General features: G+C 32.9%; 3 protein-coding genes across 3 annotated transcripts in view; 2 read left to right on the top strand and 1 right to left on the bottom strand.

Annotated features, from left to right (window-relative positions):
* Nucleotides 1–18,288, bottom strand: part of LOC115884114 (juvenile hormone epoxide hydrolase 2-like) — an 18,496-nt gene extending 208 nt beyond the window's left edge. Inside the window, exons 1-5 of the mRNA XM_030902603.1 lie at nt 17,942–18,288; nt 12,042–12,522; nt 7,012–7,266; nt 3,533–3,776; nt 1–175 (exon numbers count right to left, since the gene is read on the bottom strand). The exon at nt 1–175 is cut by the window's left edge and continues 208 nt beyond it. Of these exons, the coding sequence (XP_030758463.1) occupies nt 1–175; nt 3,533–3,776; nt 7,012–7,266; nt 12,042–12,522; nt 17,942–18,124 (1,338 nt within the window). The 5' untranslated portion in view covers nt 18,125–18,288. The remainder of the gene's footprint in view (nt 176–3,532; nt 3,777–7,011; nt 7,267–12,041; nt 12,523–17,941) is intronic.
* A 14,586-nt stretch (nt 18,289–32,874) lies between these two features.
* On the top strand, nt 32,875–39,929 carry LOC115884092 (ejaculatory bulb-specific protein 3-like). The gene is made up of 2 exons (XM_030902576.1): nt 32,875–33,127; nt 39,676–39,929. Exons 1-2 carry the CDS (start codon nt 32,944–32,946, stop codon nt 39,855–39,857), a joined length of 366 nt encoding a protein of 121 aa, XP_030758436.1. The 5' UTR covers nt 32,875–32,943; the 3' UTR covers nt 39,858–39,929.
* Nucleotides 39,930–60,895: 20,966 nt separating this feature from the next.
* Nucleotides 60,896–65,758, top strand: LOC115884088 (ejaculatory bulb-specific protein 3-like). The gene is made up of 2 exons (XM_030902573.1): nt 60,896–61,205; nt 65,450–65,758. Exons 1-2 carry the CDS (start codon nt 61,004–61,006, stop codon nt 65,644–65,646), a joined length of 399 nt encoding a protein of 132 aa, XP_030758433.1. The 5' UTR covers nt 60,896–61,003; the 3' UTR covers nt 65,647–65,758.
* The last annotated feature ends 6,331 nt before the right edge of the window (nt 65,759–72,089 follow it).

The following is a 72,089-nucleotide window of genomic DNA, read 5'->3' as shown; positions in this document are numbered from 1 at the left end:
AACGGCATTTAGCAGATCATCAGAGAACGTCTGTGGAATTTCAAAAGCTGGAAAATGACTGGCATCATAATCATTCAACTGAATATTATTGGTGAATATTTCATTGAGAACTCCATCTGCCATGTAGAGATCATACTTGCTACGAAATATAGCGGTTCGTACACTAAGTGGAGTACTGAAAAACATAAAAAATTATAGATATAAATCAGACAACATAACAGGATAGTACAATTCTACAGAAACATATACTTCCATGTTCCATGTTCAAGTCAAAAAAACAAAAAATGATATACAGTATGCCCCGGATTGTCTTTACAAAAGGAAAAACTTTTTTATTATTGGCATTTTGAGAAAAATGCATTATTCATAAAATTTTTTGCTTGTTTTAAAATCGTTAATCTAGTTTATATTTTTCCAAATTTCTATACCGTTTCAGAGAAAATTAAGAAAAACATGAAAATATATAGGGAAATTGGAACAACTTCCGTTGCACGTCATCAATGACACCATGCGTCGTCTTATGGAGTTTGCTGGTACGATGTGCAACGAAAGTTATTTTAATTTCCCTTTAGTTAAATTTTTCCCTAAAATTAAAAAAGTCCTAAAAATCAAAACGCGTTTCTATGGCAATATAAATTCTCTTAAGGTTGATTCTCACTATACCATCCATATCAGCCCCCTTCCGTTTCCCTTCCGCTTACATAAAATATTATATTATGTAAATGAATAGGACAATGCACACTATCTGTTCCGTTTCTCTTCCGTTCCATATCCTTTCCTTCCATACATTTTTTTTGTGCGGACGGACTGAAGCGTATCGGAATCGTACATAACATTTGTACCAGCTCTGTTAAAATTTTTGCTGATATTTATTTATTCTTTCACCTTTTAATTAAATCTATTACCTTTTTCAAAAGATACACGTTTTCAAAATAAAACTTTCGTAATTATATAAATTGTAAAGTATGGAACTGATACGGAACGGAAGCCTACGTATAGCGTCAATACAATAAAAAATACGGAACGGATATGGAATGAAAACGGAGGGTATAGTGAGAATCAACCTTAATTCTTTGAAAGATTGTTATTAAAATAATTTTAATTAACGTAATATTCTTTACCGTTTTAAAATGTTAAAGAAGTACAAAATTTATTTAGTTTAATGCTACTGTAAGGGTGATGTAGTTATCGGAAAAAGTGATATTTTAGCAAGAGCAAGAAGTATGGCGTTAATCAAAATTAATATAATAAGCATCTATCAAAGAATGAAATCTAAATTATAGTACCATAGAAACGCCTATTGATCTTCCCCTAGGAGATGCAAGACCTTGTCGTTGGTGGGGAAGCTCCTGGTCAGGTGCTGGGGGAATCCCCCCTAGCACTTGGCTTGGTCTAAGAAGCATCTAACTCATCGTCTTGTCCCTGACTGTAGTGTCGTGGCCAGGGAATTGCACCAAGACATATAACGATACCGGGCGGAGCTACGGACAGCATCAACCTTGGGGCACCGGGGGGCACCCCATTGTATTTTACCCCTTACTTCTACATGCGGGGCTTTGTAAAAGTGGACCGACTGTCCCTAGCGACTCATGGGAACACTATGAGATCTGGTAATAATTAATAATAGTAATAAAAACATCACCGGTGAAGCTGTGGGGAAACCCCCTAGCAACACTGGGAACAGTAACAATGAGTTCCAAGTTCCAAAGGGCCAAACCCAAGAGAACTACAGGAGAGGTGGCTGACTCTTGCGTGAGACCATTCTCCGCAAGTGGCATACAAGTTACCACCTCCTCCAAGGGTCGGGACCCTACCTCCTGCCTCTAAACCCAACAGGCGACACAAGCTACCGTTTCGTCTACCCGGCCTGGGTCGTAGCTCCTCGACTGTGCAGGACACGGGTCTCCGTAGGAAGTCCTGGGATTGTATGATGAGTTATAACTCAAGAAAGGGGGACACAATAGATCTCTAAGGTCGCAGAGATTAACCCCCCTCCCACTTATTCTAAATTCTAACGCCTATTGATTTTTAAAACAACCATTTTTTCACTTTAACAACAGCAAAGTATATGAAGTTATTCAAATTTAATAATAACCATTTATCAATGAATGAAATCGAAATGATATAACCATAGAAACGCATTTTGATTTTTAGGACTTCTGATTTTTAAAAATTCTACCATATTTTCATGATTTTCTGAATTTTCTCTAAAACGGTATGGAAATTTGGAAACGTATAAACGGGATTAACCAACAAGCAAAAAAGTTTATGAAGAATGCATTTTTCTCAAAATGTCAATAATAAAAAAGTTTTTCCTCTTGTAATAGACAATCCGGGGACATACTGTACAGCTCGTCAAATATAAGATGATATCTCGCGAATTTGACAAAGTGAAAATGCATTTGGCGGAAAGGATATACCAAATACGATTAATAAAATAAAGCTTTCCATGTTAGCATCATCAGCTGATAATGATGCTAACATGGTTTAGCGAAACGCGGGCCCATTGCAAAAGTAAATTGTTTTGGTGTACTGTGGTGAATTATTGTTTTTATTTTACCATTTATTTACTACTTGTCAAAATTAATTAGGATACGTTAATTTGACTTATTTTAATAACTAATAGTCATTTTTTGACTCATTGTAAAACGAAACCAGTAAATTATTCTATATTTTAGGGATAAAAGAAACTATAAGTGTCGACCTGTTTTCAGGGACGTGCACATGGGTTATATCACTGGAATAAGTTTATAAAAAAACATGTGCGCAATTAACTTTTTTTTCTTGTTAACAAAACTGTGTAGGCTGTTTATTGCCGATTAATAGTTGTATCTTGATATTTTGTCAATTTCGATCTCCTTGATAAGATTAACGCTATTTTATTAATCACAATTAATACAATTAAAATGAAAATAAAATTAATAAATAATTTTTTTAATATATTTTGTTATTAAATATTATTAAAATATACAACACAGATATGTGTGTGTGTTTGTGTGTCTTCAGTGCTATCTACAGCAAATTCATGAAATAAATAATGGTATTTAAGATTATTAATTATTTAATAATTTAATGAAGGTTTAATTACAAAAAGCCTACTTTTTAAAGTTTTAACGTCCTGTAACTTTAAAGCTATACATTTCCGCACTTGTGTTTATAAGGAGTTTTTTCATATTTTTAGAATCTAAAAGTCAGTTAACAACTTATTTAATACTTTGGCCAGTTAATGACATCAGATTTTTTTAAAGACTGCTATCAGACTTGGATTAAGGCAAATTAATAAAATTGCATTTATCATCAAGGAGACCCAAAAATAGAGACAGCTTATAATCGGCGTTAATCAGTCACCTAATTTTGCTAACAAGATAAAAAAAAAGTCAGTGACGAACATGTTTTTTTTTAAATATCCTAGTGATCACCCATATGCACGACCCTGGTGAATATGTCGACACTTTATTATCATTAAAATATGTAGTACTTATAGTAACTTGTTTAGTGAGCTATTGTGTTCGTTTTATTATACTGTACCTACCTCATTAAAGCTATACTGTCAGTCCAAAAGCCATCCTCAAATGATTCGAAGTACATTCTAAAAGATGATGAGGCTGTTTGAGTGACCCAATAGAGCATAAGATTATCGATGAGACCAGTAAAACTAAATTTCTCTTTTAGATCTTTAGAACTAAATTTGTTTATGTAGGTGAAATTGGAACCTGTGATAAATTTCTCTAGGAAATACGCCGCCATACCTTCGGGTGAGTTATCCATTGCAACTCCTATAAATAATGTTTTTTTTTATTTGTCATTATTATATACATGTTTTTTCATACAACGTTCATTAAAAATATTTTAGAATATTATTTAAATAAAAATCTGAATGGATTACTATTACTCCAGGGCAATTAACTTGTTTTGATATGGTGAAACATGGTATGCATTAATTTTTTAAGTACCTGTTGCACGCCACTGGAAAAAAGCTATTAATTACTTGTATAAATATTTTACAATGCTTTAATATTTTATTGTCTTAAAAATAAATGTAAGTATGTACATTATATGTCATTAGAAATCATGAATTTGAGCAACGTAAATAAGTTTAGAGAATTTTGAGCCCTCACTGCACATCACTGGATTATTCAAATCATGCTCTTATATACACCTTTTTGTTAGATAATTTAATAGGCAATAATTTTGATAACTAGCAATTTTTTACGTAAGCCGACCGAGCGATTGATTCGTTGTAGAAAACTAAAAACTGAAGAATAAAGTGGCGTTTGAGCCCTTAAGAGTCTGTTACGCTGTACTTTCGAGTCGCTCTCAGGGGTCGGGTAAAAGCGGGTATGTGGCCGAAAGAAATATACAGGGTGGACCGAACTGTATTCCGGAAGCTTCGGCAGCATATTCCTCAGATTAAAATAAGTAAAAAACTTCTTATAAATGTATGTCCTAAAATGCTTAGTTTCGGAGATACCGGGTGTAGAAGTTTCATTTTTATTTCGATTTTTTCCAAATACTTTATGAAGTAACGTCAATATTTGGATAAAATTGGTGTCTAGGAGTTTTTTGATATGAGAAATTTGATTTTCATGTCATTATGACTCCTACTTGTAGAGGGCGCCACCTACATATTTTATAACTGGTTTGAAGAGTAATAACTTTTCGTCCATACCTGTATAAAACTACTGAGTAAAAAAATATACATTTACGACTTTTTTTACATAAAAAAGGTCTTTTGGTAAAAATTGCTACGAGTAATGGTTCTTGAGATATTTGGAATCAAAATTATCAATATCTGTCATCATTGACATAAATTAAATATATTGACTAAATAGTTATTAGACCGAAATCATAAATTTGAAACTTTTTGTGCCAAAAGTTTAACAGAAACTGTTTAATCATCATTTTTTTTGCAGAAAAATTTATGATTAATTAAGAAAAAAATAAAAATTTATTATTACAATGAAATAACTATACTCACCGTGTGCTTATTTTTTGTCAATAATGACATATATTAACTATTTCCATTTTAAATATCTTGAGAAAGGTTGCTCGTAGCGATTTTTACCAAGAGACATTTTTTACGTAGAAAGTTATGGAAATGTATATTTTTTATAGTCAGTAGTTTTATACACGTACGAACAAAAAGTTATTACTCTTCAAAACAGTTAAAACACATGTAGGTGGCGCCCTCTACAAATAGGAGTCATTTTGACATCAAAATCAAATTTATCGTGTCACAAAACCCCCAGACCTCAATTTTCATCCAAATATTGACGTTACTTCATAAATTATTTGGAAAAAATCAAAATAAAAATGAAACTTCTACACCCTGTATCTCCGAAACTAAGCATTTTAGGACATACATTTATACGAACTTTTTTACTTATTTTTATCTGCAGAATATGCTGCCCAAGTTTCCGGAGTACATTTCGGACCACCCTGTATATTATATTTCAGAAATCTGCCTAAGGTTTAGCCCGATCCTGTCGTGTTAAGCCACGCCAAAGAATATCTTAATACCTTAAATTATAATATTCTTTGGCCACGCCCAAAATTCCAAATACACGTGCTTTGATTAAGGCCTGATTAAGGTTTGCAGAGCCTCAGCATTTGCCATAAAATAGCAAATTTGTTACAAAACCATATAAATTATATATTAGTGTAATTATTACAAAACTTCAATCTATTTTCGTATTATAACAGAATCTTGGATCATGTCTTTATTTTCGAGAAAATTTAGTCCAAACCTAAGGAATATTTTGTTGATGTTTGACCATCAAAATCTTAAAAATGAAGAAGTTGTCTAAAGGTGTGCTACAATGCGGATATAGTATAATCTTTTATCTTTAATTTCCTTCTTCATTTGTGTAAAACTATCTAGTCAGTTTTACATAAAAAGTTAAATGCCGAACGCTTTTGCTACTTTTTCGGACTAGTGAAATGGACTCTAAAGAACATCAGACACAAAATAAGTTTAGACATTTATGTAGGATCCAAAACGCACAAAATATACATATATCTTATTTAAAATAGACAAATGGCAGCCACTTCCTATATAACCTGAAATTTAGGGGAGTATCTTTAAATCGAATGCACACCTGGAAGTATCCTTAATGTAAATTATTCGGTTTTATGTCTAAATGAAATTTTAAATTGTATGTACAAATTAAAAATACTTTTAATGAACAGTTTCTATAAAATGTTATGTGTTTATACCGTATGATCGAAAGAAATACAGTCAAAAAAGGCTGGGGAATGACAATCGATAATAATTCTGGCGAGGTCAATCGCTAGACGCTATTTACTAAAAATTCTGACATAAAACTTTTCCAAGATTAACACTAATTATAGAAAAATTAAAAAACAATAGAACCCCATTTCCCGATACATAAATCTCTTTCCAAAAATTGTTTTCTCGAAGTAAATAATGTCTAGATCTTGACCTTGCCAAAATTATCACTGATTTTCATTCCCTACCCGTTTTTGACGCCGTTTTTTTCGATTGTATGGTATATAATACCGTATGATAGAAAAAAACGGCGTCAGCGATGGCTATGAAATGAAGATCATTTTATATGTAAATTTATATGAGAAATGTCATTGATCGTCATTTCCCAGCCAACTAAACGCCGTTTTTTTTTTCTATCATACGGTATATTTTGAAACTAGTAACTTATTTATAAAGAACATATAAGAAAGTTTTATCTATCCTATTGTTATAATTTATTAGAACAATTGAAGGGTCCGGGGGAAACACATGACAAGCGCCATTTTGCTAATTTTACAGGAGAGCACTGGACGGCTGGTGGTTATCAGGTTCTTTCCGTGTATTCTATATTTTTTTCTAGGCATATATCATAGAATTTAGCAACTTATTGCCCTGCAGAGTTTATACATTTTGTAGGAACCAATTAGACTTACTATAATATTGTAAAATCCTAAAATTAGGAAATTGGCGCTTATCAAGTTAGCTTATTCCTCTGGACCCTTCAATTACAACTAATTACATACCTAGTGAATCTGGTTTTGTACTTTGCAAATGAAAATATCCACTTTCACGGAATATAAACAAACCACGATCTTTAAGAGGGTAAACCCTCTCGTAGTGTTCGGGCTTTACAATCCAGGATGGGTATAACACTCCTAAAATCGGTTTAATATAACTTTTCAAAGTGTATACTACGGGGAAATTGGTGTGATATCCTAGCACCGACTCCGGATAAAGCGCACTGAGAATTTGAAGCGTTATTCCTCCCAAATCGCCACCTGAAATAAAATTATATTTATTTATCAGGAATTATATGCAAAATGAGCAGACAAAACAAATTTTACATTTACAAATAACTGATAAAATGTTTTGTAATGGTATCCACACACATGCAATTTTTCCTCAAGGTTTGGACTATGCAGTTCAAGCATTGAGAATTTCCACAAGGTAGCAATGACTGCAATGTATAGTGAAGACCTTCAGGCTGCCGGCCGGTGCCAGTAGACCATTATAGTCTACAATATTCTATTTGAAAATCAGTCTATCCCTCAGAAGACATTCTAACAGTTTGGCGCTTGCATTAATTAAACATATTGGACGATATTTTTTGTCTTGACTTCCATCTTTATTGGGTTTTTCTGCTAGAACAAGTTTGGCAATTTTCCACGAATTTGGAAACTGTCTGTTGATAAGACACTTGTTCAGGATCTCAGTGATTCTCTGAGGGTCTTGCATAGCAGCAATTTTGATAACTTCCTTTGGGATTCACAATCCTGATGTAATAATAGGCGGTTGAAGCGTAAAGCTACCTACATTACCTTCCTTGTATACCGAACGGCTCTAGCATGGCAAGCTGTACCTTGCCTACTCCTAAGGCGTTAAACGCTATATACGGGAGCTATTATTATTATTATAAACAATCAACTTTTGATTTAACCACAATTTCTCTTGACGGAGAATAATCAAAGGCCAAAATGACATTTCTCGCAATTATTGAGGTATAATTAGTGGAAAAGTTTGATAACTTTTTCTACTAATTGAAAATGTCCACCACTAATTTTGATGTTCTGAAAGTTTTTATTGAAAGTAAATGAACAAACTTCTACGCTAATCGAAACCATTAATTTATTCCACTAATTGCGATGTTCTGAATGAAGCTTTAGTTTACTATCATTCACAATGTTTAAAAAAACAATTAAAATTAATAGAATATTCTAGCAACAGTTTGCATTTTTAGTCAGATGTACCCATAGAGAAAGCCTAATATTTAAATAAAAAAATAACTATTTTATTTTGTAGTTTTTCTTCCAGTGACAAAATACCCATAGGATTTTTTGGAGAGATGAATCCGCCACAGAGGTGTAGACATTTTTTCCAAATATTTAGCTTATAAAATAATCAACTTTTGATTTCTAACCATTTTTTCTCTTGATGAAAGATAATCAAATGACATTTCTCGCAGATTTTGAAGTATTATAATTAGTGGAAAAGTTAAAAGTTTGATAACTTTTTCTACTAAATGAAAATGTCTACCACTAATTATGACGTTCTGAATGCATTGAAATTAAAGGAACAAACTTTTACGCTACTTGAAACCACTAATTTATTCCACGAATTAAGAGGTTCTGAATGAACCTTTATTCTACTAATTGAAAATTACTATCACTAATTATGACGTTCCGAATGCTTACATTGAAATTTGAGGAACAAACTTCTAAGCTAATTAAAACCACTAATTTATTCCACTAGTTTCGAGGTTTTGAATGAACTGAGAAACCTTTTGGGAGGCCAAAATCTGCATATGTGGTGTTATAGTAAGTTTTAAGAATTTGCAATTTTACCGATTTGTATCATGAATATTTTGCAAATAAGAACTGTCAGAAAACCCCAAAAAGTTCGAAAAAATCAAATCAAATTCAAATTATTTTAAATTCAAAAAGTAAAACGTCAAACAAAACCGTTAAAAATGACATGTTTGAGTCTCATGGCATTGATTTCGTCTCTAAAGCATTGGTTTACTCACTAAAATATACTTTGGTATTAGACTTCTTTCCATGATTTTTTATTTATTGTGGCTGTGACAATGTCATGAATAACATAAATATATAATTCTTTTAAATATGGCTCTGTTATTATTCTGTTCTATAAGAGCACTTATTTATTAATTATTAGAGCATTGACTTATTGATAAATACATTGTTTGCAGCAGAAAATTAAGTCATTAAAAATCACAAATTATCTTCCTTGTAAACCCCTAACGACTATACCGGGTCCGTCCCAAAAGTGACTCACCTCTATAACTTAATTGGTATGTTCGTATATGACATAAATTAGGATTGATTGACGTATTCAATTGTTTGTGGTCAATACGTCATATACTAACATACCAAATCTCGTTTTTTTTTTTATTTGAAAAATCAAAAAGTTATAGGGCTGAGCCACTTTTGAGACGCAACCAGTATTTTGAATAGATAGTTATTTGACTGAAATTTTTTGTTTTTTATGGCCGCCATTTTGAATTTTTATACTGTTAGATAGAGCGAAAAAAAGTTTATACGGTGGTATCTAATTTTTATTCATTATTATGTAATTTCACCAAAAAAATAGATTTTTTTTAAATTCGCCGAAGATCAAGTCTGCCTTGGAAAAGTGTCAAACCTGGATGCATAAAAGTTGTGTAGTAGAGTTCAATACAGGTCAATACAGAGCCTAAAATTTTATTGTCAATAATGCCAGCCCAGACGTTCAAAGAATATCTTATTTGTGGTCTGGTTTCTCTAATTAAATGAGAAATTTCTTTTGCATAATAATGTGTTTTTTTTGTTAAATGTACCAGAATTTGTAAATAAAGATTCATCAGTCCATAATATTTTTGTAGAAAAAAAAGGGCTCTCTTGAACACTTTTCCGAAACCATTTGCAAAATTGTAATCTTCTCTCGTGATCACCAGCATGTAAAAAAACTGTAAATTATGTACACATTTAAATTTAAAGTTAATTTCTATTATAGAATTTAGATCATTTAAAATTAAAGTAGAATTTCTATTATTTTTAAGTAAACATCATATATATCTCGTGTTTCCTCACTTGTGAACATATTGTTGAGTGTTAATACACTTTACACTATCTACTATAAATTTTTGTGTCCAGATTTGACACTTAATAGAGTAAACAAAAATTAACTTGTTGTAATATAAAGTGTCAATTGGATTTCCAAGACAGACTTGATCTTTTGAGCGAATTTTTAAAAAAATATATTTTTTTAGTGAATTTACATAATAATGAATAAAAATTAGATACCACCGTATAGATTATTTTTTGCTCTATCTAATAGTATAAAAATAATATAGTATAATATAAGAAAACAAAAACTTGACTGTTGTGCAAAATCCAGAAGGCTTAGAGATTTTCTGTAAACGGCATTTAATTGGCCAAGGTCAAAAATATAAAACTACCAACTTACGTTGCAATAGATACAATAGTTCTAAAGATATTGCCATTTAAAATAAACGTATTCTTTTCATTTTTTTGACATAAATCCGAAACTAATCAAGATACCGGGGTTTTCTTCATAGGTGACATCTAATTAGGCAACTTTTGTCCCATTTAACCGAATTCGTATCTCTCGTAGTTTCTGAGATGCCAATGTTGAACATCGGAATTGTCATCACCCTATATAATTAAATAGTATTCAAACTTCGGAACTTGCATTACTGTTTGCAGATTTAGTTAATCTTTTGACAGTAATGAAACACTTCCCTAATAAGTATGTAATAATACTCATTTGGAATCATTAGAATGTTTATTTTTTTCATATTTAAAATAGTAATTTAATTTTTATTGAAATTCATTGATTTGTATATTAGTCTCAATTGTTTGTATATAAGTAAAATAGCGTGTACCAGCGACTTCGTTCGCGTTGAATTAATCATTTGTAATGGTGATGATAAAATCAAGAGAAGCAAAGCAAGAATTTCCATTAACATACAAACTGGATAAAATTTTCTCACATTTATGTCAGCATGAGAAAAAACAATTTGGCGATATTATTATATAACTTGGTAATATTTAAGGGGTAGTTTCATCTCGTTGGAATTTGACTTTCCAAAAATCCGTTTGCCAAAAATAAGCTTTTTACGTCAAGCAGTTTAAGCAGAATCGTGGTTAAGAAATTACCCAACTTTTAGGAACACCCGGTATGATTTTTTAAAAAATATCAAAATATGTAAAAAAACCAAATAAATTATGCTTGTCCAAGCGTTTTCCCGAAAGACTAACCGTTTTTTAAATAACAAATATTGTAATATTTGAGGAGCATTTTCACCCTCTTGGAATTTGAGATTCGAGAAACCCCTCCTTATCGAACCCCACAGTCAATCCGTTGGCCAAAAATCAGCTTTAAACGTCAAGCAGTTTAAGCAAAATCGTGATTACCTCGGTGATTACTCAATGGTCATATTTTATGAAACACCCTGTATAAATATATAAAAATTTTTAAAATATGTAAAACAACAAACTAAAATATACGTGTTTAAGAGGTTTTTCCGAAAAACTCACCGGTTTGTAAATAAAAATATTTTAATATTTGAGGGATAGTTTCACCCCCTTAGAATTCGAGTTTCGAAAAATCCCTTCTTATCGAATCTCTACACCCTAAAGTCAATCTGTTTTGCAAAAATCAGCTTTTTACGTCAAGCGCTTTAAGCAGGATCGTGATTAATCAATGATCAGATTTTTCGAAACACCCTGTATACATTTATAAAAATCTTAAAATATGTAAAAAACAAAATAAAATATACGTGTTTAAGCGTTTGCTCGGAAACTTGACCGTTTTTTAAATAAAAAATATTGTAATATTTGAGGGGTGGTTTCACCCTCTTGGAACTGGAATTTCGAAAAATCCCTTTCTTATCGAACCTCTACACCCTAGAATCAACCTGTATGCAAAAATTGAGCTTCGTACGTTGAGTGGTTTGAGCAGGATCGTGATTAATCAGTATGTCAGTCACTTGAGAATTTTATATATGTATTAGCACAGTATTAGTATAGATTACCTTGAAGATAGAATTTTTCATGACCCAATCTGTTCATTAACTTTTTAAACAACACAGCCGTGTGAGCCAGACTCAACCCCGGCTTAGTTGTAGCTTCAGAAAATCCAAATCCAGGCAGACTAGGAATGACCAGTTCCAAAGTATAATTCCTATTGATGTTATTGGTCAATATGTCGACGACGTCGTAGAATTCTCTGACCGACCCAGGCCAGCCGTGTACCATCAGCATCGGTAACACTTTCTTATTTTCGTCCGTATCGGGCTTAATGTGAATGAAATGTATGTCTAGGCCTTGAATTCGCGTTTTAAACTGCGGATATTTATTCAGAAAGATTTCTCTTTCTGTCCAGTTGTAGTGATTTTCCCAGTGGTCGATAAATTCGTCTAGGAATATCGAGTTGGTGCCGTACTGATTCGCCGTGCCTATCGAAGGACGAAAAGGTCGATGGTGTTTTAGCCGCCATTTCAAGTCCGTGATTACCTGAAATAAAATGGAATATACAGGGTGTTTCCTAAGTAGTGTAAAAGCATTATTAAAAATACTCATTTTTAATCAAAGAGCCTTGAAAAAAAAAATAGATGTCATCGTCTAAATCTTGTTAGTGTCCTGGCCGGTTGAGATTTGCCCAAATCGTTGTTTTAATCATATTTCATTTTTTCAAATGGGTGGCTCATTAGCATATTTGGAGCATATTGGCATTTTTTACGAATAATTTAGTACCACACACTTGGTATTTGGAGTCATATTATCGTTATGAATCGCATATTGCAATTTAAAATAAACCATATTCAAAAATGTTAAAATCTGACGTATGTCATTCTATTCATAGTGTTATTTTCTATCGAATAAAGTAACAAAATACCGATAGTGTCATTTAAAACTCAAAAGTTGTAGTCATATCCAGTGAAACAGGAAGTGAGCGAAAACAATAATTGAATACGTTAGTCAATCCTAATTTATGTCTAAAAAAATAAAAAAGTTATAGAGGTGAGCCGCTTTTGAGACGCACCCGGTATATGTTTTTTTTAAATCAGTGATATACATATTTTAAACAAGAAATTAATCTATTTTTCTAAATTTTTAGCACCCTGTAGATCCAAATGGAAGTACTTTATACCTCATGTTTAAACTTTTTGTCTTAAAAACATATGAGGAATCACGCACTTTTTTAGATTATATAGGCAACACCCTGTATAATTACTGCTTGCAATATTCTAATCTTATTTTAGTATCTATTATTTACATACTTTAACCATAGATAATATTCTATGGTATCTGTGCTTTTACCAAAGTTCTGACATCAGCTACTTTAAATGAGAAAGAATTAAACAGTGCTTGATTTTCTAAAACATTGTTTTTTGCATTATTTTTTTCTATTTGGCGTTTTCTTATACTATTTGGTTTAGATAGCCCTGTAGATTTAAAATCAAATTTAGATTATCGACTTTTTTTAAAAAGAGTTTGCACTAACTAACCTAAATTTGATTTGCTGGAATCATATTTTGATTATAGCATATACAGGTAAATAAGTGCACATCCGCTGTATGGATTATTTTGTAATATTTATGGAATGAGAAAATTTGAGTCACCCTGTATATTTATAAAATAATTTTCGTTGTCATTACCATTCTAGTTTGTAAATTTAAATTTATCTTTTATAAAATATTTTTTATAGTTTCAAAAACGAGCACTATTTTTTTAAATTTTAATGATAGATATTTTTACATAATTAATTACAAAATTTTAATCTTATATTTTAAACTACAGGTTTTAAATTAGTCAAGTCTTTATGTGTTAAATAACAGTGAAAGTTTTTTTTTAATGAGAAATTGAGTTAATTATTGAAACGGAAAAACAGGGTTTTCAAATGGTCTTACCTATTGTACAGGGTGGCGTCCCTCATAGGCCGCGGAGGCTCCAAGGAGAACGACAGTTTGTATTGAAATGAAATTTTGTGAGCATATGTAAGTTAATTCAGAGCAATTTTTAAAAATATAGAGACTTCTACAGGATGTCCCCAAAAAAAGTTTTTTTTTGAAATGGAACACCCCATATATTAATGGATTTTTGGATTCTAGGAGAAAAATAAAGGTGAGTTTTATAAGAGAAGTATATGACTAAAATGTAAGGTTTTTGATATTTTTAACATTTTCTAGAAATAAAGAACAAGTTTTAAATTACCATAAAAGCTACCTAAATTAGAATTTACTCCGTATAGTCTTATATATCGTTAAATTAACTTTTAAATGGAACACCCAGTATATTATTCCGATATTCAATGGAGAATTCATGTCTCTTCAAAATACTATTAAGGTTGCCTACCCCTCAAACAAAGATTTTCCTAGATATTTTCATTTACATGATTTGATCTGAGTAGATCTTTATTATTTAATAAAATCTAAGTGACTGGTGATTATGTCTGACGTTACTTCAACATAGCTGTCAAATTAGTCCAACTTTAACAACTAGTTATCATTTTGTGTCAGTTAAAACAAAAAAAAATTCTCAAAAATTTCCGAAAATGCAAACTTGTCCTATATCAGAAAGAATTGATATGATTCTATTAGTTGGTGAATGCACACTGCATTCACCAACAATTAATTAATAGAATACTTAAATGCCCCTGATTTTATTTAGTCTGTTTTTTATGGGGATATGTTAAAGACAGTGTTTATAAAACTCGACCAACTATTGTCGACAATATGAGAGAAATGATTGGAGCTGCTTTTCGAGGTAGAACTCCACATATGCCCTTTAAAATGAAAAGATCCTTTTGAAAAGACAATCATTTTCTGCAGTTAACAGGAAAGGAAGCATATTGAGCATTTGATTTCATCTAGCTAATTTTTGTCGCATAATTATAGGTTTACATGTAGTTTTAATTCTGTAATAATTAAAATATGTTTTAAACGGATATCTTTTTATTACCCTTGAGTATTTTACTCTACAATCTTTCATTTTTGTTTAAATTAACAAAAGGTATATCACGCAGCCACCTAGATTTTTTCAAATAATAAAGATTTACTGACGCAAAATCATAAAAATTAAAATATCTGGGAAAATATTTGTCTGAGGGGTAGGCAACCTTAATAATATTTTGAAGATATATAAATTCCCCATTGAATACCGGAAAAATATACTGGGTGTTCCGTTTAAAATAAAGGAGTAATTTGCTTTTAAAAGTGACTAATGTTCCATATTAGTTTTGTCACACCCTGTATAACTTTTCGGGTCAAATTTCAATTTGGTTTAACATACAATGGTTACTGTAATTAAATCTCAGGCTATACAAGGCCAACTAAAATTTAGGTAGCTATTATCGAAATTTAAAATTTACTCTTTATTTTCACAAAATATGAAATATATCAAAAACCTTAGATTTAAGGTATATCACAGATAACACATAGTTATCTGTGGGTATATGCTTCTTTAATAAAACTCACCTTTATTTTTTCCCTAGAATCCGAAAATCAATTAATATATAGGGTGTTCCATTAGAAAAAACACAACTTTGATGTGTAACTTTTTTTGGGACACACTGTATAATATATATTTTTGTAAAATTCTCTCAGTTAACCTACATATGCTGCCTAAATTTCATTTCGATATAAACTACCGTTCTCCTTGGAACTTCCGCGGCGTATGAGAGGCGCCACCCTGTATAGCATGGTATAGCCTATAGGGACTATATACGGTGTCCAAATATTCTGTGGACATAGAACTATAACGCATTTTTGGATACAAAATATGAGAACGGTTTTTAATGATCTCTAATTTGTTGGATTTGTCTGCTTCCCGAATAGTAGAATGATTATTAAAATATCGAAAAAAATGAAGGAAGAAATTATAAAGAAAATTAACTTTTAAAAAAATTAGGTTTATTACTCCGCCAACTTCCGCAATTGTCTGCTCGCGTCACGCATGCTTAGTATAGCTTATTTGTAAATTGATAAAACTTTATATCAGCGACTTATAGATATTAACTGGTTGTGTCTCAAAAGTGACTCACCTTTATAACTTTTTTGTTTTTCAGATAAAAAAAAAACTAGATTTGGTATGTTACTATATGACATAAATTGGGACTAATTGACGCATTCAATTGTTTTGGGTTATTTCCTATTTCACCGGAAGTGACTAAAACTTTTGATTTTTAAATGACACTCGTTATTTTTTTACTTCCTATGATTGAAAATGACATTCTGATGAATGACAATAGAATGGCATATCATAGTCGACATTTTAAATTAAAAAAATAGCATTTTAAATTTCAATTTAGGGTACCATGACCATAAATGTAACAACAATTTTACTTGAAATACCAAGCGTGTGGTACCAAATTTTTATTCTTAATCTAAGGTACCAAATTATTCGTATTCCAAATACACTATAATGAGCCACCCTCGTTCCATTTGAAAAAAAATTAGTTATGATTAAAAATACAATTTGGTCAACAACCGGTCACGACAAGACAACAAAGAGTATTAGACGGTTAAATCTATTTTTCCGACGCACTTTTATTAAAAATTGTGTTAGCATTTTTGAGTTTCTTGTAGAATTCTACATAAACTGCATTTTGTAAAAGAAATAGGGATTGCCATGTAAAAGTTTAGAGATAGGTGCCCTGGGGGTCAAAGGGTTGAAAGTAACACGACAACAAATGCCCCAAAAAGTGTCCCCCTTGATATGTAAATTGTCGTATTTCGCCAAATTTTCATCCTATCATCGGTAGAGGTAATATTAAATACTGTTCGTTTTCAAATTGCCACCCTGTATGTGAATGAAAAAGTGTTTTGATGTGTTGTGGTGATTTAGTGTTTTATTTTGCTGTGTAACAGTAAAGGTTCCAACCCCCAACTGTAATCTTATTCATAAAAAAATATATATCCTTCAAATCCTTCAATTTAATAGCTATTGGCCTTGTTTATACCGGGTGCGTCTCAAAAGTGGCTCACCCCTATAGCTTTTTTATTTTTTCAGATAAAAAAATGGCTTTTGGTATGTTAGTATATGATATAAATTAGGATTGATTGACCTATTCAGTTGTTTTCTGTCACTTCCTGTTTCATCGGAAATGACTACAACTTTTGATTTTTAAATGGCACCCTCGGTATTTTTTTGCTTTATTCGATAGAAAATGACATTCTAAATAGGATGACATATCATATGTCAACTTTTGACATTTTTGCTTAAAGCAAATTTGAATTTCAAATTTCAATCTAGAGTACCATGACTGTGTTAAAAACACTAATTTTTAATCAAGGAGCCTTGGAAAAATAGATTTGATCGTCTAATATGTAGTGCCTTGTCCTGGCCGGTTAAAAGTTGCTCAAATCGTATTTTTAGTCATATCTAATTTTTTTCAAATGGAACGAGGGTGGCTCATTACCATATTTAGAAAAAGCATTTTTTGACGAATAATTTGGTACCACACACTTGGTATTTCGAGTCAAATTGTCGTTATGAATAGCATGTTGCAATTTCAAATAATCCATTTCGAAAATGTCAAATGTTGACATATGATATGTCATTCTATTCAGAGTCTCATTTTCTATCGAATAAAGTAATAAAATACCGAGGGTGCCATTTAAAAATCAAAAGTTGTAGTCATTTCCGGTGAAACAGGAAGTCTCAGAAAACAACTGAATACGTCAATCAATCCTAATTTATGTCATATATTATTATATACCAAATCTCGATTTTTTATCTCAAAAAATAAAAAAGTTATAGGGGTGAGCCACTTTTGAGACACACCCGGTATATATACAAGGCAGTTAGTAAGAAGTTTCACTTCAAATATGCGCACATAGTGCACACGCAATTTTTTTTGTAAATAAACAATAATAAATTTCTTTTTTTTACATCACCCTGTATGTATAGAACCTTATAATAATTGACTTACCTCTTCTGGCACGTTAATATTAAACTCCCTAATTTCCGTATCGTTATTCTGTTCTGGACCCACCCCCCACCAAACATTTTCATTTATTTTATGTACCCTAGGCGCGAATAAATGATTGACAGTAATGTACGAAGCTAAACTTAATATCAGTATCGATAGTGAGGAACCTTTGGCACTGAACATTATGCAATAAACTAGAAAAGAATGCAACAACACTAATTATTGTTCTACATCAAAGATATGATAGCACTTATCACTACATGCACATTTAAAACAAATTATAAGTAAAACTACTTCATTGGCGTATCGGGTTAATTTGGTAAAAGTAAAGCAACCTGTGGTTTCTTTTTGCGGTAGGTATCAAGTGAAAAAAATCAACATTCTACAGCTTTAGAAACCAATTCACGTAAGCAGATGTTTTTTGCGTAACGTTTTTTCATGTAACATTCGATGTAGCAAGAAAATATTGGTCTCTTCAGAATAATGAATACCCTGATGGTACAGGGTTTCACAAACAGTTTGTTAAAATTAGTGTGTGATTTATATTTGATATAAAGCTGAATGTTTTAGGGTCGAGATACCTCAAGGTTTTTCTTTTCAAAAAGTTATTGCATTGATTCCAAAAACGAACTATCGAGAAAAGACGTACGTAGATGATAAAATGATTTCTAAAATCCTTGCCTTGTTAACATGTTCCACAGGATGTTTTAAACTTTTACCAAAATATCATCATTTTGTTTGCCCTCGTATAATTGACAGATGAAAACTTTCATGATTAATTTAGAAAGAGATACTGACAAAGGTCAAATAATTTAGCTACAAATTGCTTAAAAAATTATCAAAATCGGCCCATTAGATCAAAATACAGGGTGACGCCTCTCATACGCCGCTGAGGCTCCAAGGAGAACGACCCTTTGTATTGAAATGAAATTTTGTGACCATATGTAGGTTAATTCAGAGCACCTTTTAAAAATATAGAGAGTTCTACAGGGTGTTCCCAAAAAAGTTACATATCAAAGTTGTGTTTTTTGTAATGGAACACCCTATATATTAGTTGATTTTCGGAGAAAAATAAAGTTGAGTTTTATTAGAGAAGTATATGACTAAAATGTAACAATTTTTAAATTACAAAAAAATGTACGTAAATTTATAACTATTAAACTTTATATCAAATTAAAACTTGATCCAAAAAGTTATACAGGGTGAGACAAAATTAATATTGAACATTGACATGAAAAAAAAAATATGAACATTTACCTTTAAAAGCATGTTACTCTTTTATTTTAAATAAAACACCCAGTATATTATTCCAATATTCAATGGAGAATTCATGTCTCTTCAAAATACTATTAAGGCTGCCTATCTCTCAAACAAAGATTTTCTTAGATATTTTAATTTACATGATTTGATCTCAGTAGATCTTTATTATTTGATAAAATCTAGGTGGCTGTGATATGTCTGACGTTACTTCAGCATAACTATCTTAGTCCAACTTTAACAACTAGTTATCATTTTGTGTCAGTTAAAAAAAAATTCTCAGAAATTTGCCGAAAATGCAAACTTATCCTACATCAGAAAGAATTGATATGATTCTATTAGTGATTAGCAGTGTGCATTCACCAATTAATAGGTGCTAAATGCTCCTGATTTTATCTATACTCTGTTTTTTTTCTCAGGTAAGATTTCGACAGACGATGACAGAAGAAAAGCAGATGACGTCCCATACCAATCTATTTATTTTACTAAAAAAAGTTTCTAATAATTTTTAAGTTATCTATGGATGGGTTTAAATATAGATCCGTCATGCGTCGTGTCTTGTTGTTTTTAACCAGTTTTATTGGTTTATTTAAAAAATGACAGATCGTATTTCAATTTTATTGGTTTGATGGAACGATGAACGACAAACGGACGCCGATGCGTATGAACTCACCTTTAGATTTTTGTCATTTTTGACGCTTGTCAAATTCTTGCCAAATTATAGGTTATAATTTTGTGTCAACTTTTGTTAAATACCCTGCCTTTTGGAAGATGATGCATTTTGATTCGTGTTATTACGTATGTTTTGTGTCTTTTGAAGTCAAGTGGAGGAAAAATCGAGTGAAAATTAACTGTAGACCCAGAGCACAGTTTATGGTTAATATTCGCTGCCCAGGCAGAAAGTCTTATACACCAATGAAGTTGCCATCGATAAAGTTTGTATACCATTTCGTCGTAGATAAGTGCATCTCGTATATGGTAGAAGGATCAAATAAAACACATACTAAAAACTGGAGTAGCTGTAAAATATCGACATCACACGATAGGTAAATAATGGATTTTAGTACTGCAGAACAATAATGTCAAAAGGTACTGGTTTAAAAAAATTAAGATTAAAGTTAATTAATCAACCTTTAAGGTATAAAATTTGGTAGGTGTTATTATTAATAAAATAGTTTGTTTTATTTACCTATGTTGTTTTATTTATTCCTGTGGAATATTACAAATTTGTATTTATACATAAGTAATTTGTATTTGTACAAGTTATATTGATAAATATAATCATAAATGCGGGTAGTTTCATAAAGCTTGAAAGTAAATAATAGTTCTTTTTTATATTTTTTTGGTATGTAGTGTCTTGTTCTTGTTTGTTTTGTATTAACACATACCGTTTTTATTAAATAAAATAACTCGATTACATTTTTTCAGTTTTATACAGTTTTTTCACAATATTTTGAAGTAATCACTTGTCATCTTGTCAATCAAATTTTAAATATTTCCTGCTATGCGTTCCAGTTGTACCAACTTATTTCTTTGTAAAATAAAATAAACTACTTTGAAATTAAAATGACAGACACATCTATCACTGTCAAGGATCTTCTCGTTGAACAGACTATAGTCTGGTTTTAGTATTGAAAATACTTCTGGCCGCGTTTATATGGGACCCATCTTTGAAAAAACGACATGTTAGAGGCGACATGGAGTTCAATAACCTGCCTAATCAACTTGTCAACACGTAAGTCGATAGCTGAATAGAGCAAGGACGTCCGAGGGCCGAAATGAGGTCTTATTAGTGTGGGCCAACTATTTTATGGATATGGATGTTTAGTCTGGGAAAGCCGATATTATTATAAAAAGAATATGCGTCAAGGCATAGGTTGTTAGGTACAGTTGGGCTATTTTAATCTAACTCTTTCCGTATGAGAAGCAGGGGGCAAATTATACGTGAAAGAGCGGAATAACATAAATAATAAATTTAGACTAATGCAATATTTTTTCTTGGCGCGTAGGATAATGCGCACAATCGATGCATTAAAGGGAATAATTAATTAAATCATTAAGTTCCAAAACATATAATAATTCGGGACTCATCGGATCTGCTGATATATTTTGATAAAATTTAGGCTATTAAGACCTATATTTTTTTATATGATAAGTATTTTTTAATTAACAACTTAGGACAAAGAAAAAGCTTGCATGGTTTCCACCGCCAACGTAAAGCAAATGAATTCAAGGCGGTGCCAAATATTTATTGGGATAAGTTTTTATCGTTTAAATATTGTTGTAAATAATAATTATCATTTAATTAGTACTAACTTATTAAATTTCACAACACGGCGAAATTTCAACAAAATCGGCTAACGGATCTTTGAGATATTAATAAAAAAGGTCTATTAGAAAACACCTTGACACCCCTGTATCTTTAAAATTATACATTTCCGGACACATGTTTTTATGAACTTTTTACCTTAAAAACACTCAAAGAATCACCTCCTGAAGTTTGGCCAGATACTTAATTAACATCCTGTATTTAAAAATGACTAGCTAGTGATTTAGTAAGTTATGTTTATTTTAATAGGAACAAAATTCATTTCATAAAAAATATTACAGTTGAGGGTTGGAACCTTTGGTGTTACACAGCAAAATAAAAATACCAAATCACCACAATACACCAAAACACCTTTACTTTAACACTGGACGCGCGTTTCGCTAACCATGTTAGCATCATCAGCAGATGATTATAAACTAAAGTACAATCTACAAGTTGAGCATTTATATACTCGTCCAGTGGGCACCGAGTGGGCGTGGCAAAATCTAGCCAACCGAGTCAGAGCCAACTGGTTCAGTTGGCTAGTATTTCCAATAATATATCGTGTCCCTGCTTTATTATCTCAATGAAAATGTTTCCCGGCCCCGCAGCTTTTCGATTTTTTGAGTTCTTCAATGCTTTCTTTATCTCGTTTACAGTTATTTTATTTACATCTATATTTTTTGGCGTTTTTCAAATCTGGCACTTCTAGTTTGAATTCTGTCCTGTTTTCTGTCAGTAACTGTTTGTAATGGTCTTCCCATTTTTTCGTGCTTATAAGTTCTAGTTTACTGTTTTGCTTTTTGTCTCTTCTAAGGTTTCTTATTATCTTCCACGCTTCTGACACTCTTGTACCTCCCATGTATCTTTCCACTCTCTCACATTTGGTTTCCCACATTTTGTTTTTGCTTTTAGATACTTCGCATTTAACAATTCTATTTAATCTTGCATATTCTTCTCTGTCCTGGTCGGTGTGGGTACTAAGCCATTTCTAGTAGGATCGCTTTTTTTCTTCTATAATTTTTTTTTAAGTTTTCAGACCACCATTGTGGTTTTTCCGTTGTTTGCTTATTTTGTTTGCTTATCTTGTTAAAAGAATAGAGATAATAAGATAATTCAAAAAATGGCATGTTAGGAATGCATCTAAGATTACAGGAAAGTGCTTTTTTATCCAAAATGCCCGTCCCATTTTCCCCACAGTGGGTTTTGAATTTATTGCAAAAAACGAATTTTTGATTTACCCCGGTGTAAGCCAACCTAACAGAAATATATAAGCCATTAAAATAATAAAAAATAATGCCAACCAATTTATCTACAAAATAATATCATAATTTATAAAAATCGAATTACAAATTAAAAAGTTATGAAACATCAAACTTAGTCAAAATTTTAGGGTGGCGGAGTTTTGTGCTGGGGTTTATTTATACATTTTAGAAATCTGAGACGATGTAAAGAGACGATAATGGTGTAGTATACAATTAAGTAATTGTTCTTTGTCACAAAATTCATGTACTTGTAAGTAGTATGTAATTAAGTCTCCCAAATTGTTTTGACGTGACAACACTAAATTCTATTGTGATAATTTCGTAATGGCAACCATTTAAAATGGCAAAATGTAATAGTTTACAAGTCTAAATAAATTTTAGAACATGTGGTGAGAAAATTATGTTATTCTTTGTTTTTTACCACTATATAGAGATATAAGTACTTGTAATAAACATTTTCAAATATTGAAAAAAAATAAAAAAAGTTTGTATACTATATTGTTGCGGACCCGTGTGGACTCGGGCTAACCTAACTAATATTTCCCGCTCCCATATGACCTCAATATCGCATTAAAGAATAGATACCGTAATGATTCATTCGAACGTTCGAGAACAATCGAGTTCCACTGGAATGGAGGAGTACATACGAGAACATTCTAAACCTTCTCTATGCATCTAATGATCTAATGGACTATTCGAGAACTGTTTAGCTGTGGGTGATATAAGCCAACGCCTGGGGCCTGAGGACGACAGAAACAAATAGACGCGTACAGTTGCCGCGCTAAATTCAAAAATAAATTATTTCCAGATAAATAGTTTGTAAATAGTTCTTTAAGACGTTTATCGTTATTGTTTTGTTATACTTAGTGTAAAATAAATTGTGTTTAAATAAATTAGACTTTCTATCCACATGGAACCGACGAAAAACGTAACAAAACTATAAATTATACCGGGTGTCTTTCAAAATTGGGTCACCCCTATAACTGTTTTATTTTTTCAGATAAAAAAGTGATTTGGCATGTTATTATATGACATAAATGGGGATTTAGAGATGTATATAATAAAATTAGTTTCGTTCACTTCCTGTTTTACCGGAAATAGCTACAATTTTTGATTTTTAAATGGAATCCTGTTTTTTTTTTCTTTACTTGATATAAAATGACATTCTGAATAAAATGACACGTCTTTAGTACATTATATTATAGGATCTGTAGTAGTTTAAATTTAAATCTAGAGTGGCCACTCAAATGGAACGACAGTAACTATCTAGGCCATAAATGTAACGACAGTTTGACTCGAAATAACAAGTATCTGGTACCAAATTATATTTAAAATATGTTGTTTTAATACTCGTTGCATTTGAAAAAATTGAATTTTAATTAAAAAAAAAACGATTTGGCCATCTTTCAACTGGACAGGAAAAGAAACGAAAAACATTAGATCAAATCTATGTTTCCACAGTTCCTTGACTAAACATTAATGATTTTAACACAGCCATGGACCTCTACATTGAAATTTAAACTGCTATTTTTTTAACTGAAAATGTCAGAAGTTTACATATGATATGGCATTCTATTAATAATGTAATTTTCTATCACATAAAGTAAAAAAAATACCGAGAGTACTGTTTAAGAATCGAAAGTTGTAGTCATATCCGTTGAAACAGGAATTAACCGAGAGCAGGCCTGGATTAAGGGGGGGGCTATGGGGGCTATAGCCCCAGGCCCCGTCATTGAGAGGGGCCCCCAAATTAGGAGAATTTAAAATCGAGATTCATAGAGTTAAATCGAGATTAGTTAAATGAAAATGTACATTACGAAAAATACCGATTTGTAACAAAATACGATTTTTCGTCACATATTGTTATAAATCTTCTATTTATTATAAAAGTAACTAAAACTGTATTTTAAAAACAATAAAAAAATTAAATCCAGCCTGGAACACCTGCAACAGTGCAATAGAAATATATTTAGTCTTATTAAATATATTGCAACAGCCAACTTGTTATTCTCATAATGTCAAAAACAGATTCTTTTTCTTTTTTTTTGGCGGCAAAACACTTTCCCAAAAAAATATCAAGATTGCTGCATAGACAATGGCTTGTTCTTCTTTTTAAATGTTTCTGGATGGATGGATTACCGAAAGCCGAAAGCGCTAGGGGAATTACTCAGATTAGATTAGTTATTTTTGCATAGCGCATCTATGAAGTAAGTGATTGCCAATAATAGATTTAAGAAAACAAGAACAATAATACGTTTTTGAATTGTGTAGTGTATACCAGTATTTTAAAAAATGTCATGTAGAAAATATCTTAGTGGATCTGCTAAACGTAAGGTAGGAATCAGTTTTAGCCTTATTACGCATTTACTGGATATGATCATTTATATAATAACTTTGGTATTAACAATTTAATTTACAATAACTTTCTTAAGTTTCTTCTTTTAAAAATAAGCGCATTAATATATAATAGGTACATACTTTCTCTGGGCCGCTTACAAAAGATAAAAAGACAAACTATTCCTTTTTAAAAATAAACTTTATGAAAAATGAAAAAGAATTCCCGTATGCTCATAAAATATAAAAAATTCGAGAACTACTCCAATTTTGAAAATTGCTAAACAATACTCGTATTAATGAGAGATATTGATGTTTTAAGAGTTTTAAGCCTTATTTTAAGCAACATTTTTCAATAATATACAGTGTGTTCCGAAACTATTATGCCAAAATGTAAGATTGGTAGATCTCGCCAAAATATTTTGAAATGGGATACTAATGGTCGGAAGAGCGTCGTTTTCAAAATAGAAGGTGTTAAACTTTTAAGAAAAAATCTATACAGGGTGGTCCACCGAAAACTTTCCACCCCGGGTTTCTTGCTTGTAAATAAATAATTCGAAAAATGCTCGGACACGTCGATTTTGTTTTTCAGGGAGACTTATTTTTTTGGTATTTGCACCCTCTTTGCTTGCACCCCTTTGACGGAGTAGCTATCACCCTTAAAATTTTAAATGGAATAGAGGGTCAAGTGATACCTTGTTTTAAAGGTCTTTTGAGTCTTTTTATATCTGTAGAGTTTGAAGTCTTTATAGCAATTCGCGTTGAATGGTACGCCACTACTTTTTAAATAAAATTAGTATTATTTTTGAAATCCCCATTCAATTTACAACATATTTTATTTCTTGACTTTTTTTGTCCGACGCACCGTTTTCGCGTAAAAAAATAAAAACCATTTTCATGCATGACCAAATCGCTAAAATGTTATCATAAATTTTAATGGCAAAATTTGTAAAACGGCAAATTTAAGTTTAAAAAGATTTTTTATTTTCCAAAAACTTCTTTCTATGAACATAGTACGAACTAAAATGCCCAAAAACCTAAATTGTCGTTTTTCAAGTTTTACCATTAAAATTTACATTACCATTTTAGCGATTTGGCCATGTATGAAAATGCCGAAAATGGTTTTTATTTTTTTAAGCGAAAACGGTGCAATAATATTCAATTCAATAATATTTTGTTTAAGTACCGTAGGGTGGTATACAGTGGTGTAATAGATATTAAAAAAGATCGATTTTTTTTCTTAAAAGTTTAACACCCTGTATTTTGAAAACGACGCATTTCCGACCATCAGTTTTGGCGAGATCTACCTACCTTTAGATTTTGATACAATAGTTTCGGAACACCCTGTATTTTTAAATCTACGAAAACTTAGGGATATTTTAAATTAATTTCAGATTCAAGAAGAAAAACTAAAGAAAACTTTAAAATTGACTAAAGTAACAACTTTTTTAGTATTTGCGAACCCCTTTAACGTCAAATTCTGAGTTGAATAAAAATCAAGATCATGAACAACTGCCTTCCTGTTCAACTTCAAGCAATATTAGTTTAAGTGAAAATAACAGCAATGAGGAAAAAATAATCCGACCTGGGGGCCCCAAGGGTAGCCTATAGCCCCGGGCCCCCTAGGACCTTAATCCGGCACTGACCGAGAGTAATTAAATACATCAAACCAATTTATGTTATATACTAACAAAATTTTTGTTTTTCTGAAAAAAGTGAAAAAAGAAAAAAGTTTTAGAGGTGAGCCACTTTCGAAAAACCCCCGGTATACATTGATGTATTTTACAAATATAATAAAATAGAATATGACAATTCATACATAATTTAAATATTACGTATTAGTTGATCGATAAAATATATTTAATACATAAAATATATAACTTTACAAAAATATCGCTCTAGCGTACCTACTTATCACAAATAAATATTTATATGACAATATGGTGAAGGCGATTTAGTTTATTTGCGTATTTTCTATTCATATAATCAGAAAATCAAAAAGTGTGTACAAATATGTCGATATGTTAGACGACATTATGGTGAAGTACAATTTTATGATACTTTTATAAAATAGATAGAGAACAAGTTTATTAACATGGAATTAGAAAAATTAAAACCTATGAAACCTTATGAAAATTATTTTGTGTCGTCTTCTTTTCTTGCCATTTAGAAACATTAAATATTTAAAACTTTTTGCTATAGCGATAAATTATAAAAGACACAAAAAAACTCTATAAGTACATTTTGCAGTTCATCTTATAAGTCTGTGATATTATATTTGGTTGTGTTGGTCAAACCGCTAGCAGCCTCTACCACTTTTATCTTCTATACAGTTATATGCGGTGGTTAAAATTATATGCCCAATAGGTATAACAAAGAAATTTGGGTATATACCCAGGAGGTGTAGGGTATATACACATTGAGAGTATATTTTGTTCAGGAACTCCCTGTATACTTTGATTAGTCACCTAACCTAAATTGAACTGTCTGCGTTGAATATTCTCGATACAATTAAGGCTATTCTATTCTAAAGTCTGAATAAGCATTCTCGATACAATTAAGGCTATTTGTGCTGTTGTGCAGTTCTTTGTGGGGTAAGATAGATAAGATAACAACAAATTATTGTTACAATTCGTTATAGTTCGCTAAATTAACAAAATACACACACTTGGGTATATACAGGGTATTTACCATAATTCAATGTACCCTGTATTTATCCATTGGATATATACCGGATGCAAAAAATCAGGTATTTACCTAAATTTCAATATACCGTGTGTTTGCACATCTCCACTTCTTAACTATATTGATATATACCTGGGCAACCAAACCTAGTGAGTTTTTGTTGATCTAATAGAAGAATATATGGGGTTTGCTATATTGATTTCTATTCATGGTTGAAAAAGCGTAGTTAAAGTAGATTCTGCAATTACCATTTTTAACTTCAGTATAAATTTTACTTGGAGCGTATGGTAATATTGGTGCATCACTGCTTCGTTTATACGAACGGGCGGAAAAACAGTTTATAATAGAAAACTCGATAAACAAGTATGAATGTGAAATGCACGATAAACAAGTATTGTCAAACCTCAAGTCCAAATAGATAGAACAATACAATGTTAAAGTAAAATCATCAGTCTATTGCTTTGGAAGCTTCCAGTGGCGGACTAAGCCTGTCGGGGGCCCGGGGCGGCAAAGCTAAATGTGGCCCCCGGTCTGCACATTTTGTAAAGATTGAATGACGTATGAATAATGGTTGACAAATTTCAAGTATTTATATATTGTAAAAATCGATATATATACAGGGTGTTACAGAAATAAGTGCATGTATTTTAAGGGGTGGTATAATAAAAGAACCATATTTTTTCTTTATCGTTTTTCAAATAAGTCCAAAATATCGGAGTTATTTTACTTTGAAAATATACAAAGTAAAATTTTGCTCTTGTAAATTTGTTCTTGTAAACTTAATCTTATACCTATGTTGTCATATTAACAAGAAATTATGTTTTTTAACTAAAAACTAAAAAAATTCCCGAAGTTTTCAATTGTTTTTTCGCGAAAAAAAACCTGATAGGCGTGTTTCTGGGGTTGAACTATACTACCATAAAATACTTGTACTTATTTCTGGGACACCCTGTATATTACAGTCAGTATGTCCCCGGATTGTCTTTACAAGAGGAAAAACTTTTTAATTATTGACTTTTTGAAAAAAATGCGTTCTTCATAAGAATTTTTGGTTGTTGTAAAATGGCGTTTATAATTTTCTAAATATCCATACCATTTTAGAAAAAATAAAAAAACATAAAAATGTAGTTTTTTAATGGAATTTTTCCCCCAAAAAAATCCTAAAAAAACTAAAAGTCCTAAACATTAAAAATTAAAACGCTATGGTAATATAATTTCGATTTCATTTTTTGATAGATCGTTATAATTCATTTTGATTAACGTCATATTTTTTGATGTAAAAATATCACATTTTCCGATAACTATTATCACCCTTTCCGTAGCATTGAACTAAATAAAATTTGTGCTTCTTTAGCATTTTGAAACAGCAAAAAATATAACTTTAATTAAAATTCTGTCAATAATAATCTATCAAAAAATTATCACGAAATTATATTACCATAGAAAGGCGTTTTATTTTTACTAGTTCAAAAATTCAACTAAATTTTCATGTTTTTTTTATTTTTCTCTAAAACGGTATGGAAATTTGGAAAAGTATAAACAAGAATTACCATTTTAGAACAAGCAAAAATTTTTATGAAGACAATCCGCGGACATACTGTAGATATAAATATGTTATTCATCGGCAGTGCCGTTTTTACGTAGGGACCCGACGCGCGACGGGCCCCGACCTAAGAATTAAGGGCCCCCTCGAGGGCCCCAGCTTCAAAAAGGTATCAAAAACGATAACATAATTTTTTTAAAGCTTATAATAATACATTTAAATTGAAAAACGAATGCAATTTGACGAAATAAAACAATCCCCAAGCGAATGTTTACATATATTTAATGGCAATTTATGATGACAAAGTGATGGGAATACCCTAAGGGAATACCGGTTCCACATATAAACAGCGTTACTTTCGCGACCGTTCCAGGTAAATACCGCGATTTTGTAAGGGGTCCCTTACAAAATCGCGGTATACTCCTATATATGTCCAAGAATAAATAATAATTATTCGAATATAAAAAATAATAATTAGGTACATTTTCGATATTCTAAACAAAGAAAATTACCCCTTGATTTAATTTCGTAAATAGAAAAATGCTATTGACAATTACTGGTGCCTAATAATTGATAATTAAGTAAATATCTGCTTCCATTTACATATACTGTGTTTAGTTTGCGTATACTTATGATTTGCATACTCTAACTACAAATTGCTTTATAACTACTGAACACATATTGGCCTGTTTGCCACTTGAATAAAAAATTACTTATTAAGATTTGGAGGCCCCCTAGAAGAAGAGGCCCGGGGCGGACCGCCCCTTCCGCCCCCCCCCCTTTGTCCACCACTGCGTATGTCAGACTTTGTTCCCGTAAATCTTCGCAAGGGACATTCTGAGACAATATGAGATATTGTTTGTCGTTCGTGTCCGCAATGACAGCTAGTATCCTCTGAAAGTCCCCACTTATGCTTTATATACTGGCATCTTCCGTGACCAGTCCGTATGCGGTTGAGGGTCGTCTAAGGATTGTCTTCTGATTAAGGGCTCAAACGCACTGACGACCAGGTCGCAGCGACCAGCATTTGATTGAATGTTATTACTGGTCGCAGCTGAGTTTCCTAATAACATTGAATCAAATGCAGGTCTTTGCGACCGGTCGTCGGTGCCTTTGAGCTCTAACTAGTATTAAGTTCTAATTAAGTTTGCCGAGTTAGAATTTGATGTATACCATTCGTTCTGCCAGGTTGTTTGAGGCAGAAAATTTTTATGCTTTCGCTCAGTGTCCAAGATGGTTCTCTAGATTTTAGCCTTTGCTTTATAACTATTGTGTCGACGTGGACATCACTGTGACTGATAGAGTCCTCATAGCTTCGTTCAGATGGGTATCAATAATAGGTATTTGTATGAGCAATATTGACCCACAGCAGTACTCTACAACCGAGTATATAGTTTTCAGGAGTGGTATGTGTTTACTCCTCAACTTGTTCCAGATATTTTGTAAACCACGTTGTTTCTAGTTGTCAACTTAGAGTCCATTTTAGTTAGATGCTAAGGGATGTTATTTATATGTTAGGGAGCGATCCAGTGTCACGACGAAAAAGATATTTTGAGAGATGGTTGTATTGCAGTACTTGATTTCTAAATTCAATCTGCGACCTGTAATTCGCATATTTATTGCTTAGATAAAAGGTAGTAGATTCTGTTTTATTTACGTTGATCTTGAGCTTCCATGTATGTAGAAACGTCACTACCCATCACTACACCTGTTATATTAGCAGACCATAATAGACACGATAAATCGATGCTGTATAACAAGTCTAGTGCAATTTGAAATCATGCTTACGGATTCTGTTAATAAAAAAACAACAGGACACATTCTATGGCAGTGACATAGTCTGGCATGTAGACGGCTCTTTATACTAGGTACAAGCTGGCAAATATTGGCAAAAGGACTATACAGGATGGTCCGAACTGTATTCCAGAAACTTCAGCAGCATATTCTGCAGATAACAATAAGTAAAAAAGTTTATATAAATGTATGTCCTAAAATGCTTAATTTTGGAGATACAGGGTGTAGAAGTTTCATTTTTATTTCGATTTTTTCCAAATAATTTATGAAGTAACGTCAATATTTGGATGAAAATTTGTGTCTGGAAGAAATTTGGCATGAGAAATTTGATTTTGATGTCAATATGACTCCTATTTGTAGGGGGCGCCACCTACTTGTGTTTTAACTGTTTTGAAGACTTTTCTTTCTTTTCGTCCGTACCTGTATAAAACTACTGAGTAAAAAAATATACATTAACGACGTTTTTTACGTAAAAAAGGTCTCTTGGTAAAATCGCTACGAGCAACCGTTCTCAAGATATTTAGAAGGGAAATAATTAATAAATGTCATTATTGACAAAAAATAAACCCGTTCAGTAGATATTTTTTTACTGAAATAATAAATTTGAGAAATTTGTATTTTTTTTAATTAATCATAAATTTTTCTGCGTAAAAATGATGATAAAACAGTTTCTGTTGAATTTTTGGTACAAAAACATTTTAAATTTATTATTTTAGTCTAATAACTATTTAGTCAACACGTTTAATTTATATCAATGATGACAGGCATTGATAATTTCGATTCCAAATATCTCGAGAACCATTACTCATAGCGATTTTTACCAAGAGACATTTTTTACGTAAAAAAACGTCGAAAATGTATATTTTTTTACTCATTAGTTTTACAGGTACGGACGAAAAGTTATTACTCTTCAAACCAGTTAAAAAATATGTAAGTGGCGCCCTCTACAAGTAGGAGTCATATTGATATCAAAATCAAATTTCTCATGTCAAAAAACTTCGAGACACCAATTTTTATCTAAATATTGACGTTACTTCAGAAATTATTTGGAAAAAATCAAAATAAAAATGAAATTTCTACACCCTGTATCTCCGAAACTAAGCATTTGAGGACATACATTTATAAGATTTTTTTTTACTAGTTTCTATCTGCACAATATGCTGGCGAAGTTTCCGGAATACAGTTCGGACCGCCCTGTAGATCTTGCGCATTTAAAAGGATTTATATTATGTTTTTTTTCTCTAAAAAATCTGCTTGTTTTAATCTACAGAAAGGATACTGGAGATACTGGAGAATGTCATATAGACATAAGAAGAGAACTATAAGAGATATGTAAACCATGCTCATACAATCCATATATCTATCTTAGATTATTATACTATTTTATTTATTAGGTGGTACTGTAAGAAAAATATTTTTCTAGTTAAATTTAATATGATCTAGTAATCTAATTCTGGGAACATGATAATAATAACAAGGACATCGACAACACTAATTTGTTATAAAATTTTAAACTACTTAACCTTCCTAAGTATTTCAGTTCTTTGGCGTTTAGCATTGCACCGCTAATATGTTAATTAAGCATAATTAAGCGCTTTATATGTTTTAGAAGCACTTACCGGCGCTTCTGATTGCTTTTAAATAAACAACGAATAAAAAATCATGCTGTCCTTAGTTAATATACAAAAACAAGAAAGTTTTCCATCTCTTCTACGACTACCTGAAAAAAACATTATATATAAATAAAGCTCAACCAATTAAGTTTCAGACACTAGACTGTTCGTTTTCAAGTCCGAATTACATATACCACATAAACATGAATAGTGTAGTATTTGTAGTGGTCAGTTTGGTTTTGGGGGTTTGTCTAGGTCAGCAATATACCACGAAGTACGATAATATAAATATTGATAATATTCTATCAAACGATCGCATCTTGTCTAATTACATCAAATGTATTTTGGACGAAGGACCATGTACAGAAGAAGGACGGCTGTTAAAAAGTAAGTAATAATCTTTTATAACAAAAAAATACATTTTATAGAGTAAATTTTATATTTTTGTATATTCAAAATTTTATATACTATTTTGATACTATCCAGAAAACTGCTGTTTTTGTTTTATAGACAATTTCTTTATTAAAATCTCAGACAAATGACGTAAATAGTCAACAAAATGGGGGTAGATGTAGATTGTATGGGATGAATCACCGCGACCTTATTCAGGGTCATGCAAAAAATATGTACTTTCTCTCATGGGGAGAATCCTTACGTAAAAAGATTTATTTTTCATATCAACATAGATCCGATTCTGCTTTGTTTCTTAGCTACAGGGTGTTAAAGTCTTAATAATTTTTCGATTCATTATAATTTTCTTCCAAGTACTTTTAGTGATTCGAATGAAATTTTGAGGGTAAAAGTTACTATAAGTGCTACATATTTTAATGCTAAAAAAGTGGTCTATGTTATAGTACGTAGTAGAGTGAATAATGATAAATCATCCTCAGTCTTATCATACGGATCTTCTTTCTCTTTCGTTAGTTGAGTCAAGTCTATTACTTCGAAATCAAAATCTTCTTTTTCCATTTCTTTCTCAGCAACCTCTACCATTCCTGGATGTTCTTCTAAATTTAGTAAATTATAATTATGGGCAATATAAGTAAGTTTTCCGTCCCTTTCTATGGTAAGTATGTCTCATCATGGCCGATGGACAAATCCATAAGTATCTAGGTACTAAAGATTTTTTCGGTTTTGATTCTTGACGATGTGGTAAATTTAAATTGTCTATAGCCAACATACTTATTTTAGAGCTGGAGCAGATTTCTGCCCACCAGACAGATCCAATTTTTGCTGGAAAGGACGAATTCTTTAGCAAAAATATTACCTCTAATTTTGTATTGTGCCAGTCAGTACCTCCAAAATCAGATCTACTTGTGAAAAATACTTTGGATGATGACTTGCAGTTTCATAATCAACTGTGTTGCAATTAAATTTTCAGCTTCGGTTAAATTTTCGCCGAGTAGATTTGGTTACAATATTCTTCTTCTTGATCCGGTCCCCTATGCAATCTTGCACGTTGGAGATCATTTGCACATTCTCTTCAATTAATTGTAAGTGTATTTTCTTCTGCCCGACGGAATATGGTTACCGCGTCCGGTATCCCGCTCCAATCTCTGATGTTCCAGAGTCATGAGTGCTGTTTTCTTCCTGGCCCTCTACGACCTTCAATTTTGACCTGTAGGACCAGTTTCGGAATGGCGTTGCGAGTTCCTTTCAAAGGTTCGAGTTAAACATTTACTTGTCCGTTTTACCAAAATTGCACACATTTTCTTTATCCAAAAAAATCCTTATGGGTTTTTCGCCACTGCACTGCAAGAAAAATCTACAAAATAAAACAGTTATTTTTTGTAAACACTTCTGCGTTAAACCTAAACGGACGCTGCTTGTCAGAAGTTGTGTTTACAGTAATAAAAATTTGCCTAACAAAGAAAATAATGCTTAAAGTTTCGGAAAGTTTTCTCTTTCCGTCGTCGGAAGCAAAAAAATATAAAGAATGAAGAAAAAAACTATTTAAAATATTTAAATTGAACTATTCGAGAACACTTTACTTTTTAAAACAGATACGTCTACAAGAAATCGTTGACGTTCTGTTAAAATGACATTATATTACGTTAAACTTCAAAATTAACAATTACTACCTGATAATTACTTAATAAGGTAAAACCAAAAAGCCCAAATTTTCTGTATGTTTATTTTTAAATTTTATGTATGTTATGTTTATTTATGTAATGTTCTTTAAAATCAAAGAAGCGATTGCCATACATTACTAACATCTACAGATGCATGAGCAATACATTTATTTTTATTAGATTGAATTAAAAAAGCCTCTTTTATTTTTTTTAGAGGCTATCGCTTCTTTCATTATAATTTTGGCGTTATTAAAATTTATTCTGTGCCCTGTGTCCCATGAATGCTGACAAATCTTAGATTTGTGAGAATCTCCCTTTCTTAAATAATCTTTATGTTCTTTAATTCTAACATTTAAGGGTCTAGATGTTTCACCAATGTAAAATTTATCGCATTCACAGGGTATTTGGTATATTACATTTTTTGTTTGTTGTTCTGTATTCATTGGTTTAGTATGTGATAAAATTGATCTAAGTGTATTTTGTGTTTTGAAAGATGTTTGTATGTTATATTGTTTTCCTATCCTTCTTATTTTTTCCGAAACGCCTCGTATGTATGGAATTGTAAGTTGTATATATTGTGTATTGTTATCTTTGTGTCTACGATTTGGGGTTTGTATTTCGTTTAATGTTTTGTCAATAAAATATGGTGGATAGTCGTTTATATCTTTGTTTAGTGAAATGTCATCTGTACATATTATTTTTGCCCTATCATATAAACTTTTTATAACACCTTTTTTTACACTTATACTGTGATTAGATGTGAAATTTAAGTATCTATCTGTGTTTGTGGGTTTTCTGTAAACATCTAAAATTAGTTTATTTTGAAATTTTGACACTAAAACATCAAGAAATGGCAAACGATTACCTCTCTCTACTTCTAAAGTAAATTTTATGGTAGGTTCGCGAGAATTTATATATTCCAAAAAATGTCTATTTCAGAAACTTTATGTTGCCATATTGCAAAAATATCATCAACATAACGAAGCCATATTACAGGCTTTTTTGAAAAACTATTTATTGTATTATTTTCAAAATCTTCCAATAAAAATATTACTTAGCAAAAGAGAGAATGTGATCCCATTGCTATACCAAAATCTTGTTGAAAAAATTCGTTATTTAAATGAAAATAAGTAATTTTAACATAAAGTGTCAACAATTCCAAAATACTATCTATGTTTAATTTTGTTCTATTTATTAAATTTTGATCTTATTCTAACCTATCCCTAACTATTTTAAGTGATTTATCTACCGGTACATTAGTGAAAAGACTAACAACGTCAAAACTAACCATTAAACTGTTAGGCGTTATATTAATTTTTGAAATTTTTTCTATAAAGTGTGGTGTGTTTTTAATGTATGAATCGGTGTTATTTGCAATCGGATTTGATATGTCTAGTAAAAATTTTGCTAATGGATGGCATGGAGAATTTATACTACTGACTATAAGTCTTAAAGGTATACCCCCTTTGTGTATTTTCGGTAATCCGTATAAATGAGGTGGTTTACTGTAATGGGGTGTTAATAATGTTCGTTGTAAGTCTGTTAATATATGTTTGTATTTATATAAAGTTCTGTATATTTTTCTTTCAATAGTTGGTGTTGGGTCTTTTGAAAGTTTTGTGTAACTACCGTTATTTATAAGATCTGTAAGTTTGTTATTATATTCGTCTAAATCTATAACTACTGTAGCATTACCTTTATCTGCTTGTAATATTTTAATTGTTTTGTCTGTTTTTAAATTTTTAATAGCTAACCTTTCATCTCTATTAATATTAGGTTTAAATTTAATAGGTCTTTCTAGAATAATTTTTGACCTAACACGATATTCATCCGCGTGTTTTAAAGGTAATTTTTGTGCTATATTTTCAATAGCAGAAGCCAAATCTAATTTTGAAACGTTTTTATCAGTTACGCTAAAATTTAAACCTTTTGATAAAACTGATTTTTCAGAATTAGATAAAACTCTTTTAGAAAGGTTAACTACGGTTTTGTTAATAAATTCGTGTTTATTTGTACAGAAGCTTAGGACGTCCACGAAAACGATGGAGAGACGAACTTGTCAGTCTAACCGTTAGAGATGACGAAACCAAACAGGCGATTCGCCTAATAAGAAAAAGGAAATAAAATGAAGACTTTAGCCCCCGCCCCGGTAGCTACGAAACAAAACAGAATCCGACCCTAAGTTGATATAAAAAATAAATCTTATTTTTACGTCATCCTGTAAAAAATATTAGTATGGACGTAACAACTTAAAAAAACGATGTAAATTTGTAAGATTTATTAAGTTATAAAATTGACGTTTTTATTCAACCTACAAGCAAAACATATCGCAATAATTCCATTGTTGTGTCGAACAGAAGACCTTGTAATTTTTCCATAAAACATAGTAATTTGAGTTTGGTTCTAATCTCCTTTTTTATATGATGACAAAGAAGACATAAAATAAGCGGTTGAACGTATTCATTAAAAAATAAACTCAAGACCGGATAGCATTGACCAAAATGGGGAAGGTTGAATTCAATGCCTTGTTACAGTTCAGTGTCTCTAGTCTCGGAGAATAATTAATATGTTTACACCAATTAAAAGAAATTAGAAAATTAACGTGATTGAACAAAATGTCACTTCTGACACACTTCTTATGGCTAATAAATTAGTTATAGTATTTATAACTACCTCACATATTTTTTTAGTTTTAATACAATTGTTTACTTTTATTTAACAAATATACCATACAATCGAATATAAACTCCGTAAGTGTTGGCTTTGAAATAATAAATAAATTTAATAATAAAAATCACTCTCATTATACAGGGTGAGTTTTCTAGGATGTTTATGGGTATCTTTGAGAGTCGATCAAATGGAGAAAAAATTGCAGATTTGTGAAGTCAATTCGTTCAATAGGTTCAAATTTTTGAAACAGTTTACGGCTTACTAGATATTTCGAAAAAAACATATTTCGTTTTTTTTTAAATACTCCCTAATTCCATTATAATCTATTTTAGACAAAATTATTTCCAATAAAAGTTGTAGATAATTAAATATTTAATGAGACTGTGTCTCTGTTTTTTTTTTCTATATCCTGTCATTTTCGACATATGACAAAAACATTTGTTTTTTTAAGTGGAAACCATAGTTTCCACTTACAATTTTTGAGCTTTCCAGCTATATTGTGTTTTTTTTTTCGAAAAATTACTGAATTATAGCAAATGGTAGAAGTGTAAAAGCAGGATGTTCACCGAAACCAGTAAAAATTTAAGAGGTCTACGAGAAAAAAAAAATAGGATCTTCTGATCTATATTAACTAGATCTGAACAAAACCAATTGTAAATTAAATTAAATAAAATAAGCTTATAAAAGCCCAACAAATCCGCAAAATTTAAAATCAAATATAAATGTATCAACTGAAACGTCAAACAAAACTGTCAAACATGTCGGTCATATATATGAATATACCGGGTGCGTCTCAAAAGTGGCTCACCCCAATTAATAAAAAATCGTATTTTAAAAATCAATCTAGAGTGCCACGGCTATGTTAAAAACATTAATTCTCAATCAAAATAAAATTCTTATCCTGGAAAAATAGATTTGATCGTCTAATGTTTTTAGTGTCTTGTCCTGGCCAGTTGGAAAATGCTCAAATCGTATTTTTAATCATATCTCATTTTTTTCAAATGGAACGAGGGTGGATTATTAGCATATTCGGAAAAAACATGTTTTTACGAATAATTTGATACCACACACTTAGTATTTCGAGTAAAATTTTTGAACCGCAACTTATAATGTCAAATAAACCATGTGCGAAAATGTAAAAAGTTGACATATGATATGTCATTCTATTAAGAATGTTATTTTCTATCGAGTAAAGTAAAAAAATACCAAGTGTGCCATTTAAAAATCAAAAGTTGTACTCATTTCCGGTGAAACAGGAAGTTTCCGAAAATAATTGAATACCTCAATCAATCCTAGTTTATATCATATACTAACATACCAAAACCGTATGACCGAAATACATACCGTGTGCCTCTCAAAAGTGGCTCACCTCTATAACTTTTTTATTTTATCAGATAAAAAATCGAAATTCGGTATGTTTAGTATATGACATAAATTAGGATTTATTGACTTATTTTGACAATTCTTTTCGGTCACTCCTGTTTCATCCGAAATGACTACGTTTTGATTTTTAAGTAGCACACTCGGTATTTTTTTACTTTTTTGCTATGCTCCTTGATTAAAAAATAATGTTTTAACACAGCCATGGCACTCTAGATTAAAAGTTAAAATACGATTTTTTTAAAGCGAAAATGTCAAAAGATGATATATGATATTTCATTTTGTTCAGAGTATCATATTCTGTCGAATAATGGAAAACAATACCATAGGTCCCATTTAAAAATCAAAAGTTGTAGTCATTTCCGGTGAAACAGGAAGTGGCAGAAAACAATAATTGAAGAGCACTCGAGAAAAACGATGAAAATTCATTTTTTGCTAATTTGATTTTAATGCATATTATTTGTCGTTTTGAAAAGCTACACCTTTTGGTACCTAAATTAACGGGAATATCGATAAAGGTCACACAGAAACAGGCATTTAAAAAGGAAACAGCGATTTGCGTAATTTCAATTAAAAACGCTCTCTTGAACATTTATTGTGTTTGGACACTCATGGTTTTTTCCCGTGTGCTCTTCAATTGAATACGTCAATCAATCCTAATTTATGTCATATACTATCGTACCAGATCTCGTTTTTTTTTCTGAAAACAATATAAAGTAATAGCGATGAACCACTTTTGAAACGCACCCGGTATATTTATATTCTATATCTTTGAAGGTGTTATTTATAATAATATAATTTTTAATTTTATAGAGCACATCCCTGATGCCATATCCACAAACTGCGTTAAATGCACAGACGCTCAAAAGAGGATAGTGAAGAAAGGATCCAGCTTTCTTATCAAAAACAAACCACAACAATGGCAGAGGATAGCTAGAAAATTCGATCCTAGTGGACAGCATCAGGCTGAGTTCCAACAATTTTTATCCAGCTAGAAAAATTTAGATGATATTTATTTTGTGATAATAAATTTACGTAAATAAAATTAAAAATTTATATTTTATATACATAAAGTGTTTAGTTATATCCCTAAAGTATACCTATACCTATCAGTTCTTCTCAAATCAACTGTATATATTATACAGGGTGAGTCCTAAATAAGTGCAAATATTGTTAGGGCTGGTAGATCTCGATAAAAGAAACATATTTTATCTTTACTGTTTTTGAAATAAGTCCAAAATAACCCAGTTATTAGAAAATTAAAGAAATTATTTTTTGCTTTTGAGAACCACTAATTTTTTGTTCTTCTAAATTTAAATCTACAACTTCTGTCTGCCATCTTATGAAGATATTTTTATGAAGTTTTTTCACTAAAATTTAAAAAAAATAAAAAAATTTAAATTTGCCATTTTTTTTTTCGCAAAAGAAACCCTAGAAATGTATTTTTGGGATCGAAATATACAGCCCTAAAAAAATTTTTTATACATTTTTAAAACATTAACTTTTTTTTAAATTTGCACTTATTTAAGACTCAGCCTGTATACAGTATATCTCCGGATTGTCTTTACAAGAAAAAAGCTATTTTAATATCTTTTTCAGAAAAATGCATTCTTCATAATAGTTTTGCTTGTTCTAAAATGGTTAATCTAGTTTATAGTTTTCCAAATTTCCATATCGTTTTAGTCCCAAAGTCCCAAAAACCAAAACGCATGAAAAAAATTCAACTATATTTTCATATTTTTTCTCCAAACGGTATGGCAATTTGGAAAAGTATAAATAGAAACCATTTTAGAACAAGCAAAAAGTTTTAATAAGAATGCATTTTTCTCAAAAAGCTAATACTGTGCTAATACGAATTATCAAATTAATTAAAAAAATACCAGGTCGACTGAATTCAGTCTTTCAATATCAGCTTACTTTTTTTAAACTTGTCTATTCTAGTGAATCTTTCATTCAAAGGTGTATGAATTTTTAGAGAAAAATATTTAGACTGTAATTTGTGTTTTTTATATTCAACCCATTCATTATCGCATTTAGTTTATTTATAGGTATGGCACAAAACCAAGGTCGTATGTAATCACTAACAACTAAAATTAATTAAACGGTGTATATTAAGCAGAGAATATACCTGGTCTGGCCAATATTATTCGTTCACATTCGTATGCATTCAGGGGGAAGTCTTTTCCCATGGAGACGTGCATTCGTAGCGAATGCAAGACGAGCTTACCCATTAGCTGACTGGATGTAGAGGGAAAGCTCTACGAACATCTGATATTGGGAAAGGTAAAAGAAGAACTCTCGCAGCCCGATAAAAGTCTCTCCGAAAACCGGGTCAAAAACAGAAAGGGTCGACAATAGGACCGACAAAGGGTCGATAATATAAAGAAGTACTCAAAATTGCGGATGATGCTGCAAACTTGCTCCTCAGAACCGAAGAATCTGTGCAATTATCACCCTTGATGGCCAGAAACCGTCTGCATCTAGAATGGTACGCAAGGGAAGTCAGCGTTGCAATATTGGATGCATATGAATCTAGTTGCCCCGCAAGTAAAGGCATACAGAAAAGTAACAACAAGCCCTGGTGGAACAAGAAGTTGGCCAAACTTAGATCGGAGGTCCGACGACTCTTTAATAGAGCTAAATCCAGTGGCGAATGGCAGCTCTACAGCGAGAAATTAACTGAGTATAAGAAGGAGGTAAGAAGGGCAAAGCGGTCTGACTTTAGATCCTTTTGCGAAAACATCACTTCTACTCCTGATGCAGCTAGATTACACAAAGCTATGGCCAAGAGTGGATCTATCCCCAACATGGCACTTAAGAAATCTGACGGAAGCTACACGGAGGGAGAGGAAGAGAGAGCAAATCTCCTACTTTATACACACTTCCAGGTAGCATACCTATTGATACTCATGTAGCTCCCACTGAACCCCACAATCCTTGCAGGGAAGATTGGGAAGTGGCCAAGCTAGTAATAACAGAACAAAAATGCGACAATGATTAGAATGGTCACTAACGGAATTAGTACTGGGAGAATTGTCAGATCAGAGGCTTGGAACACCCTCATAAAGGAAATACCACTCCTGCACTCCCAGTGGACGATATGCCAAGAACGTACAACTTTGAGAAACATCTCAATGTAGTATTGAGCAATAAAAAGGATTGGAAGAGCGAAACGCTTGCCCAGCAGTTAAAAAACCATACCATAACTTGGTATACTGATGCTTCCAAAACCAATACGGGAACAGGGATCGGAGTGTTTGGGCCGAAAGCTAAATACTCCGAACCAATGGGCACTTACCCTAGTATCCTACAGGCAGAAATCTACGCTATCGAAAGATGCGTACAACTTATCTTAGATAGGAACTATCGGAAACAAGAAATAGCCATCTTGTCTGATAGTCAAGCAGCGTTAAAAGCGATCAACTCAGTATCAATCAATTCGAAATTGGTCAAAGAATGCATAGAGAAGCTGAATAAATTAGGCAAAGAAAACAAAGTCCTCCTACTCTGGGTCCCTGCTCACCAAGGGATAAAAGGCAATGAAAAAGCAAATAATCTAGCTAGGAAAGGAGCGAACACTCCACTAACTGGACCAGAACCGTTCTGCTTTCCAAGTGGTAACCAACTCAAGGCGGAACTCAAGAACTTGGAAGATTCCATCCGCAACCTGGAATGGAAATCTTGCAACGGTCTAAGACACTCGAAGAAGTTTCTGAGGACTTATGATCAAGAAAAATCACAGATCTTCCTGGGTTTAAGTAAGAACAATCTTCGGATTGTCACGGGGTTTTTAACAGGACACTGTCTCCTCAATGAACACCTCAGTAGATTGAAACTAAGAAGAAACGGCGAATGCAGATTCTGTGGGGAAGATGGGGATACACCAGTACACCTCATCACTGAGTGCGCCGAGACGACAACCATTCGTGCCATGAATTTTGGTACGACTGATATTGGAGATGGAAAACTACCCTCTATAAAACCGTAAAAAGATACTGGCTTTTGTCAAAGCCCTGGGACTGTATGATGAGTTATGACTCAACAAAGGGGGACACAATGGATCTGTAAGGTCGCAGTGATTAACCCCCCTCCCACTCATTCTAAATTCTAAATCACCCTTGATGTGCAAAATGCATTCAACAGCGCCTCATGGCAACAAATCCTAGAGGCACTAGATAGAGGAGGCATCGAGAAGAACTTGATTAAGATCATATCATCATATGTTTCAGATCGGTCAATACAGATGGAAGCTGAAAATATTAAAAAACGCTAACCATAAATAGTGGTGTGACGCAAGGCTCAGTTTTGGGTCCCACATTGTGGAACATTTTATATGATGATTAGCCTAAAGTAGAAATGTCTACAAGCCGGTATCAATGGTCCTAATGGCTATACGAGTGTGAACGAATACGAACAAATGATAACATTTGCCAAGAAGTGTATTCTCTGCTTCAAGCTGAGGTAGATAGTAGGTTTTGTCCGTGAATTTTTCTGGAAATTTTTAATAGTTATTCTACTATTCGGAGCTGAGACTAATGCAACAAATCAGAGACCATTAAAATTGGTGCAGCTGTTCTTAACTTATATATAAATTTAATAACTAATCCGTACTTTGTTTTATTTATTTAGATATACCAGGTGGTGCATCGTCGTTATAAATATAGAAAATCCCATGCAAATTTTATTTTCAAAAAACTGTTCAAATATTGGCTCCCCTAATGATTTTACAGCAAAGTCGTAAATACATTTTTTGAAGGTATACTTATGGTAAATTTACATGCCAAATTTGAACAATTTTGGACCAGCCGATTTTGAGTAATTTAAGAAAAATTGCATCCATTTTTGAATTAAAACCGAACACGTACTATACGACACCAGTCAAAAACCGATATCCCTTAGATTCTCAACTTATGATTTTTCCTTGTCAAAAGTATTTAATTTCAATAAAATTTTGATTATTTAGCTTGAATTACAATTCAAAATTTTAACCAATAAGTTTATGTTTTGTTAATTGTATATTAACACGTGTATGAATAATCGCTCGATCATTTAAAAGCAAATGACTAATAAAGTATGTTTTCGATATAATTAAGTATACAGTTCTAAATGCTACAAATTTAAATATATATTAATATTAATCATATATATTTCTAGCAATTGTCTGTTAAAGTTGATCTAATTGTACATATTAACAATTATACTTCAACATCGTGATAGTCCCATACTCAAAAATATAATATATGTAAATACCAAACAATGAGATACGACATAATATATTATCTAAAAAATAGATATCTGAAATTTTACGAAACAAAAAAATTTGTCTCATTTCAACAAGCTACAAAAATGTTTGTGATCATAAGTACAGAATTACTTCCCCTAGGAGATGCAAGACTTTGTCGTTGGTGGGGAAGCTAGTGGTCAGGTGCTATGGGGAATCCCCGTGTACCTTCGAAGGAAGAACTGTTGTCAGAGGAAGATAGGAAATACCCTGTCCCCTCTACATCAGGGGTATGATGAGTTATAGACTGTGTGATGACTCAAGGAAGAGAGGCCCACACAATAGATCTTTAAGGTCGCAGTGATTAACCCCCCCCCCTCTTACTCATTCTACATTCTACAAGCACATAATTAGCTTTTTGTGTTCTATCAATTAAACCCCACAAAAAATTCAATAATAAAATACATTTATTAACATAATTTTACTAACAAAACAGTTTCCGTTTTTTTGCTTGGAAATTCCCTGACATACAATAATTATATCATCAAACAAATAATCCCCGTTTACAAATTAGCAAACTGTCAAGATTTCATGGCCTAGGACAAGTTTATATTTTGCTACCTGACTATAATCATATGCCACCTTGACTCAGATTCATTATAAGATACATTTTGAATTTATTTAAAGAATATTTTCTACATATCACTAGATATACATATTAAGATTACGCTTTTTGATAATGATTCATTAATCATAAGTCACTTAATGAATTCTGAAATAATTATTGTTTTCATTAATAGTTGACTGTAAATAAGATATAAAAGAAATAACAAAAGATTATATTTAAAAAAAAATTGTGGGTACTATGTGCGCATATTTGAAGCGAAAAATTTTACTAAGAGCTATTAAATTGCAGGATTTAAAGAACATGTTTGAAAAACTGTAGTTTGAAATGTTGAAAAAAGCAATAAATTAAAAATTAATACTTATTTGATTCACTTTCATACTTTATATTAAAATGTCCGTCTGTCCGTCCGAAGACTCCATTCGGGTATCTCTATCCACGTTCCGAGTTGGGTTGCAATCGACCCATAATTAAAAAAAAATCCTGATGATTTCATCCATTCAGAGACATCGATTTGAAACGTTGAGGGCGTCAACCTGTAGCCCGTCCCCAATTATGTCGAAATCGATCTACATTTTTCTTCAGTGTCAAATCCTTTATCCCACCATGATGAAGATGTAAACGAAACGTTGTATCCAACTACCCATTAAATTTGGTCGCGATCGACATCAACTTTTGACGTTTCTTACGTCAAAACTAACAGTTACAGTGACACGTGTCGCACACGGTACATGATCAGTTAGCCTTGGTCCAATCTATCGACACACCAAATTTCATTTAAAGCCGGAGTCTCATGCATCCGAAATCCGATGGTACGGCATCCGAAATTTGAAGTTATCCTGTGAATCTAGACCCTGTCACATACTTTAACAGTTTTTTTTTAACAGGAAATTTAACAGTTTTGACATTTAGAGCTGTCATTCCTATCAACAGTATCAACATTAATTACATGTATTATTGGAGAAACACTTATAACTTCCTCGCCAAATATCCCAAAATTGCCCACTTCCCACTAAACTTGTTTTGTAAAAACCAATGTTTTCCAAAAAGTGAGGTTAAAAAACACACGATATCGTACAAAAGTTAAACAAAATTTAACTTTATACGACATCGGACGATTATTTAAAAATATCGGATAAAAATTGGTGTCAAAATATTTCGACCAATAGGAGCACCGTCGGATCGTGCGTCGTGTCATCGGATTTCGGATGCATAAAGGTTGTCGCCCACTAGACCACGGCGCGGCGCTGGGAAGAGAATCTTTTCCGACTGCGAAGGGACTGCGCCCACTATAGCGCGCTTTTGAAACGCGGAAACGGTATTTAGTTAGTCGAAGTCTTTTTTACTTACTGTAGTTTAGTTTTTAATGCAATGAATGCAAGTATGGACGAAAGCGTATTTTTTGTGTTCTTCTAACAGAGGAAGATGAGGAAGAAACGGAAAGTTTGGACTCATAAAATTAACAAAAAAAAGACGTTTGGAGAATTTTACCATCTTTTTCCTGATTTAAGACAAGAGCATTTTTTTCAGTGTTATAAAATATAAAGGAAACATTTTACGAACTCCTCAATTAAGGGTTTTAGAAGCAAAACACCCGGTATCTCTCATAATATTTTTTCAGAAGAGACAAATTACTAATAATGCAATAATGAATCGCTTATAGCTGACGACTTTTGATAATTCTTATTTATTCTAATGTGTATATTAGTTATGTGATGAAAAACCCCTAATATATTTTATATATTTAGGTAATTAGAATTTAAAAATTGGAGATTGTCACTTTTTTCAAGAAGTGGAGATTGCCGGTTTTGCTTTTACACCCCTCAATTATATTAAATCTTTGATAGAAAAACATTTCGTCCATTTGTCTCTAGTGAGGGAAGACTAAAAAATATCACATTCCTGAATCTGTTTGAAAAATATCATATCATGAAATTCGCCTAATTTACCTTTAAAATACAATTAATTCTACCATTGATACGTATCACTAGTTCCTAGTCAAAAAGCCAACTGAAGAGATTCGAGATGCAAAATTATTTCCGTTGTGAGTACGCACACTGCAACGCGCCGAAACGCGGAAGACGGAAAAAAATTGCTAGAGAAGTCTTTCGACTTCTTGACGGAAATTCCACGGCGCGCTTCGGCGCTGCGCGCTCTAATGTGCGTTGGTCCATTTAAATACATGGGAAGCACACAAAACAAATTTCCACATAGCGCTGCGCCGCGTCGCGCCGCGGTCTAGTGGGCGACAACCTTAAGACTCCAGCTTAAATCGGACGATTTTTTGGCTGTCCTTACCACTTTTCCTCTCGCCTGTCGTGTCGCGTGTCGTCTCGCGTGTCGTGTCACGACCTTTTTATTCCCAGCGCGCGTAAAAAAGTTTCAATTCAAAACTTCTTCTTATTGTTTTTAAATCTTATATTTATCACTATTTTAAGAGTAAAAATATATACACTATACACTATACGTATTTGATAACTTTGTAACAACAATGTGCCATACGAGGTAGATTTGTAGTAAAAATTTGGTGTGGTTACACTATAAGGAGTAAAACAAAATGAGTCAAAATGTCCTCATTTCCATTTTCTTACTATCCCTTTCGATCATCCTTTATCTAAGACATATTTTTGATTGGTACTTCTCAAATTTGCTACTCTTTATATAGCTCCATCTCTTACAAAAATCATTAAGTACTCATATAAATCTAAATTTTTTCGATAAAGAAATTAAACACAAAAACATTTTTAAAGGTCCTAAAACTATATTAAACCATGGGTATTAGTTTTACCTTGATATACTTTTAACATAAACAATTTTTTTCCTCTTTTGACGTAAACATAAATCATTAAGAAGACAGGTCTTTAAAATTTTACACATATTTACACTCGACAAGGTTTTCAGCTAGTAAAAACCCCAGATTGAAATCTTTATCTGGTAACCCCGTTAAAAACAATAACAAACTTTGATACAAATTTACATATTCATTCTTGTTTTTAATAAGAATTTCTGAGAACCTCAACGAAGGTTTCCATAGTTCTTAAAAGCAAATCTAATGGGCAAAAATAAAAAAGTGTTTAATTTCAAATATTTCCATTTCGTAAAACTATATTGTTTACGATACAACTTGTTGGAAATATATTAAATATGATTGGCTTCTTGAATTATTTTTAATTGTATTTTAACCAAAACTGTTGTTAATGTTAGCAAAAAAATTGGTACGTCGGTTGATAGAATACTAATTAAATATTATTAATATATGTATTGGAGTGTGTACAAATATAGACAAATAATTGTTAATAATGCTAAATTGGAATGGTTAAAAAATATGTCAGTGCCAAAATGAGCAAAAACTACATAATTTAATGTTTGAGGTGGGATGGGTAATATTTATAAATTATGCAGAAAATTATTCAAAGATAAACGATAGGTTGTTGAAAAAACTCTTACTTAGTACTAATAGCCTGTACCGAAAACATGCTGTATTTGTCCCCCTGCTATATCTGTACCCACTCTACTATCCCTGTACCCTGCACCAACTTGTTTAGGTCCTTGATACGATGGGATCGTAGTTCCTCCGGTTTTCTCCTTGCTTTCCCAAATAGAAAGCATCGATCCAGTCCCTCGCAGTGATATATGTGCTCTGCTGTTTCAGGATATTAATCACAGAGTATGCAGCAAAGACTTGCTTGATTAAGGTTGAGCTTGGTCAGGTAGCACTTGACAGCCATATATCCTGTCAAGAGACCTCTTGTAATCCGCATTTTATTTCTACTAATTAGATCTTCGCATAAAGACTGTGCTCCACTTTTTTTCTACAGTGGACATTCTGGTTTTTCATCTACGCTGTTTTCCCTGAGTTTTAGCGCGATAATGCATGAGTTTTAGCGCGTTGTACATTTGGGTATTTCTAACACTGACTCTAGAACAAGATAGGATTGCGATGGTCCTTCTCTTCCTAATTGATCGGTTTTTTCTTTGCCTTGTATGTCGCTGTAGGCCAGTACCCAGAATAATTTTACAGATCCTTTCTGCCCGAGTTCCCACTTCACCAACGCCATTCCCGGATATACCGGGTGGTCCGGAAACTTCAGCAGTGCTTTTGCAGCTAAAAACAAGTAAAAAAGTTCGTATAAATGTATGTCCTAAAGTTCTTAGTTTCCAAATTTTTTTCCAGATTTTTTCCAAATAATTTATGAAGGAACATCAATATTTGGGTGAAAATTGGCGTCTGGTAGTTTTTTGACATGAGAAATTTGATTTTGATGTCGATATGACTCCTACTTGTAGAGGGTGCCACCTACATATTTTTTAACTGGTTTGAAGAAAAATAACTTCGTCCGTATTTGAATAAAATAACTGAGTAAAGAAATATACATTTACGAGTTTTTTTTACGTAAAAAAGATCTCTTGGTAAAAATTGCTTCGTGTAATGGTTCTCGAGATATTTGGAATCGAAATTATCAATACCTATCATCATTGACATAAATTAAACATGTCGACTAAATAGTTATTAGACTGAAATCATAAATTTGAAATGTTTTTGTGTCAAAAGTTCAACAGAAACTGTTTTTTAATTTTAATTAATTTAAAAAAATAAAAATTTCCAAATTTATTATTTCAGTCAAATAACTATCTACTCAACGTGTTTATTTTTTCTCAATAATGACATGTATTTACTATTTTCATTCTAACTATCTTGAAATAGAATGGCTGATCTTAGCTATTTTTACCAAGAGACATTTTTTACGTAAAAACTCATGGAAATATATATTTTTTCACTCAGTAGTTTTATACAGGTACGGACAAAAAGTAATTACTCTTCAAAATAGTTAAAACGCATGTAGGTGGCACCCCCTCTTAATAGGAGTCATATTGACATCAATATCAAATTTCTCGTGTCAAAAAACTGCCAGACACCAATTTTCATCCAAATATTGACGTTACTACAGAAATTATGTGGAAAAAATCGAAATAAAAATGAAACTTTCACACCCTGTATCTCCGAAATTTAGCATTTTAAGATATACATTTATACGAATTTTTTTACTTATTTTTATACGATTTTTTTTACTTATTTTTATTTATATAATATACTGCCAAAGTTTCCGGATTACAGTTCGGACCACCCTGTATATCGACGATACCTTTGGGTTCATAAGCGCCTTAAGTGCCACCTGACTGTCCGAGCATATATTGATGAGCTTACTTTAGTAAGCTCTTCTGTTATTTTCTCTCTCGCATTGTATATAAACTCCCCGACACAAAATTCCCCCACCCTAAAATTTTGAAAAAAGTTTGATGTTTCTTAACTTTTGAACCTGTAATCCGATTTTATAGTATAGTATAGTATATTAGTGTAGTATAGTATTAGCACATTAATTTACACATTTAGTAATCTGTGGTATTAGTTTGTAGATAAATTTGCTGGTACCATTTTTCTATTATTTTAAAGGCTTTATATATTTCGGTTAGGTAGGTTTATAGCGGGGTAAATCAAAACTTTGTTTTTGCAATAAATTCAAAACAGCCTGTGGAAAAAATGAGACGGGCATTTTGGATAGAAAACACATTCCTGTAATCTTAGATGTATTCCTAACACTTCGTTTTTTGAATTATTCTATTATCTCTATTCTTTTATAAGCTACATATTTTTAAATAAAGTACTGATATTTTTACAATCTTGAATCTTGAATATCCAGTTATACTGAAGATGTCCTCCAAGAAGCTGTAGTTCCATTTACTCCTTTCATTGGAAATCAGTTTATACCGATGCATTATAATGCCAGGCCCCGTTGCACGGGGTAGCGATTTAGGAATACGAGTAGTTAACGAGAACCTGGATGAGATTGACTACGAAGATTGGAATGGCCTTCTTGTCCCGACCTCAATCCAATCGAACATTTGTGCCCCACTGTGCCATTGAACTGTTCGTCCTGGTGTCCTGGTATTTCCCCATTTTTCTCACAGAATCTGCATTTGCCGTTGTTTCTCAGCTTCGATCCACTAAGGTGTTCGTTGAGGAGACAGTTAGAAATCCCGTGACAATCCGAAGATTGTTCTTACTTAAATCAAGGAAGGTCTTTGTTCACCGTCGTAAGTACTGAGTCTTTTTTTGAGTTAAACCTACGTAGTCCTACGCCGTTGGAGGATTCCCATTCCAGGTTACGGATGGACTGTTCCAGATTCTTGAGTTCCTCTTTAAGTTTAGAGTAGAGGTATCTCGATGGAATCCCCCATCTTCAAGTTTCCTGTTTCTGTCGTATTCCCCACAGACAACGCTGTTTTTGGTCGCTAGAGTTCTGTTGTTGCTTCCACCTGGATCACCATGTGAAGAGGTCTTTGAGAATTCAGTAGGCTTGATTTTATTATTCCTGTTATAGGTGTTATTGCTCCTCAGACAAGCAAGTCTTTGCACCTTGCTGAGGCTGAGCGTTATTGTTCGTAAAATTACTTTTGGTCACCATACCAAGGGTACCCATAGAGGGTGTTTTACACAGTTTCTCGATTATGTGTACCTATACAAAGATACAGTTTTCACATCACAATGCTACTTTTTTATAAAACTAAAAATGCTACACACAGATTTGCCCTAGCCATAATAGTTTGTAGTCTTAGTTCCTTAATTAGAGCGCGAATTAGAAATTGTTGCATTTTTCGACCCCCTTCGTACTTATCCAATAGGTAAAAAATAAGTTCAGTATAATTTTTCACGTAGAATCCAGTGGCGTAACTATTTTTTTGCTGGGCGCTGTCATTCTCGAAATATGACTTAAACTTATAATTTTTCAAATCGACATCCTTAAAACACTTTACTTCTTCAGTGGACGCACGTTTCGCTAACCATGTGAGCATCATCAGCAGATGATCAAAACTAAACTCTAAACCTAAACTCAGTTTAGTTTTAATCATCTGCTGATGATGCTAATATGTTTAGTAAAACGCGTGGCCATTGCCAAAGTAAAGTGTTTTGCTGTTTTATTTCGCAGCAAAATAACTTTAAAACATAATTTTATTATATTTAAATAAGGGAATTGTAAATTGAGTGTGACACTTAAAATGGCTCTGGAAGATTCCATTCTTCAACCCCTTGTATATCGAAAACGGTAAGTGAGTATATTAAAGTTATATTTTTGAAATTAGCTAAGAATTGTCAACCGGATGATGCTAAATATATAGAAGTTTCCATTAAAAAAAATGAAGATGGTATGTGTGATGAGTATGTGTCAAATATGATGTTTAAAAATAATTCAGGCAGAAAATCGGCATCTTTGAGTAGGTCAGGTTAGGTTGCTGTTCCGATGTCGCTGATGTTGGCTTAAAGTTTTAAAGCGTCGGTATTCCAGTGCCGTACAGTGGCACAGCATGCTCTACGGTTTCTTCTTCCTCTCCGCATTCTCTGCAGTAGTCGTCATTGGAAATCTTTCATTTCACGAGGTTTATCCCCGTGGGGCAGATTCCAGTGATGACACCTACAATTATGCGTACTAGGTTTTTTTTGCGCTCTGGTAGTTGTTTGTCTTTTTGCTATCTACCACTGGCCACAGTAATCGAGCTGTAGCGCAGTTCTCACGGTGTTGCCAGAACTATCGCTGCTTGGCCTTGATGGTAGTTTCTACAACTTCCTTCAGTGTATTAATCGTCACAAGTGGTAGGTCATCTGCCACGCCCCCTTCCCTGGCCCCCTCTTTGGGAAGCCGGTCCGCTTCTTGGTTGCCCATCATATTGCTGTGGCCTGGTCCCAGCACAGAGTGGCCCCGTATTGACGCAACCAAGACAGTGCTTTTCGGAAATCCATCAGAGTTTTCGATCTTACTGATTGTATGGTGATAGTTCTTAAAGCGCCTAAACTGTCAAAGTATATCCCGAGATCTCTTATTGGTCTGTCAGCTATTTTCACTGGTATACAACTGGCCGCTTCCTTTATAGCGTAAACCTCTGCTTGTAGGACATTACAGTCATCCGATCGCCTTAAAGATCGTCGGATGTCTAGTTTCTCTAAAACGGCCCACACATTATACGATTTATCGTACTGCAGGTTGTACAACACAAATTTGATTCGACCGTTTGAACGACATATCGGACGCGCTGTTGTCCACAAACTTAAACTACAACGGGCCACACATTAATACGATTCGTCGTACTACATGTCGTACGACAAGTTGATACAACCGCTGGAACGACAGATCGGATCCGCGTTTATTCACTAACTAAAACTACCATTTGATGTTAATCACCAACAAGTAGTAGTTTTATTTTCCAGTCATTTTGAATTCTATTGTGTTCAACGTCAACATGACATCGAATTTATCAAAAAGGACTCTAGCTGCAATTTTGTTAGTTTTGTTAGACGAAAACGAACAGCCCAAAAAAAGAAGAAAATGGTGCAAAAATTGGTTACAAAAACGACAACTGTACTCTGATATGAACCTTTTACGTGAAATAAGTGCTAATGAACCAGTCGATTTTAAGAACTACTTACGAATGGACGAAGATACTTTTAACATCCCACAAACAAGGTTGATTATGATAAATTTCTATAAATTCCGCCCAAAACTTCTCGTTGGTATCCATTTTTAAGAGATTGTTTAACCAGGTGCAACGAAAAATGTAAACGATCTGTCTGCGACACATAGGGTTTGCACACAAACCATCAAATCTATCGTATATACTACTGCGTTGTACTACAGATTTTCTGCATGCCATACTTCCGTACGATACGACTTTGTCTTACTACAAGTAGTACTACAAAGCCACTAACTATCCAACCATTGATCCAACGGTCGAAACGATTTGATGTTGTACAACTTGTAGTACGATAAATCGTATAATCTGTGGCCCGTTTGAGAAGATGCCTATACCTGCGCCTCCTAAAGTTACGGAAGCATCCGTGTATACTGCTCTCTCTTGAGTGTTCGATTGCTTTCCCATTTTTCTCTTCTGGTTGGCATCTTCGGGTAAAGTTACATTATTTTACTATCTTCAAATAAGAAGTGTGGCAATAATTGTAAATTAAGCGAATCACTTAAAATGATGTCCCTGTACGGTTCAGAGTTACTTCTTCTATCGCCTGTTGGTGTTTCCTAAATTAAAATTATAAGCATGACCATCTACGACCCATAAACGTTTAAGCGTTAATTACACTGGCAAATAATAATTTAAAAGCGACATGCTCATTTCTGGGAATGCTCATTAGTTCGACTAACGTGTCGCGTTAGTTTAAATATTTAATTATTTATAACTTAATATTTATTGTGGACTTGTCGTAAATTCGATTAAACACAACCGCAAAAGGCATTTTTGAAAAAACATACGTAAATTAAAAAAATCAACACATTTATTTTTTCTGTTGAAAATATGTCTAAAAATAATATTAAATTAGTTGTAATGTGTGAAAAATATTCCGCAGAAGAGTATACATCATGTTATTATAAGGAATATAACAGTTTTTAATTTTTTTCATATTTAATTTTTCTTAATTGCAATATTTGCAAAATTTAAAATAAATAAGGAAGTTATGTTATTTATTTAGTTTTTAATGAAACAAACTTAATTTAACTACAATTAAATTTTAATATACTTATTTTTATTAGTTTTTTTTTCGTACAAAACTAAGTTACGTAAAAATTATTGCATTTAATAAAAGTAATTATTAATTTTGGTTTGTTTTTACTCTTATTTTTATTATAAAGCTAATAACACAATCAATATCTGATAGTTACGGAAATGAAAATTAAAAATACTGAAATCTAGTACTTTTTAAGTAAAATAATTAATACTACTTATGTATTGCGTATGTTGATTTACCCATTTTTTTTTAAATTTGGAAAAAAGGGCACAGGAGAAAGCATGATAAATTCCATTTCTCATTAATTTAACAGGAGGGCGAGAAACCGCTTTGGAACGTAATAATGCTTGACGCCAATATAATAATGAAATTTAAAATAGGCAAATACAATTTCTATAAATACATTGTATATTAATACGCCATTAAATAATAAAAAAATATATAATTTTAATAATTTCTTCATAACCATTTTTAAAATACTTAGAAATAAACAAATTTTTGCTGTTGTTTACCATTGAAAATTGTTCGGCAATTATATAAAATCACTTTACGCCAATTTACTTAACATAAATTTGTCATTTATTATTATTGCAAATCAATATTAATGTCCCGTAAATTATGTTAATAATAAATCAGCACTAATAGCCTGAATTATAGATTGTGCAAGCACTCTGCATTTTTTTCGCTAATAAGTAAATACGTCAATAACGCAAAACTTGTGTATCTTCATTAAATAAAAATACATTAGCAAATAACATATTTAGACGATTTATAAATGATTTAATAGGGAACCTTGCGTACGGTGATAAATGTATGATACACTGAGAAAAATAGGAACTATTATTGTATAAACTATGCCCACTAAACTTAAAATTAAAAATTGGCGCCGGGAGGCATGTATAGCCGCCCATACTAAAATATGTTAATAAAAAGTTGGTAGGCAGTTCTTTTAGTTTCAAAGTAAAGGCATTTTTCCAATTTTTTTATCTCAAAAACTGCGACTTTGACTGATTTTGATGTCATTACAAATTTTGTTGCAAATATTATTTCTAATCTTAAATTGAAAAGCGCGTTTCACTAGCTACTGTAATTTTGGAGTTACGATTTTTTAAAATTTTTAACCCCCTCCCATATCCCCTTACCAACCCTCACCCCCACCAAAAACTAATGGCCTGATTCTCGGGCGCCACAATATTTTTGTGCCAAATTTGGTTAAAATCAGTTTAGCAGTTTTTGAGTTAGCGTGTTACAGACGGACAGACAGACGGACAGACGGACAGACGGACAGACGGACAGACCCCATAAAAATATTTTGTATTTAGGTTATTTATGACCCAAATAACTCATTTTGAGTGAAATTAAAAAAACTTTTTTTTGTCGATCTTAATAGCCTACCATACCTATTGGTATGGTCGGCTAAAAATGTTGGAAATTATGTTCCTAAACGACACATCCGTCACATTACAACGTTACGGTTGTATATTTGGTTTTGCCGAACGGTTACTACTGCCTATAGTGTATTTGCAAAGTTCCTGATAATGATATTGAATAAGTTCTTAACAGCGATTGGAACATTTAATATAGGCAAAACTAAAGCGGCTTGAAATCAGATATTTCCTATAATAGAAACAAAGATCACAGACGCGAGTCTTTCTCCTAGAAGCCAGAGAAGATAATTGAAATGTTTACAACTTCGATCGCTTGTTTCTTTTAATGTAAATACAGGGTCCGGCAAAAGTGTGCCGGACATCTGTAGCTCCTAGGATAAAAAATTGGAATTTTGTGAATAATGAACAAAACATTTAAACAAAAACAAACCACAGACTACACAAAACAAAATGTTGGTTAGTAGCAGTTAGTAGTAGTCAGAGATATAGAAATAGTAGTATTTTGGTTTAAGGCCATAGCTATCCGGCCAGGTAATAGAATTATCGTTTTTAATAAAAATAATTAAAAAAAAACATAAAATTATAAAGCTATAAGCTAAGTAGACGGTTTTATATCACCTCTATTGTAAAAAATGTCTATACCTACAGGGTCCGGCAATAGTGCGTCGGGCATCTGTAGCTCCTAAAATAAAAATTTCAGAATTATGTTTAAGCGCAACCCTAAAGTATGTACGAGGATTTATTTCAGGAAAATATTTTAACTTCTATAGAGTGGCTCATAAAAGTGTGAGTGGATCGGGATGTTTTTGTTTTAAATAAAACACCCTGTATATTATTGCATTTTTGGCTTCCTTTCAGATTGCTTTACATAATCCTAAGATATGAGTAAATATATTTCGGTAATTTCAGAGATGTTAGTAAAAAAAATAAGAAAATATATATTTTTCAAACTGTTTAAAAAAATTATTACAAATACAAGAACTGTCCTAAAATCAAAGCTATGTTAGGTATTTACTTTAGATGGTCTATACTTACTTTCCTATAAATATCGTAATCCTAAATCATACAGGGTATTCAAAATTCTACGCCAAACTTTCTTAAATATAAAATAATTTTTCTTAATTTTTTTTTAAAAGGAACACACTGTATATTATTTTTTTGTTAGATGGAGAATTAAAAAATGATTATTTTTGTGTTTAAAGTACTTCAAAATTTTTAATGGCTTCGCAGATACAAGCAATATTATTTCATATATATATGGCTCTTTCAACGGTAAAATACGAGAGAAAAATCATTTTGGTGGCTTTGATAAAAATTTACTGTGGAAAATGCCATACGAAATATAAAACATCGAATATCTCCAAAACCGTGAAAAATATTGAAATACTCTAAATGCAAAAATGTTAATTTTTAATTCTCCATCAATTGAAAAACCAATCTACAATGTATTCCATTTAAATAAACCAACAAAATTTATTTTATATTTTTTTATATTTTAGAAAGTTTGGCGTAGAATTTTGAATATCCTGTATCATTTACGATTACCATATTTATAGCACAGTTAAGTACGGATCATCTAAAGTAAATACCTAATATAGTTTTGATTTCAGGATAGTTTTTGTATTTTTAATATTTTTTTAAGAAAGGCTGAAAAATATTTATTTTTTGTTTATTTATTAATATGTCTAAAACTATCTAAATATATTTATCCACATCTTAGGGTTCTGTAAAGTGATCTGAGAAGAAACCAAAAAAATACAATAACATACAGGGTGTTCCATTTAAAAAAAATCATAATCATCCACTTCTACTTTTTTTGGGCCACCCTATAGAAGTTAAAATACTTTTCTGAAATACATCCTAGTTCATACTTTAGGTTTGCACTTAAACAAAAGTCTCAAGTTTTTTATTGTAGGAGCTACCAGATACCCGACGCACTATTGCCGGATCCTGTATAAATTCCGTCAACTTGACTGGACCAACAAAGGATTAAAACAATTGGAAATAGCTTAACCATCTAATCTCTGATGACATAGTCCTAATTGCCAATAGTCCTGAAAAAGTTATTTAAAAATTAAAGTACACACAAATTAAGGAACTACAAATAAAGCCAGCAATAAAGTAGGTCTTAAAATGAATTTAGCAAAAACTAAAGTAATCTACAACGAAGTAGTAAGCACAAAATACATTCTAATAAATAACTCAAACCTGGAAATAGTAGAATAATATGTATCTTTAGTATTTAGGACAACTAATATACAGCTCGGGATTAAAACCATCTCTATTAGAGTAAATGTCAATAAACAATAGAGAGTTTTTAGATCGCCTATTTGGTAAATGACGTAAAACCCTAAACGTTATACTGATCATGCGCAGTTTGTGAAAAATAACCGACAACATTTGTTGGCTAGGTACTGTCATTTTAGATTTTGAACCGTGTATTTAACACGTCATTTGTCAAACGTTAACGTTAAATTTTGCAAATGTCAAGATGTCAAGTGTCAACCATCAACTTGGACACTACATCTTGGCGTTGCCAATTTTTGTCAGTCAAATATGTTGGTTATATTATTTTGATGGAAAAAATCAAAAGAAGACTACAAAAAAGTATATATTTAGGAACTATTTTACGTATTATTTTTTACCCTTTTGGTAGCAGTTTTCTTTTTTTTTTCTTCTTTGATTATAATCCAGATAAGTATTACACTTGGCAACCGTGCTAAAATGTATCCCGCAATACTTTGCCGTAATAGCGTACCGTTTATTTGAACCTAAATAGCGGCCATGCCCTAGACATCAAGGGTAATTTTATGGAACTACAAATTTAGTTTCTTCCGCATCGCCAGACCGCGCAAAAGACATTAAAGTACAGATTTCTAATTTATATATAAAGATGACATGACAGCCTCTATATTTACTACCATCTATGGTCTAGTTTTGGTCTAGTTGTCAAAATGTTGGTGATCCGTCAAGTTATTTTAAATAATTATTAATTCAGATATTCCTGATTTGCCGGAAAGTTCGGTGATTTGTGTTTATAGTTTGTGTTTTTATTAGTTTGTGCATTTTGATATTTACAATCGACCATCATTTTCGTGCGAGATAATAAACTTTTTTTAGCAAAGACGTTTTAGACAGCTTAGATGAATAATACATTTACGAACGAAATAAATAAAATGTTTAATCATAAATAAGTAAGTACATAGTTGGTAATATAGTACTTTAACAATTAGTCTATAATATTTTTATTATAATATTATAATTTATTTGTTAAATCAAAAAAATAGGCGCTATGTACTCTATTTTGGTGTTTAAAATGTATGTATTCATAATTTTATTTTTAGTTTTGAATATGTTATACTTCTAATGATCTAATAAAACATAAAATATAGTAAACGAGTCTCTATTTATTATTTTATATTTTACAAGGAATAATTTTGCGCTTGAATAACGTTACCGTTTTAGTGAGCGTTAATAAGTAACGGAACGGTAAAATTATGTTATGCCAAAACTCCCCATTAGTTTCTTGCGGATCACCAGGTGGCTCTAAATGACGGACTTATTTGTTTCATATCAGTGTCCAATCTATCTCTAGTACGTGACATTAGTCTATGATAGCGGCAAACGCTATCCACTAATAGGGTAATCCCAAGAACAGTTAACCTAATAGGACTGCTCATTCAGCCAAAAGTGTCCGCCAGGTGCATGCGAAAACTACTCGCTTTGTGACGTCATTGTAACCCTTGTCATGGTTATTAGTCCTTATCCGGCAACCAATAATACACACACGTGCATTATTGGTTACCGAATGCAAAACGTTCATTATTTAGTTTATTTATTTAAACACCTTATATGTATGCAGTAAAGAAAATTAACTGTATAAATCGTATTAAATACTCGGATAATGCATTTTAAGAACAGCGGGTCCCAGCAACACTTTTGCAAGCATTCTTTTAGAGTACTTCCATATTTTGCTTTAAAATAATTAATAAACAAAATCGTGGACACTTAGTATACACTTTGTCACAATCCACAACACAAAATGAACGTATTTATACAATCTATAGCTCTAAAACTTTAAAGACACCTTTTCACATTTAAAATTGACAAAATAATTAACTCAAAATTTCTCAGCTGTTATTTTTATAAGTTTACCATAGGCAACTAATAATACACACTATCATGACAAGGCCACGAAGGCTTTGACAAGGGCTACAATGACGTCACAACTGTCAGCTGAAGCGCGGGAAGAGGCGAACGTACGACTTATGAGGATGAGCAATCCTATTAGTTTACCGTTCTTGGGGTAATCCCTAATTTTTGTATCAATGCGCATGCTCTAAATAACGGATAACGTATAAAGCTGATCGAATAAGGGGCTTAAAAAGTCTCTAATAATAATATGACTTTTCGATGACAGTGGCATTACAAAATCAATAAACACTATTTTATAGGTTTGATAATGAGGATACAAAATCTATGCTAAAATTGCTGTAAATCGTTATTGTCTTGTCCAAAAGCGAATACTTATCACCGATAATAATAAAGCTATTGCGATGAATCAAAAACAAACTCTCCAGAAAAGACGTACCTAGATGATAAAATAATTTTTATAATCCTTGCTTTGTTAACGTATTCCACAGGGTGTTTCAAACTTTCACATAAACATCAACATTTTGTTTTTCGTCGTATAATTGACAGACGGAAACTTTCATTTTTAATTTAGAAAGAGATACTAAAAAGTCAAATAATTTAGCTACAAATTACTTTAAAAATCATAAAAATCGGCCCACTAGAAGGAAATATATTAACTTTAAGATACTTCAAAATTTTAAGGTGCCCGTTTTTCGTGCCGGCAAGTGTAGAATCACTTTCATACTTGATAATGGAAAGCGATATAACTATCTGAAACGTCGTAATTTTTGAAAAATTTTATTAAATATGTTAATAGATAATGTTATATTAAATTATATGTTTAATTAACAATCAAAATGAGCGTATTATTTTATAAAAAGTTCTAATTTTCATAAACATAAAATTATTTTAAGGAAGATCTTGAATAATTAGGAACGATATTTTATAATAATCTGTTATGAATTTCTCTTCGTGTTGGTGCACGCTGTATAAAAAAACTGAGTTTGTGTATGTATGTCTGAATTAATTTTCCATATGACTAAAACACGTTGAAAATACCCCCCACCACCTAAAATGGACAACTATTAACTTCTTAAAGGAATTATGATGATAATAAATATAAGAGAGGCGCACATGAATACGAAACCAGTAGAGTAAGCCTTTCGCAACATCAATAAGCTTCGAGCGTAAATTTTGTGTTGGTCAATATGAAATCTATGGTTGTTGGGTGTTTGGTGGTTTTGGTAGCGGTGATCGGTTTGTCCGCAGCCAGACCTGACGATCAATACACCACTAAATACGACAATGTCGATTTGGACGAGATTTTAAAAAGTGACAGGTTGCTGAGAAACTACATCAACTGCCTTTTGGACAAGGGGAAATGTACGCCTGACGGTGCTGAACTGAAAAGTAAGTTGTTATTATTATATATTTTATAATAATTATGTAGGTATTTGTATTTGTATTAAGTTTGGAACATCAAACAAACCAAACTTTTATAAAATCCGAAATTCCAGAATAATATACTATAAATTTTCTCCTTTACATTGTGTGAGATTTTTATATATCCATTAATTTTTTTCTATGAAAATTTCTAGCTATTATTACATTTGTTTTTATTACAGAATAAGCTTAATTTAATAATTTTTAATTAATGATTTTAAGTGACAGTGACAAATAGCTATCCTTTATCGATAGGTTAAATCGGTTCAGCAAATCGGAGAAGATTTCGACAGACCAAAAAAATATGACAAAAATACGTTAATAAAAATGACAGACAATAACTGTCACTGTCACGTATTCTCTCCTTGATAAGTCTGTATTTATTGTACTACTATTAAGTAAGACTGCAATATACTTACATTAATTTCAATAAATGTTAAAATATTAAGGAATATGTTCTAGCTTTGTAAGTACCTAATATGTTATAACCAAATATCTACCATATTCAGATATACTATATTAGCAAAATACCATATTAATATAATAATTACCCAAATAATACAATACCAACTATACCAACTTAATGTTTGGGATTTTTTTTTTATTTGCCAGCTCTAAAGGTGTCTATAATATAATTTAGAATTAATGTACCTGCCAATTTTTTTACTGATTAAGGTCTTTTTAGTATTGTAATTATTTCAAATATATATTTTTAGAATTTACATTTTTAGAATTTTTAGATATTTATAATGTGCAATAAATAAAGTAGACTGTAAAAAGCAAATATAAATTAATTGTCTTATAATTTTCCTAATTGCAAGAAAATGAACATAACAATATTTAAAAATGAATATTTTCAGGACTAATATAAAATTAAGAATTAAATATATCCATCAAAAACATAGCATATAAAAGAATGCCATCGGTAGATGATGCTAACCAAAAAAAAGAAAAGTAAAGTTTTTTGGTGTATTGTGGTAATTTAATATATTTTATTTTGCTGTTGCAACACCAAAAGTTCCAACCCTCAACTATAATAATCTATCATTACGATATCTCAGTAAATCTAAACAGTGCACTTAATAAAGTTTTTTAATTAGGAGAGAATATCATATCGTGCAATTGCCAAGTCATTATAATTATTACAGAAATAAAGATGTCTAATATTGATAATAACAATTTATAACAAAATTATTGAATAAGAGCTTAAAGAGAAACAAAATAAAATAAACTGACTTGGTTTTACATGAGATCTCACAACTTTATTATAGTGGAAGAATTTTGTTGCGAGAATGCCAAGTCTCGCAACAATTCCACACTACATTCGCAACTCTTTTACATTCTATGTTTTTGATGGGATCTTATTTATTTCTGTAAGCTATCGTCCTATTTTTTCCTCTATATCGTTCACATAAATTTTGAATTATTGTATAAAGTCAGATAGTATAAAATGGATTAATTCTGGTTTTTTAACGACTTGTGTTTCCAACTTTCGTTATAATCCAAATTTCAACTTTAAAAACGTTTAATTCATGATTTTACCAATGCTTATTCTAATCGTGTTTCTTTCGATTTTACACATATTTTATTTTTCATCACGAAAACTATGTGAAATATGTAGGTATAGGTTAGTATAATAGAAAACAATGAGATATGAAAGTAGTTTTCAAAAATGTAATAATATACTGGGTGTTCCATTTAAAATAACAAAATGCTACCACTTTAACGCTGATAATATTTTAGATAAATGGAGCAGGTGCCTTTATATAAAAAAATCAAATTTTCAAAATAATCCTATCAACGGTTCTGCTATTACCTTCGCCGGAAATTCAGTTACCGGTAGCGGTTAGACAGCTAACTTCTAATCCATAAGGATATTTCGAGATTTTTCATTTTTTTCTTCCATTATAAGCTTAATGCTACCTAAAATTCAAAATTTGAAGTTTGTAACATTTCTAGAAGTAGCTTAGAATTTTGATAACGGTTTGATGATTAGAATTCATCAAATCGATGAATTCTAATTGTTTACTTTTTTTTCGACTGGAAAGTCAGTTATACCAGCTAAGTTTTAATCCATAAGGATATTTCTAGATTTTTCATTTTTTCCTTTGGTTATAAGCTAAAAGCTACCTAAAATTCAAAATTGCAAGTTTGTGACACATCTAGAAGAATCTTAGAATTTTGATTGTGTCAATGAGTCAATGCCGAAATTAAAGAAACCTGACAAGCGATAATTCATAAACCATGAGGTATATTTACTCGATATTTTGGTAACCTAGCCAGCTATAGTATGTCTTCATGTTTAGTGAAAATTAATATTCTTGCTTTATCCACAACGAAGTTACAGGGTAGTCAAAAGTACCAAAAAAGAGTCTGCATGAAAAGGGATATCGCGGTCGGTCCAGGCCTAATGTTTTACCTTGCGTTTTGCTACCATCTTTTTTTTTGAGGAGAGGAAAAATCTTGCATAAGACACCGTTGAGTAGTGTCGGATGCCTACCGACTAAAAAAACCCTTCTCTCGTTCCAACACTCTATCCAGCTGGAAACCGCTTGCTCATTACTTCAGCTGGAAGGCTGTCTATGCGGTTAGGCCCCGCATTCTATTTCCTTTGGTTTGTATTATTTCTCGAACGCATCTATATGTAATTTTACATGATGTTTCACCGCTTAGACCTTGTATCATATTTTTAGCATTAAAGACTTGTCCACCACTGTCCCGTTGGAATGACTCTCTAAACTGCTTCCATTCATTGCAGAGGAATAGTGTGTGTGTTCGATAGTCTCAACTTCCTTGTAATACATACACAAATTTGAGGTGGATCTCTCCCTTTTATACAAATAGGTGTTAAAGCATCCGTGCCCTGTGAATGCCTGAGTTAGGAAATAGTCCGTCTCTCCAAAGCTTCTGTCTAACCAGGTATTAATGTCTGGTATGAGATCATATGTCCATCTACCATATCTATCTAGATCGTACTCCTTTTGCTATTCATTCATCAGTATGCTTCTTGCTTACAGTTTTGATGTCCCTTTGTATCTCTCTCTTCTCTCCTCTTACAAGTAGGTGAATAGGCGGCACCCCGGATATGACATTTAATGCTTCAGCGGAGACGGTTCTATATGCACTTCAGATCTTGAGGTTCAGTTTACGGTGTATAGATTTAAGTTTTTGCCTTATATATCCCTTTGATATTGCGAAGTACCACACTGGTGCGGCATATAACAGTTGAGAGTGTGCTACACAGGTTAGGATTTTACGTTTGGAAGCAAGTGGCCCTCCTATATTAGGCATCAGCCTACCCAGTGCGGTCAAGGTTCTTTCATTCAAAGACCTTTCGTATAACTTGATTTATATGCTCGCCGAATGTAAGCTTTGAATCAAGCCAAACTCCAAGGCATTTTTTGGTGAAATTGTTGTACCAAGAAGCTCAAATGAAATATGAAGAGTTTCCTCTTGGTGGTTAATAAAACCGCTTCAGTTTTGCTTGGTGCTAGTTTTAAATTGTTCCTTAAAGAATTAGAAGACAAGTAAGACCTCTTTAGGTCTTACTTGCTCTTCTTCTACTTTTTCTTCTTTTACTTTCTCTTCTTCTTTGTCTTACTTGAGACGTTTAGACTCTCAGGTACTTTGCGCAAACCAAACTGTACCAATAAATCGTAAAGTGTGAACAGAAATCGTTAGTCTGTGCCGTTCGAAAATTTGGCTGGAGTAAAATCTGTCTCGTCTTGATTTTAAACTGAGAGTTCCAAAAACTTAATTAATTAACAATTCAAAAAATGATTTATTTTAAAAAAATCGAGAACTACCGGATTTTTTCTGTATTGGCATCCCTTTTAATACCGTAACCATAGCTCTAAACATGGTAATATTAGTCTCACTAACCTACCACCTCTAAAAATATTTACCCTTATTTAAAATTCACCCTGTAAAGGATCGCGGTACGGACTCCGCATAAAAAATAGGTCTTCTCCAGTTTAGCTCTGGTCAAAGAATATTATAGTGAACTAGAATTATCTTTGCTCTGACATAGCAAAAAGACTTTACTTCTTATCTGTTTATCTGTCTTTTGCAAAAGATACAAACTGGAATATGCCATTCTGTTGTGGAGACATAATTTAGGGATTTTATAATAGAACCAATTTTTTATAAATAATATTAGCTTTAAAGCAAACAAGAAATAGGTAGTAATAATATTATTAATTTGTTTTTAGAAGTACTGCCTGATGCTCTAGACAACGAATGCTCCAAATGCAGCGAGAAACAAAGAAATGGTGCCATCAAAGTAGTTCACTACGTCATCGACAACAAACGGGATTGGTGGAACGAAGTCGCAGCCAAGTACGACCCCGATGGCACATACTTGAAAAAATATGAAGAACAGGCAAAGAAAGAGAACATTAACTTGTAAATTTTATAAAGAGCATTGTGATTACCGGAAGAAAAAAGATTTTATAAAGTTATAAAAAATACTTATATAGCTTTTATTTATTTAATGTAATAAAGGCTTGTGAAAACTGTTATATTTAGTATTTGATTGTTCTTATGTGTCATATTGTGGACGTTAATTATTATTTTCTATAAACACATTCTAAATTAGATCTGTTGATCAAGAATTCAAGTTGCAGTCATTGTAGTATGTTGTGAGCCAATTCCACTACATTATTAACATCACAGCTTATCAGTACCCAACGAGGGGCATATCACGGGGGTATTTTAGCGTAACACTAGAAATTGCAGGGAAATTTTACGATATTTCGAGGAATTTCGGGGAATTTCAAGGGTATTGCTTAATATTTTACAAAATTCCTTTAAAATTTTGACAATTTGGCAAACGCGCATATTAAGCGAAAAACTAAAATGCAGTGTAGCTGATTGTGTCATTTTTAAGAAAAGTGTGAGAGAAATTATCCCATTATCCACATTTAGTTTATGATTAGTGATGGCAAGTCACCCTTTATCTGTGGTAAGCTCGGCCACATGTTATCAAGGAGAGTAGTCCCGATTTGTTTATTGTATCGTTAATATTTACCTAATATTGTATTGAAGTTAAAATACGCGTTGTTTTCTGTCTCTATCTGTAATATCAGGAAAACTATTTATAAATCTTTTAATAATTAATTAAACAAAAATATACTTAAATTATATTTCTTCCGAAAAATATGAAAGTATGTTGCGAACTAAGCCGTGGTATGTTCCATATTTCTATTTTTTCCTCTGTATAACTTTAAAGATCAAGTATGACTGTTCTACCTCTAGGACAGGGTTTCTTAAACTTTTTGCAGTCACGGACCACTTTCGCAATTTGTACAATTCCACGGACCCCTATCAGAAATAATAGAGGAAAATTAAAAAAAAGTCTCTTGCTCTGTTAATTATTTTGACACATGTAGACATAACTTCCTTCACGAATGTAGGTAAAGTCCGTGAGGCCAAGACATGACGATGCAAGATACAATGAGTTATTATGACATGAGGAATCTCGTTCTTGACCAAAGCCGCGAAACCAGACGTATTACCAAGCATTGCGGGGGCTCCATCGGTGCAGATACTACCAACTTTAGTCTTCCAGTCTATATTTTATTCGATGAAAAACCTTTTTGTCATTTCAAAAACATCTGAGGCCTTTGTAGTCTCCAAAAGTGAATTGCAAAAAAGAAACTCTTCTTTAATACTACGTATGTCTTGTTGTACGTAACGGACAAATACCAAGAGTTGGCTACATTGTGACACATCGGTGCTTTCATCCAATTGAATACTGAATGGAAATGGTGAAGCAATTAATTCTTCAACAACTTGTAAAACATTTGACGACATTTCAACAATTCTAGAATGAATAACATCGTTTGATAAGGGAACAGCTTCAACTTTGTTTTTTTTTGGATCCTTACGCGCATCGCGTAGTGTTTAGTGATTAAATACCGACTGAATTCGCCGCCGTACACTATTTATTTTCTTAATAAATATGTTTACAGTTAACTGGCGTAATGCGGATCGCGGACCCCTGATACACGTGCTATGGACCCCTAAGGAGTCCATGGACCACACTTTAAGAAACCCGGGTCTAGGAGATGCGAGACCTTGTCGTTGGTGGGGAAGCTCCTGATCAGATGCTAGGGGAAATCCCCTCTTGCACTTTGGCTGGGTCTAAGGAGCAGTCAAGACTAGCCTATATCTTGGGACCCAATGAATACAACCCATTGTATTCTCGTCTCCCTTACTTCTACATGCAGGGCTCTGTAGAAGTTGTCCAACTAACCCTTGTGGTGTAATTGCCCTCAAATCCAAGGAGGCAATAGAGAAAGAGGGATATATCGTCTATTATAGATTCTGGACAACACCGGTATCGTAGGAGAGACTAAGTTAAAGAGGTGGAGAAAATGGAGATAGATCCTCCAGCCTCTACCTCACGGGTACCTCAGCCAGAGACAAGCTCACCGACTGTGAAGGGCGCGGAGGGCTAAATCCCAAACGTGGGGGACTATAGGGGGAAGAGGCCCACTCCTCCAAGGAAGAACATCTGTTGTGATAGGAGGATGCGAAATACCCTGTCAACTCTACAACAGGATGTATGATGAGTTATAGAAATATAACTCAAGAAAAGGGGACACAATAGATCTTTAAGGTCGCGGTGATTAACCCCCTCTCTTACTCATTCTACATTCTACAAGTATGCCTATTTTTTGCGTCGCGACGTAATAAAACGTTCAATGTATTAGGGAGTACAACATCGAATATCTTTTGGTGATCACCCGTACTCACCCTCTTTCATATTTCTAGATGGTAGCTAGGAACAAGGGTATTTCAAGGTCTATGCGACTTTGTAGAAATATAGTGTTGCGGGCCGGTGTGGACTCGACCTAACCTCACAATATGGCCCGCCCTCGGATGACCTTAACATCGCATAGACACCGCAATGATTCATTCGTTCGAGAAGAATCGAGTCCCACTGGAATGGACTAGTACATACGAGAACATTCGAAAACCTTCTCTACGCACCTAACGATCTATGGACAATTCTAGAGTTCTTTACCTGCCGGTATAAAAGCCGGCGGCCGTGGCCTACAGGGGGCAGTTATAAATATACAGTTGACGCGCTAAAATTCAAAATAAATTCTTAGTTATAAATCGTTTGTAAATAGTTCTTTAAGTTTTTTTATCGTTATTGTTTTTGTTAATTAGTGTTAAATAAATAGTGTTTAAATAAATTGTGACTTTCTATCCACACGGAACCGACGAAAAACGTAACAATTGGTGTCAAGTGTGGCGTGTGTGATAGACAAGAAAAATAAAAAGACTGACCATGGCTCTGAAAAAATTGTTGAAAGACTTGAAAGTGTCCGAACTGAAATGTATATTGGAAGAGAGAGAGTGCGAGACAGATGGAAAGAAAAGCATTTTGCAAGCTAGACTGAGAGACGTTTTGGTGGAGGAAGGTGAGGATCCTGACACATTTTGCTTTGAGTTGGAAGGTGACCTTGACTCGTGCCTACAAAAAATTAGAAAATAAAATGACAGAGAATTCTCAAAATTAGACGACAACTTGAACAATTTGAATAGTAAAATGATTAACTTGGAAGAGAATTTGAATGATAAAATGACAGAGAATTCTCAAAAATTAGAAGACAGTTTGAAAGATAAAATTGTGGAAAATTCCCAGGATTTAATTAATATTTTAGAGGATAAAATCATAGAAAATTCTAAAGATCTACAAGCCAGTTTCAATGACAAAATACTTAATTTAGAAGAAAGTTTAAACAATAAGATTATAGAGAATTCTACGGAACTACAAAGACAAAATAACGGAGATTGAGGAAGATGTAAATAGAAAAATCGAAATTTTGAAAGAACAAATAGCAAAGACAAATTCACCAAAATGTCAAGAAACATCGGAGGCACCGAAACTAGTCGAAAATAAGTATATCTCAAAGTCAGTTATTAAGCCTCCACAGTTTGACGGAAAAACCGCTTGGGCCAATTATTTTTGCCAGTTTGAGGCCGCTGCGAGCGAACGGATGGACAATCGCTGAAAAGGCTACCGCTTTGACTGTCGCACTGCGAGGAGATGCGACTGATATTCTGCAGACATTGTACCATCGGAACAGGGAGATTATCAGCAATTGGTACGACATTTAGAAATGAGGTACGGCCAAGCTCATTTGGAACATGTCTATCATTCCCAGCTAAAAAATCGCATTCAAAAGTCAAATGAGTCTCTGCAGGAGTTTGAAGCCGACGTAGCCCGCCTCGTTCGCCTTGCGTACCCTGCTATGCCCGAAAATGTTATGGAGCGCTTAAAAGTACAGGCTTTTATTGATGGTTTATGTGACAACGAGACAAGGCAAACACTTCTTTTAGCTCATCCAACGCATTTGGGAGATGCCCTAGCACGTGCCCTGGAATTTGAGGCCGCGAAAGAATGCTCTAGGTCTCTAGGATTTGTACGGGCTGTTGAGGAGAGTTCCGACGATTCCAAAGTGGAAAGGATTGTGCGGAAAGTACTGGATCAGTATATGAGTAAGAAGGGGGGACCGATTCGCTGTTGGAATTGCGGACAGATGGGAAATCGTTGCAAAGAAGAGAAAGAAGTGAAAGTCTTAAGGACGACTGTGGTTGGTGATAGTTGGCAAACCGAAGATCTTGCAAATGACCAAATCAGTGATCCAGAGTTGGGCTTGGTGATTAACTGGAAAAACGCGGACCAGAGACCAACGTGGGAGGAAGTTTGCAGATATTCGCCGAACGTGAAGTCGTACTGGTCCCAGTGGAATTCATTGGTAATAGATAACGGATTACTTCGCCGTGTGATTGTGAGACCAGAGGGACAAGAAGAGAGAAGGCAGATTGTCATTCCAAAGAGAGAGGGTCCCGGAAGTCTTGGCGGAAGTTCACAATGGAACCAGCGGTGGACATCTTGGTGTTACCAAGACACTTGGCAAGCTGCGTGAACGGTTCTACTGGGTGAACTGCAAAGAAGATGTGAGGGCCTGGTGTAAGAAATGTGACATTTGCGCAGCCATTAATGGGCCACAAAAGCGTGGTAAAGCCCCTATGCGCCAGTACAATGTTGGTAGTCCCTTCGAACGAATAGCGATCGACGTGGCTGGTCCTTTCCCGGAGACGAACGATGGCAACAAATACATTGTGGTAGTAATGGATTACTTCAGCAAATGGGTCGAGGCCTACGCGTTGCCAAATCAAGAAGCGTCCACGATTGCTGATGCTCTTAAGTTAAGGAATGGATCTGCAGGTTTGGTGTTCCCATGGAGCTGCATTCAGATCAGGGAAGAAACTTCGAGTCCAATCTGTTCCAAGGCGTCTGTGAAGTCCTTAACATCCGCAAGACCAGGATGACGGCTCTACATCCACAATCCGATGGGATGGTTGAACGCATGAACAGAACCATCAACCGTTATTTGGCCAAAGTAGTCTCTGACCACCAAAGAGACTGGGACAAATTCCTTCACCTGTTCCTGTTGGCCTACCGCTCATCCGTCCAAGAATCCACAAGGCAAACTCCAGCCAGCATCGTTATGGGACGGGAAGTGCGTCTACCTTGTGATCTGAAGTTTGGTTGCCGACCGGGAGAAGATGTCGCTGGAGAAGATTATGTCCACAGACTACGTCAAAGGATGGACGACATCCATCAGCGAGTCCGCTTAAATATTCAAAGCGCTAGTGACCGAATGAAGGAGCACTACGACATTCACGCTGAGCATGGGGGATACCAACCAGGGAATTTGGTGTGGCTGTACAACCCACAGAGACGTCGTGGATTATCTCCGAAGCTACAATCCTCGTGGGAAGGCCCATACGAAGTCATGGATAGGATTAATGACGTCGTATACCGTATCAGAAAATTGCCAAAAGGAAAACCGAGGGTAGTCCATTTCAACCGTTTGAGCCCCTACCAAGGCGAAATAGAAGATCGTGCTAGGACCGTGAGAACCTACAGCTTTGATCCCCCTGATTCGGAGATGTCCTTTGACGATTTCATGGCCCGATATAACAGCAGTGAGAAGGCTCGCTATGGTGTAACCAAAGAAGATCAACGAGACCTCTTTTCCGTGCCTCCTGATTATTCGCTCGCTCATTGTGTGGCTCGAGATTTGCGGATGTCCAGAGGAATCGCTGCGACGTTCAATGAGAAGTTTGGGCGTGTCGGAGAACTACGCCGACAGGATCCAGAGGTTGGAAGCGTCTTGAGGCTAACCGACAATGGATTCGATGGTTTGAGTTGGCGTACAATCCGGAACATGATTGAAGTCTTGTTCAGATTTACGGGAATCGGGATCCTCGTTTGCTGCTACAACCCAAAGCTGAGATCGGGAAAGAAAACTGTAGACTGCTATTTCTACCAGACTTCGCAATGTACCAGGGGCCAGCTTTGCAAATACCTTCATTCACCGTATACATCTCGGGACGAGCATGTACCTAAGAAGGGGGCAGTGTTGCGGGCCGGTGTGGACTCGACCTAACCTCACAATATGGCCCGCCCTCGGATGACCTTAACATCGCATAGACACCGCAATGATTCATTCGTTCGAGAAGAATCGAGTCCCACTGGAATGGACTAGTACATACGAGAACATTCGAAAACCTTCTCTACGCACCTAACGATCTATGGACAATTCTAGAGTTCTTTACCTGCCGGTATAAAAGCCGGCGGCCGTGGCCTACAGGGGGCAGTTATAAATATAACAGTGCAGTTGACGCGCTAAAATTCAAAATAAATTCTTAGTTATAAATCGTTTGTAAATAGTTCTATAAGTCTTTTATCGTTATTGTTTTTGTTAATTAGTGTTAAATAAATAGTGTTTAAATAAATTGTGACTTTCTATCCACACGGAACCG

This window comes from Sitophilus oryzae, unplaced genomic scaffold (genome assembly GCF_002938485.1).
Source record: "Sitophilus oryzae breed Bouriz unplaced genomic scaffold, Soryzae_2.0 scaffold_2014_pilon_pilon, whole genome shotgun sequence".
NCBI classification, from domain to species: domain Eukaryota; kingdom Metazoa; phylum Arthropoda; class Insecta; order Coleoptera; family Curculionidae; genus Sitophilus; species Sitophilus oryzae.
Note: the sequence above shows the minus strand (reverse complement) of the source record. Positions and strands in the feature narration are given on the sequence as shown.

Excerpts from the sequence above, each read along its gene's own strand:
- LOC115884092 (XM_030902576.1), top strand. The coding sequence starts at position 32,944 with ATGAATAGTGTAGTATTTGTAGTGGTCAGTTTGGTTTTGGGGGTTTGT. Across the intron at positions 33,128-39,675 it reads AGAAGGACGGCTGTTAAAAA|AGCACATCCCTGATGCCATA; the intron begins GTAAGTAATAAT and ends TTAATTTTATAG.
- LOC115884088 (XM_030902573.1), top strand. The coding sequence starts at position 61,004 with ATGAAATCTATGGTTGTTGGGTGTTTGGTGGTTTTGGTAGCGGTGATC. Across the intron at positions 61,206-65,449 it reads TGACGGTGCTGAACTGAAAA|AAGTACTGCCTGATGCTCTA; the intron begins GTAAGTTGTTAT and ends ATTTGTTTTTAG.